The 72089-nt window shown below is 38.2% G+C and overlaps 1 protein-coding gene across 8 annotated transcripts; it reads left to right on the forward strand.

Moving 5' to 3' along the window:
- Nucleotides 1-357: 357 nt before the first annotated feature.
- On the forward strand, nucleotides 358-35492 carry arhgef7a (Rho guanine nucleotide exchange factor (GEF) 7a). Of its 8 annotated transcripts, none has more exons than XM_077217096.1 (22): nucleotides 358-743; nucleotides 5858-5941; nucleotides 12439-12523; nucleotides 13523-13671; nucleotides 15447-15648; nucleotides 15748-15836; nucleotides 16011-16105; nucleotides 16437-16532; nucleotides 24686-24808; nucleotides 24910-25048; nucleotides 25128-25187; nucleotides 25290-25436; nucleotides 26848-26934; nucleotides 27102-27180; nucleotides 27281-27420; nucleotides 30894-31115; nucleotides 31315-31408; nucleotides 31492-31581; nucleotides 32010-32180; nucleotides 33753-33852; nucleotides 34012-34066; nucleotides 34183-34504. In XM_077217096.1, the coding sequence occupies exons 1-22, from the start codon at nucleotides 579-581 to the stop codon at nucleotides 34303-34305; spliced, it is 2595 nt and encodes an 864-aa protein (XP_077073211.1). In that variant the 5' UTR covers nucleotides 358-578; the 3' UTR covers nucleotides 34306-34504. The 8 variants fall into 8 exon arrangements, with proteins under 8 accessions (XP_077073211.1, XP_077073213.1, XP_077073212.1 ...); XM_077217098.1 differs by having other exon boundaries at nucleotides 13523-13656; nucleotides 32010-32207; nucleotides 33780-33852; XM_077217097.1 differs by having other exon boundaries at nucleotides 13523-13656.
- The last annotated feature ends 36597 nt before the right edge of the window (nucleotides 35493-72089 follow it).

The following is a 72089-nucleotide window of genomic DNA, read 5'->3' on the forward strand; positions in this document are numbered from 1 at the left end:
ATAAAAAAATAAATAAAAAATAAAATATATATATATATATATATATATATATATATATATATATATATAGTCTGGGCTACGTTCATGCTTTCAACCTCCCACAGTGTAGCCTAGAACTATTTTACAATATCCTTTCATTTAAACGCTCCCTCTCTCTAATCTCTCATAATAGGTCTCCAAACAAATGCAAAAATATCTCTCTGTTATGACACATTTATCATGCAAAGAGCAGGTGAATGCAGTACACTCCACATGCAAAGCAGGATGCGAAGCAGACTGGTCACAAACGGCTGTCTGTGCTGTGATGTCATCTGCCGGAAGATGCAGGTTTTGTGCGCTGACTATATTCCAGTGAAAGGCGTTTGACAGCTTGTCGTAATAAAGGAAATGGGAGCGAAGCGATAGCATTACTCATCTCCATGGAGCGCCATACAATGCGCCATCCCACAAATAAAACGTTTTAGAGAAAATGGTTCCCAGTTCAACGACTGGTGGATAATAGACAGCCTATCCCCCCCCCCCCCCCCCCCCCCCATTATAATCATAATACTAAGAGCATCGACCTTGCTGGTGTGGTGATGAATCCGGCGGAACAAACGGTTACTTGGCTCATCACGCTCGGGGTTTTGGAATCACCAAAAAAGACCATTTCGGACCCCGATGGATATCTGCAGTCTTCGCTAAAGGATGGGGTTGTCCTGTGCAGGCTGCTGGAGCGGCTGCGTCCAGGCACTACTGATAAAGTAAGCGCGCACCCTCCCTTTGGCGCACCGTGTTTCAGTGTTCATTTTTACCTGTAATCTTCACCCTACACACGCGTGGATATGTGTTATCGCACAAGTGGCCAATATAGTGTAATATTTTGTAGGTCAAAACAGATGTTTAATTCTCAATATGAATGTAAACGCAGCCCATGCAGAGGGTCGGTTGTGGCGTACAGCGCGCGCTAGTGCTGCTGTTACTCCAGGCAACAACATTGGCAGTCGTCGATTTTATTGTGAGATTTATACTAAACTAAACGTTTACTTTTGACTGTCATATTTCACAGGAAACCAGTAAAACATATATATTAACCGAGTGTGTGTAAGAGCACAGTTTGTAGCTATACGTTATGGAAACCTGAGGATAAGCGCGTGCAAATCGCATTACATGGCTGAGTATGAACAGCATTAATCTATTAGGTATGATCAAGGTTAGCTATGGATCCCTGTTTATATTGCTTACATGGGAAATTGGCAGCCATAGACAGTTAATTGACAAAAAGGATTATATTTAAAGATACAGTGTTTTTTTTAAATTCCCATTTGCATCTGCTTCTTTCCAATGCAATGCAATTCGGAAAAATCACACCAAATGACATTCATTCAACTATAGTTCAACAACACACGTTTTTTCTTATCTCAACTAAATTGCACAGAAGTAAAAACATTGCAATAACATTAAATCACACAATAAATTAAAAACAGTTCATAGTATCAGAGTAAAAACAAAATATTCCACTGAATAAAATGCCTGAGGGCAAATGCAAATATATAGTTATTTAATATGCCTGTAAGGCCTCTCAGCAGGTACAGAATTGTATTCTTTTTTATAATTAAAATCAGGTAGTCAGCACATAAGCAATCAAGTATAATGATATCCAGCATGTTTTCTAAAGCTGTTCATCTTATCCATAAATAATGCATGGAGTCTGTCCTTCTTGGTTTGGTATATACAGAGGGGGTTGCGTTTTATGAAATCAGTCATATTCAGGGTCAGCTCTGACAATGACTAACAATCTATGACAGCAATAACCTCTTTTGAAGCGCCATCTGGTTTTCTTACCAAATTTCACACTCAGACTGTGAGCATAATAGGATGTTTATAGCAGGTGTATTTCCCAGCAAGAGGGCTATGTGAAAAAATAAATCTAAAGTTTGCATATTTAAAGTGGAAAAATAAACATTAGTGCACTTGACCCTTTTCTAGATGGTGTGCAGGCAGCAGAATCATGTTTCTGTCGGGACTGTCCATGTGACCAGTCAGAGTGCAACAGAACTAACCTGTTAAATGCAATTGTCATTTAATCCAAAAATATATATATATATTTTTTTTTAAATATTACTTGTATTATTCATGTCACTGCCTATCATCAGTACATAATGATCCAAATATCTATCGAAGTATTTGTGACTATATCAAAATATGAAACTGATCAATAATTGAACAAAATTATCTCAGACACTCGGTTCTTCTGGTCAATTCGCTGAGCAATAATGAGAACAGGACTGTTTAACTCTTTCAGGTCAGATTTTTCTCAAAATCAGACTCGGACTGCAATGATCAATTACTGCCATTTCTAGATTCGTTACCCCATGTTTTAGCTCTAAAAGAACAGAAACCATTTCAAAGAACTCTTGAAGGTATTCAAACATAAGGCATGCTGACAACTCACTACAAAACGTAAATATATCCTAGCTTCAGCTGTTAGGCTCCCTGACTTAAAAGGAAGTATCCATTTCCTATAGTGCCGTCTTTGGTATCCTTTGCAGCTCTTAATAGGATGACACTGCAAAGAAGGAAAGATGTATTGACATTGCAATTTGATTTGCTGATACGAACATTTGTGAACATCTTTCAGCAAATCAACTTGCAATCTAGACAGTTGCCTTAACAATAACTTAAAGCTCTTACTGTTGCTCCTTGCCATCTAAGGCCCTGTTAACACCTGGTATTAAGATGCGTTTTGGTCGATTGGTTCACAAATAGACGAGGGTTACATCTCTTTTTTCCACTTTCAACCACTTCTGTCCTGATTTCTTCGATGGGGCTGGTAAATTATGTTTTTTTTTTCACTATAACTTATGATGTGCCGAATGATTGCATCATGTTCTATTGACAATGTTGCGGAACATGTCGCCATATGTTGTGGCTCCTCCAGTAGTGACTGATAGATGAGTTGGAGCAGTTATACTGTCGTAATTGTGGCACAAAATCTTAAATAAATAGCCTAATTAATAATAAAAAAAATTATAAAATAAACTAAACATATTTACAAATCGATAATATTTTTCCAACCTGTAGTCAGTTTGTGGCACACCTGTATTTCAGAGGCACGTCCATGATCCTGAATTTTATGTAATATACCAGTGCTATGGTATTTTGTTGATCACGCAAACTCCCCATTCTAGAAAAAACACCAAATAAATCTATCATGGGTCACTACGAATACCGCATTAACAGTCGCATCCGTTACTGTAAAGCTTTATGTTTGCATGCTGCTGTATGCATGCCGGTAGGTGTCAGTATAAGTAAGCGAAACATTGGCCAGCACAAGATAAACCAAACCTTACGACAGTTGAGGAAGATCCACAGGTTGTGTATTTAGTATTTTTTTGTGATTTATACTGTAGCAAAAACAAGTAATCCGAGTCTGACACGGATCTAAATAAATATTGATAGGCCTAAAATTTAATATGTGCTTAGTGATTATATGATCTATGACTTTAAAATTCCACAATGAATTTTATGAAATGATTTAATAAGAAATAAAACTTTTTTTTTATAAACAGTAACAACATGCATTCCTTCTGGAGATGCCTGAATATTTGCTGTAGGCACATTATAACAGACATCCAGTTTAATATAGTATCTATAGAGCTGCATTACTCTGTGAATGTGAAGAGCCATTGTCAAGGTCCACCAAACTTCTGAGTGGTTGATGCTAGTTTTCATAATACATTTTGGAATGGTGTCCCTTTATAATGGTTTGTGGCATTTTCTCTAAAGCTAGTTTACAATTACATGAAATAGGCCTAACTGAAATCAGTTAGACTAGCTTTAAACTTTTAAACTAGCTTTAGGTAAGTGTCAGGTTGTTGTGGCACATACCCCTGCTGGTTTGGTGCCACTTTAATTAGAAAGTTTTTTTTAGTTGTGGCCACCAATCTAAATATAGTTTATAAATCCAAATGACACAGCTTAACTGTCAATCATATGCAAATATAACAACAAAAAAATATTTTGTGTTATTATGCGAGTTATCAAAACAACTGTGTATTTACAGTGCAATATGTATTGAAATACATTGTACAACTTATAAAAAAAGAGACAATGTCAGTGGCTATCCACTGGCACATGCCAATGATAACCGGATGTGCCACCGTAAGATGCCATGCCATGCCAATGTTAATGTCGCCTCTATTGGCCTACATGTTTAATTAGGCTAAATTTTGCAGTTTTAGGTTAAATATTTTGAGTTAAAAGCAAACACACACGACTCTCCTCAATCTTTAGAATTCAAATGAAGATATTTTTTAATGAAACATGAGAGACTTCTGTCCCTGAAAGTCCAAGCAACCACAACTTTGAGGATTCAAAGTAGATTGTGATTAAACTATTTGATTAATATGGCTTTCATTTACAAAGTCTTTATGAACTTTTAAAGCATTTTGGGGTCAATGGACTTTCAATGGATGGACAGATATAATTCCACTACGCACCATGTCTTAAGAATTCTTTGGTTTAAAAAAAAAATCTTCATTTGTGTCTCGAAGATGAACAATGTAGTGCAGGTTTAGAACGACATGAGGGTGAGTAAAGGACAATTTTTATTTTTGGGAGAGCTAACTATTTTCTAATTATTTGATGAAATGTGTTTGTGTTTCTCTGAAACTGTAAGTCTAAATGTAAATTCACATGTAATTGTTAAAAAAAACTACAATTTGTTATAAAGAAATACATTTGTTATTTGGATTCTAATCGATTTAGGGAAACAACATATAACAGAAAGAACGGGCCTTAAAAGAGGGTTGATAAACTACAGGCTTAAACTAAAGATATTGCACTGAATTCTTTTGTAAATACTGTTATTCATATCAATATTATTTCACATAAGGATGGGTGGTTGGCAGACGCTTCCCATGAAAAAATGAACAAAGATTGCTTCCACTCCCTGTGGAATCTGATAATTTTGCACTGTAAAAATGAAAAGAAACAGATTGCCACACTGGTGGAGAACCTCTGGGCATAAGGTCTCCAGGGAACTTACAAAATGGAGCCTACTGCAGCTCTTGAAAGAACTCAAAAAACAGTTACCCCATTAGGGAGAAATGTCTTGAGGTAACATTACACAATAAGATATTCAAGCTATTTTCAAAAGGGTACCTAACGGTTCTTAAGAAGGTTTCAACAACATAGTGCCAAATCAATCAGTGCAAAAATGGTCCTTCAAGTATTTTATTTATTTAAACATTTTTACATTTACAGAACATATTGACTTCATTCCTTCTGTTTCCACCCCAGCCCAGACACCATTCAGTGGCAATCCACCACGTGTTTTCCCTTTTGCAGCTTGTCTCTAGTGAGCTGCTTACAACACTTTGACAACATGTGCTTTCTTGCTGCAGTATACAACAAATCCCATGACTGACATTCATTTTGGGGTTTCGTCGATTTTGAATTTGACCAAGACACTTTTTCCCCCTCAAAAAAACTTAGCAGCGAATACTACGCCAGAACCAAAAATGTGATGTTTTAACTGTTGTAAGAATGTTTTGATTTACATTATCCTCTTTTGCCTCTCAAAAGACCTTAACTGAAAGACAGATCGGTTTTGATTTCCCCCGCCAGAGCAGGGGACAGGGGTGTGTTGTTCACGTCCCGTTCGTCCCATTGTGTTCGTTCGGCGTCCATCTGAAAACGTCACTTCCTCCTCCTGCTGTCCACTTCCACGGTGCTGTTTAAGTCGCGATGTATATGTAGTTGTAGTCAGTCAGTCAGTCAGTTAGTTAGCCCGTGGACTCTCGTGCAGGATACCTGACAGTCCTTCACTCCCAAAGCGTTCACACTTTGCAACTACTCTTCCCGTTTTCTTCAGATATTTCAAGATCCCAAGAACGACAGCGAGTGCTTGAGCAACATCACGGAGTTTCTGAAGGGCTGCGCGGTGTTTCGCGTCGAGGTAAGTTGGTGTATTTATGCTATTTTGACTGTACTGTATGTTGCTGCATTGGCGCCACAATGAATACAATCAACAAAAGAGACGTGCAGTTGACAGAGGAGACGCAACTCTGGACCGGTGTGAATGAGATCATGCCCCCCTGCACATCGATTCATTGCCGTAGTCTGATGTGACAAAAGCTTTGTAATGTTCTTAAAAAGTCTCTAGGGTTTATTTGGGGGCTATTGTACGCATTGTCAACAAAATATCTAGATTTTGCGGGTGATGCTGTGCACTACAGCATCGACATTGTGCGCTGTGTCAGATATGAATGGCGTTGCTTTGTCCATTGATGTACAGTTTGTCTGTTTCAATTGAGTCTGCATGAATTTGAGTTATTGGTAAATATTCTTTGATAGAAGCTTTGTTTTCTGCTTTAAGTTTAAAAGAAGTGACTTTTATGATGTGTTTAAAAAACTTTTTTACGCCAAGTAGGCCTACCCCCAATATAATGAAGACAAATATTAATGTGTACAGAATGTTTTTGGCCCATGCTGTATTCAATTAATTTAAATTATTTTATTTGTTAATGCTATTGTAGTCTAAAACTATTTATAATATGTAGTATTGATAATATTATAATGAAAATTAAAATATATCTGAAATAGCCTAGTGTCTTTTTTCTAATAATTTTTTTCTGTACACTACACGGTCTAGACCGTTTAATGGCTTGATTAGTTAAAAATGGTTATTAACATGCCAGTTTTAACAAATATGCACAGAGAAAAACATACAAAGGGCTAGTAGGATTTTGATCTATGCGCATTTATTAAGGAACAGATGGTTCAGTTCATCCTTAATGTATTGTCAAGTGTGGTGAGGTTGAGGCCCACGTCACATATGGAGCTCTTGGTAGACGCATAATGTCAAAAGCATTGTCTAAACATGTACTGACAATATCTTAAAATAGATTTTCTCAAGTTCGGGTAGGTATCATTCTCCATCTTTGTGATTAATGTTGTGTGTCTGTGATTGTAAATCTGAGATTGCTTCTGCACCAGGTGTAAATGTCTAGAGATGTAGGCCTAAATGTTCTGCCAGTGATTCTGTTAATGAATTCATCTTAGAGTTTGTTTGCATACATATACTTTAATTTCTTAAAAATAAAGGTTATTTATTGCATCCATTGTTTCATGAAGAACCTTTAACATCCATGGAATCTTTCCATTGCACAAACGGTTCTTTATAGTGGAAAAGGGTTCTTTAGATCAATAAAATGTTCTTCATACAATAACATAGTTCTTTTAAGAACTTTTAAGTTTAGCTCTAAATGTAAAAACTCACATGCTTGTAGCTTTCTAGTAATCCTGAAGACATTGAATGTATATGTGGCTTTAGGTCAATCTTTATTTTTAATCACCTTGTGCTTAATTGAGTTTTCTCATATTGAGTGTTCTGGCTTTTGTGTTTGCTGTTACACCTCTGTAAAAGTAAAGTAATTTGCTCCTCTCTGACCTCTTAAAAGGTGTCCGGTTGACCTTGCAATGCCCAAGGCTCTATTGGGGATCAACCCTGTCATCACAGCAAGCAAATTGTGGAATAGAAATAAGCTGTTAGTAAACACTTATTTTTAGGATTTTGTGTGAAACATTACAGCAGTGAGCGCTTGTCACAGAAATTGCAAGGACATGTTATTGTCATTATGCCTCAGGAGTGTCTGCCACTCCATGATTTGTGTGCACATTCCCGGATGACAACCCTCATCCCATGATTTACATCATATACGTTATATGATACAACTATAGGCCTGATTGAAAGAAGGCTTTTTTAATCTTCTGAGAGTTTGATTTGCACTTTTTTGTATTAAAGTAGGACTATTTTGACCTCACTGGATGAAAGCTTATACCCTTGTTCTAAATTTGTTATTTAGGGGATTTTCACCAATCTGCTCAGTGTCCAGTTTACTCTGAACAGCCTCTTCTGAAGCTTCTTCACCATGAAGCATTGCATGAACCCATTCAGCTGTGATGATGTGATCTCATGCTTAACTACATGATGACATTTTCAGATCTGCAGTCTGGATATAATTTATATTCTTAGGACTCCATCTTGCAATTCCTATTGTTTTTAATGTTTGATTTTACTCTTAATGGATGGAATCACACCACATTAGGGCCAAATCGTTTTGTTTTCATGTACAGCCAAAACCAAATACATCATTCTAATCTAGTTATTTAAAGGGGTCATTGGATGCCCATTTTCCACAAGTTGGTATGATTCTTTAGGGTCTTGTGTAAAGTTTGTAATATATTTTGGTAAAAATTTCTCAATTGTTGTGTAAAACAACACCCTTTTTACCTCCTCAAAAACAGCTCTGTTCACAGCAACCGTTTCGGTGCATGTCTCTTTAAATGATAATGGGCAACTGCTCACCCCACCCCTCTCTGTAAAGTGCTGCCATGGCAACCTGCTGGCGGAAAGTATACAAATGGCAGAGGGCAGAAATATACTAAAATGGGACAGTCCGTCAGTGGTCGTGGGCGGAGCATGAGCAGAGCCGTCTAACGGATAGCCTTGGCACTTCCTATTACCCCCATTGTATATCATCTTGGTTGCAGTTCCATTATAATTCCACTGGAGGTGATCGCGGGCGAGTGCAGAATGAATGGGAGTCTATGGAGCTAGACGGCTAAATGTATCCCTTTCTCCTGCTTGTCGTTGAATCAACGTAGATTTTATTGTCGATTCCGCAAGTTCAATATAGATTATAGTCCAAAAGTCGAATGAACGAGGACTTATGTCCTTTCGATTTCTTACAGGTTAGGTTGTTGTTGGCCGGAACACGCTAGCATTCTGCTATTGTGTGACGTCATCACATTTTTGAACGAATTTTTAGATCAGATAGGTGAACTTAAAAATGCAATTTTCAGCTGAGTGTATTACCTTAGCCCCCCCTTTGAATGCAACTTTCAAATTACTTGACAAAAAATTACATCCTGAGAAAAGTGGATTTCTGGGGGTGAAACCCCATAGACTCTCATTCATTCTGCACTCGCCTGCGAGCGGCCCCACATGGACAGAGACGTGTTACTATGCAGCCAGTCCAGAAACCGGAAGTAACCAGACAGTGCCAATTCTCTTCTATTAGACATTCTCTGGCATGAGCAATATGACATCATATTGCTCAGAAAATCAGAACGGCTTGATTATTGAGAGTGTTTAGTCTTTTTGAGGGTTAAAAAAAGGAGTGAATGGATTTCTTTCATTGTATGGTGGTTGTGTCCACATACTGCAAAGACAATTTTATATGCAAACACCATATAAAAGTGAATTTTGCATCCGATGACCCCTATAAGTACTTTAAAAGATTTTAATTAATTTTATTTATTAATTTGTATTTGTTTGTTTTGCAATATGATGGAAGCAAGCCAAAAGATATGATAATGTGTGACAAAGTCAGGCATCCCCTTATTAAACTCTTGAAACAGTTATATTATAAATATGACAGAGTAAGTCATGTTTTAAAAACACAGTGGCTCTTATTGTGTTGCTACTTTTCAAACATTTTTTTTAATGTTTTTGAAAGTCTCTTAAGCTCACCAAGGCTGTAGATATTTTCAAAATATTTTCTATTTTATTAGGCTATATTTTAAAATATAATTAATTCCTGTGATGGCAAAGCTGAATTTTCAGCATCATTACTCCCGTCTTCAGTGTCACATCCTTCAGAAATCATTCTAATGTGCTGATTTGCTGCTAAAGAAACATTTCTTATTATCATAATTTTTTGGAAACCGTGATATATTTATTTCAGGATTTCAAAAGAACGACGTTTATTTGAAATATAAATCTTTTGTAACATTATAAATTTCACTTTTGATCAATTTATTGCATCCTTGCTGAATAAAATGATTACTTTCTCTTTTTTCTTTTTCCATCTTACTGTCCCCAAACTTGCATCATAAACTTGTTTCTGAAACTGCTTTTTAAGTGTGGTTCAGGTGTGATTTGCTTTTTAATTTATTTCTAAAAATACATTTTCCATGGAATTATAGGAGAACATAAAATAATTTCCATAAAACCGATTATTGATATTCTTATATGGTAGCTTTAGAAGCAAGTAGAGCATTATTTTCCAAAGAGATATGTTCCTACGGTGATGTAGTAAAGCATTGATGGAGCAGCATTGCTTTGAAAGCCAATGCGCTCAAGATGATGTATTGCCCACTTATACACACACACACACACACACACACACACACACACACACACACACACACACACACACACACACACACACACACACACACACACACACACACACACACACACACACACAGTTTTTTTTGCTTCTCTCTGGGCATAAACTGTAATCAGAGCGGAAAGTAAAGCGGAAGCTGAGATTTTACACCCACTGAAGTTCACATGCATACAGCCACTGTCCATTCACAGAAGTACACATAACTGTCAATCAAACAGTTTTAATACTGCAAAAGAGCAACACAGGACAGACCATCTAGAGCTGAACAAATCAGATTTCTCACTTCATAAGCAAAGAGACATCAGTGACCCTTAGCTAACCACACCACCAGATCAGAGGAACGAACAGCACACATGACAAATGACTGATGAATGTCTGCATAGATGCTGAATGTGGACTATTTGATTGTATATCTATCTAATACTATATTTGATTGTACACACAAAAGCCCTTTATGCTAAAAATGAAGAAATTCATCAAAATAAAAATACTTAAGTTACATCTAAAGAAAATCTGTACACTCAGGAAATTAATACAAAAACATTATTCAAAAATAAAAGCAATTATTTTAAATGCATGATCTATACTTGGAAAATGCATGCAATTGAACTTGTCCTAAGCATGAGGTCACAATGTAAAACTGCCAAACAAAGTGTTTAAAAAATGTAACAAATTCAAAAATATAAATTTAAATTGAAAGGCAAAGATCTGTAATATATCAAACAATACAAAAAGTAAATCTTAAATTTATATTTTCCAATAAAAAATGCCTATCAAAGTTGTGTCCTCACTTTGCATCAACTCTGAATAAATCAGGCAATGTCAGCAGGATCTTTAACTCTGAGCAACACTTTCCTATCTCCTACTCATTGTGGATCCCACAGTAGGACACACAGTCCTGGAAGTTTTATATATATATTTTTTCTTATTTTATAAAAAAACAATGTTGAAGTCTCTGTGGTCACATCTTTAACATGTCAACACCGTTGGTTTTGACATGTTTGACCGTTTTGTAAATAGTTGTGGGATAAATCTTGGTATGTTTATTAAGGCAGCTACAAAATTGCTCCACTGTGGTTAAGGTGGAATAATATTACATTTTGTCAACTGTAAGCTGGAAATTGCGAGCTCACTAAACTCATGATATATTTTTGCTTATGATGAATTATTCTAATGTTGTTTCATGATGTCATTTACTTCTAGCCTATATTTGGCCTGATTTACATGCCTTTATTTACATAAGATGTTTACATCTACTGTCACCATGAAGTTAAGATTCTTACTTTTTTATGGAATATTTCAGTTTTTATTATAAATAGTTTATTCATGCACATTATTTTATATATATATATATATATATATTTTTTATTTTTTTAATTTATTTATTTATTTATTACAACCTGTCACTCCCATTAGATCGCAGAAAAAGTAAATCCTGATGTAATGGACTAGAGAGCGAACATGCCAGTTGCCCACTGCTTAAGTCATGCAGGTCGGCAAAATAAAATGTACCTAATTGATGTAGTTTAAAGACAAGCTACAGATCCTTTGGATTCAAATTGGGAACCTTTCTGTTGCTGCTACAGTCTAGCATATAATAATGCTTACCATTTCACTCAGCCTAACATTCGCATTCCAAACACATAAGACTTTCGTTCATCTTCGAAACACAAATGAAGATATTTAAATGAAATCTGAGAGATTTCTTTCTCTCCATTGAAAGTCCATGCAACTACTCTTTTTACGCTTCAAACGTAAATCATAAAGAGATCGTAAAACTAATCCATATGAATTGAGCGGTTTAGTCCTGAAACATTCAGCAACGCACACATCAGTTGTGGTAAACAGAAGCTCTAGCAACACACACATCAGTTGTGGTAAACAGAAGCTCTAGCATGCGACAACCAATGAGGTTCATTCTCGTGTGTTATGAATCAGGTTTGAGCTTCCGTAAGAACCAATGAGGTTTGTTCTCGAACGTCTAGCAGGTTCGGGCATCTGCTATCTGTCAATGTAGGGACAGAAATCTCTAAGATTTAATTTAAAATATCTTCATTGGTGTTTTGATGATGAACGAATGTCTTATGGGTTTGAAATGACATGAGGTTGAGTAAATGATGACAGAATTTACATTTTTGGGTGAACTAACCCTTTAATGTGCTTGAAACATGCTAGAGTCATAAATGGTTCTTTCACTGTTTTAACTGACTTGTAGGTGGTTTAGATTATGTTATATGTTGTTTTTCTCTCTCTATAGCCATTTGAGGTTGGTGACCTGCTTCAGGGCCACAACTTCAGCAGAGTCCTCACTACACTGGTTGCCCTCAATAAAGTGACTGCAGGTAAGTCTAGTATCTAGAACTATCCCATTAAGATTTTCACAATATGAATTAATTAATTTTTTAAAACATTCTTTTAAAGGTACACTATGTAACTCTTGGCCCACTAGTGGTTAAAATACAAAACCGCATGCATTTTGCAGAAGTTCATTTAAGAACATTGTGGTTGTGCTTGTGGTTGTGCTTTGGCTCTGCGTGACTGTGAGGATGAATATGGCAATCCTACTGCTCATAAAACATTCACTACTAGGCTTAAGAGATATAACCAGTTTAGATGGAAAGGATCTCAAACTGACACGCGGTACTTCCTGGAAAATAAATAAATAAATCCTGGAAAAACAACCACCATAATGAAATGACCCTTCTCAATGTATAATGCTTAATATTGAACTCTGTTAGAGAGCTATGTATGGCAATTTATCTGTTCAATAAAATACGCTTTTACAATATTTAAAATCCATCTGTTTTGTCATCTCTGAAAAGCCAAGCCAATGTTGATTCTTGTTTTATAAGGAGCTCTGTTGCGTTCCCTTTTTGCCAGCAGACTCCTCTGTTTTTTTTTTTTTTTTAATGGGTGATTCCCCAAAGGTTCGAGTCAGCCTTTCTCGCTTCTTGTGACAACTAATTTATGCCACTCCCACACCATACACACGTCAAAGTAGCCGGAGCAACTTTTCACCTATGGGCGAGTGACGTATGTTTGCAATTTCCGTGAAAACCGTCCAGACAGGTCTAAAATATAAACACCTAAAATAGGCTTACCATAGTGAATCAGGGTAAGACACGAACACCTTTTGGAAGAGAGTTTGATGTATAATTTTGTTAATTTTGAACAAAAAAGTTACATGGTGTTCCTTAAAAAAACATTTTACATGTATATCCCAAAAGTACAGAGTTATTAAATGTTTAAAGTTTAAAATGTGCTCCTCTTATATTGTGTGACACTGTTACAGATGTTCCCAGTGGTTGTTATTCTCTTCTGTGTTCTCTGTGTTGGTGTAGATATTGGCATTGGCAGCGACTCTGTATGTACGCGTCACTCTTCCGCCTACCGGATCAAATCCTTCGAATCGCTGGCCTCCCAGTCTTCACTGGGCCGATCTTCTAAATTGCTCCATAACCAGTTCCGCAGCCTTGTGAGTAACTTTGGGGTGAGACCTCTCAACCAACCTCACCAGATCACAATGAAAATATGTGCATAACATCTGCACAACTGTTCCAAAGTTTGGGGTCAGGGATTTTTTTCAATGCTTTTTTAAAGAAGTCTCTTAAGGCCCTCTCACACTGAACGCGACACGATAAAGCTAAGCTAATAGGAAAAAAGGAGCTTTCATACTGAATGCAAAACATTTTTCCTCATGTATGTATCTTGTAGGTTTTCCTATTTGGCTTTAACCTCATCTGCTGCACAACATACAACAGTAAATTAAGATAAATAAAGTTTGGTATTACACAGAAACCATCATCTAGTGCGTGTAATAACTTCAGACTGCTATCTAAAGTATATTTTGATTAAGTAATGAGCAGATGTGCATCATTTGTAGTGTTTTATATTATAATAAACTGAACTCCTTAGCATTTCTCACGTAAGCATTTCTCATTCTTTATTGTTATAAAATACCCCAAGCCGCATGAAAAACAAATACAGAACATATATTGTTCTAATCGTATATTTATTTGGCTTCATGTTTCATCTGTAAAAACATTTCTCTGAGTTGTTTATGTGCGGAACCGTGCAGAACTCAGAACGAGGATATTAACATGACGTCGCCGTTCGGTAGGGCAGGAGTTACGATCAGATAATATGATTGACATTACAGCACTAGAGCGAATAATCTCTCTGACACATAACAGACACACGGAAGAAAACAGCGCTCTGTACGCTGTTTCAAGCTCTTTAGATCACATAATTCAGTGGAAAATTAATAGAAATAATAATCTGTATAAAGAACATGAGTAAGAATAAATCTGTTCTCAGACACTAGTGATATCACTCAACATCCATTCTCTTCTCTCTTCCGGAATACTTTTCTTCTGGGTTAACGCCACCAATCTCACACTTTTGTGTAAAAGCAGCGGCTCGGGTAAGCTCAAATCTAATTGGACGGCTTGTTTCATTGCGGGGTGATGGGGGGAAAAAATCGATACACTGGTGGAAAAAAGAAACTGTCGTGCTGCGATTGATCGAGCCCAGTGTGAATAGCTCCATAGGGATCTATTGTTTCGATTCAAGAATGTCACCGCGACGTACATTCGCATCGCTTAATCACGCTCAGTGTGAAAGGCCCTATATGCGCACAAAGGCTGCGTTTATATTATCAAAAAATACAGTAAAACAGTTATATTGTGAAATATTATTACAATTGAAAATAATTGTTTTCTTTTGTAATAAACATTTTAAAATGTAATTTATCCCTGTGATGGAAAAGCTGAACCAATTAATCCAGTCTTTAGTATCACATGATCCTTTAGAAATCATTCAGTGCTTAAACATTTCTTCTTATCAAGGTTGAAAACATTGTGCTGCAATATGATTTTGTGAAAACTCTGATAATTTTTTTTCAAAGTTATTTGATTAATGGAAAGTTCAAAAGGACAGCATTTATTTGAAATAGAAACATTTAACTTTTGATCATTTTAATGCATCCATGCTGAATAAAAGTATTAATTTCTTAATTTCCAAACTTTTGACCAATAGTATATAAAACTTCTGTCCATGTGAAGAGCTTTTCTGTTGGCGTATTTTTAGATAAGTTGCAAAGGCAAATATATCTTTCTTTTGATGTTTGTAACTTAAGTTATTGGTTTTAGAAGCACTGTCCTGAAACTCTGTCTTGTGCAAACATATCAGTTGATGTAAATGGGTTAGTTTTGATTTTCGGACTAGTGAGGCTGTATGTAAACATAAGCACTCTCTCTCTTATAGGACATGACGGAGAACAGTAACGCTCAGTTAGTGGTTAAAGCTCGCTTCAATTTCCAGCAGACCAATGAGGATGAGCTTTCTTTCAGCAAGGGGGACATTATCACTGTTACTCGCACAGAAGAAGGGGGCTGGTGGGAAGGATCCTTCAACGGCAAGACAGGCTGGTTTCCAAGCAATTATGTCAGAGAGATCAAAGGGTCAGGTATGTGTCAGTTTGCTGTAGACCATTATAAATATATAAACACGGTTTTCTCTGGATCCACAGTGCACATGTATTAAAACAATCTATGTGGCCTTACAGACAAACCAGTGTCCCCTAAATCTGGAACTCTTAAAAGCCCCCCCAAAGGTTTTGATACCACAGCCATCAGTAAGACCTACTATAACCTGGTAAGCACATTTTAATCAAATATCCTTTTGAAGTGTCACCAGGTTGATTTGCTTAATTTAGTAGGTTGTGTGCATAAATAGTAATCAGACTCAGTTGATTTGTGTGCTGCTGATTAGTAATCATTATGTTAGAAATATCTTGTCTAAAAATAGCTGCTGTTTGTTTGTCTTCAGGTGCTACAGAACATTTTAGAAACTGAAACAGAGTATTCAAAGGAGCTCCAAAACCTTTTGACCAACTACCTGAGACCTCTACAGATGACAGAAAAGTAAAACGCTTGCTATGCTCTAAAATACACACAAACCCAAGAATAAAATACTCAATTTAGCTTTAAAATTAACATTATTTTATCTTCTCTTACTAGGGTTGCCAAATTTAGGCCTAGTTTCACAGATAAGGCTTAGATTAAGCCATTAATAGCATTTAGTTAAATGACGAGATTTAAGTAGCTTTTATAAACATGCCTTAGACATAAAACATTACTGATGTGCATTTTAAAGTCAAAACAATGGTACTGACATATTTTGAAGTCTTTTCATTATTCGAGTGAAGTACAGACTTAATGTTTAAGCTTTGACTTTTCTCATTGTTTCTCATAGACTGAGCACCTCAGATGTAAGTGTCATTCTCGGGAACCTGGAGGAAATCAGCACTTTCCAGCAGACTCTTGTCCAGTCACTGGAGGACTGCACCAAGTGAGTTTCAATCTAACCGTGAGCGGCCGTGTGATTCTTGGACTCTCTCTTAAAAGCCACTGAGTAATTTACGAGAGGAGGGACTAAGCACTTAGTGAAACTGAGACTCAATCAAATGTATCGAGTTTCGACTTCTAGATGATGAAAATAGACCTGGGCGGTAACGTAAACCTGAGGTCCAATAAAGGGAAGGGTCACCCAAAAATAAATTTTTTGTCATCATTTACTCACCCTCAAGTTGTTCCAAACCCGTATAAGTTGCTTTCTTCTGTTGAACACAAAAGACGATATTTTAAAGAATGCTAACCAGACAGTTGACGGCACCCATTCACTTCCATAGTATTTGTTTTTCCTACTATTGAAGTCAATGTGTTCCGTCAACTGTCTGATTACCAACATGGAACAACATGAGGGTGAGTAAATGATGACAAAATTAAAATTTTTGGGTGAACTATCCCTTTAAGAGGATTTGAGTATCACTAGAGTTTTATAATGTTTACACTGACCTCTAGTGGTAAATATTTTAACAAGATTGGAAAATGCAAAATGATTTTTTCAGCAAAAATGTTTTGAATTCCCTTTCGACACTTTACTCGTATTGCGTCGCTAGACGCTGTTATGGGGAAAACTCATTTTTCTCCGAACTCTGAAGCCTTTTTAATCATGCAGTGAAACTGCATGGCCATTGGTTCGTACAGAGTAATAAAACTAACCAATGGCAAGGCAGCGGAGCTGCACGAGCCTATGGCAGAGAAGCCCGCCAGAGCGCGCCAATTTGGGGTGGCATCTGGCTATAAAGCAGGTGATCTGGCATAGGATACTCAGATCAATTCTCCTTCAGCGAAAATGACTATCTCTTCACTGGACTTCGAGACTAAGCTGAAGAAGCCTTCTCGCTGTTGAATTAGCCCTCAAGCGGTTAATCTGACTCGGAGCGCTGGCATCTGCTATCTAGCTGATAGACCGGTGCTCTGCAAGGAGCGAGCGAGTTCGCTGCGAGTTCGAGTTCAATGCTAACAGCGTTCGGCTGACTACAGCTCAGCTGGATATGACGTGACGTTCTCCCCTATGACTCAGGTGAGACTCATGGAGTATATTCCTTCTAAAAGAGCACTTTTCACCGGCGTTTGTTGTAAAATGCCGAACATCTGAACGAATCACTTGCTGGCTTCGCCCCCGCAAGTCGGTGTTCATTGAAGACGAGTGCTTTCACTATGAGAGCGCGAGTCTCGCCTCACTGCATTCACTGACAGTGCTGAGCTGAGTTACAGCACTGACAGCTCTCTGATACGACATTCTCCTCTATAACTATCAATTGGAACTCATGGAATATATTTCTATCTAATAGAGCATTATTCCAGAACTGCAAAGCGCATCGCTTGCCAGACCCGCCCCCGCAAACCGCCTCCATTTAAGATGGACTCGCTCACCACCAGAGCGCGAGTTTCGCCTCGCTGCGTTCACAGGCTCCTCCCCTAGTTCTTCATTGTTTCCTTTCTCTCTAACATGAGACAAAGAAACAATGGAATCGCAATGCTGATTAAATGGGACCCCAAACAGCCTTGTTTATGTCTCCTAGCACCTGGTTCAGTTCCCGGTGCTGGAGACAATGGAGACAGCGGCCTGTTGCTCGACCTAATAGAACCCCTTGACACGCTGTCCAGTGCCTGGGAGGCCATCACCCGGAGTGTCAGAATGGGTTTTGGGGATAATAAAACGAGGTTACGCTCTACAATACCCCCCCCCCCCCCCCCCTCTTCAGCGGCGTGGTTCCTCCGCACGGAGGTGATGAATTTACTGGCCGTAGAAACGGTCCCGCTAGCACAGAGCGACTCTGGCTTTTACAGCTGTTACTTCCTCGTCCCCAAGAAAGATGGCGGTCTCAGACTCATCTTAGACCTCAGATGCCTGAATCGTGCCCTTATGAAACAGACGTTCAGGATGATTACTTTGAGACAGATCCTCTTGCAAATATGCCCAGGGGACTGGTTCTTCTCTCTGGACCTGAAAGATGCATACTTTCACATCCAGATAGCCCACCATCACAGACGATTCTTGAGATTCGCCTTCAGGGAGTGGCATATCAGTATACGGTCCTGCTGTTCGGTCTGTCCCTGGCTCCTCGCATTTTCATGAAGTGCATGGATGCGGCCCTCTCCCCTCTGAGACAGATGGGAATCCACATTTTGAACTATCTTGACGACTGGCTCGTTTTGGCCCAGTCGGAGGCGGAGCTAAACTCTCACAGATCCGTGCTCCTCAGCCACTTGGAGTGCCTGGGACTCAGGGTCAATTTCGCCAAGAGCTCACTATCCCTCAGCCAACGGATTTCGTTCCTGGAACAGTCTTCAACTCTGCCCAAATGTGGGGCGCAGTCGCGTCAGAGCGTACTCTGACCATTCAGCAGCTCGTGGCCCCTTTCAAAATTGGAGCTTCTCCCACCGTCAGGTCTTTTCAGAAGATGCCGGGCCTCATTGCCTCTGCATCTCCAGTACTTCAGCTAGGTCTGCTGCACATGCGGCCCCTACAGTACTGGTTGAAACCTTGAGTACCAGCCAATGCCTGGAGTCACGGACACCTACGTATCAAGGTGAACAAGGCCTGCATGTCAGCACTGGCCCCTTGGAGGAATCCTCATTGGTTCTAGTCTGGCGTGGCACTGGGGACTGTTACCAGAAGGCAGGTGGTCTCGACAGATGCTTCCAGCACAGGTTTGGAAGCTCTGTGCAAAGGCAAACCGGCCTTCGGCTCCTGGTCAAACGAGCAAAGTCGGCTGCACATCAACTGCCTGGAAATGCTGGTAGTCTGTCGAGCCTTGCAGACTTTACTACCAGACCTGAAGGGACACCACGTCTTGGTCCAATTGGACAGCATGACAGTGGTATCTTACATAAATCCCCAGGGCAGGCTAACCACAAAACTTCTGTTCAAGCTGGTGAAACACCTCCTGGTACCTGCGCTCTCTGAGAGTAGCGCACGTGCCGTGCCATCTGGTCAAGGGGCAGACATGCTATCTCGAAGCAACGTCCCCTCTGAGGAGTGTATGCTTCACCCCCACACGGTTGTCAAAATATGACCTCTTTGCCGCAGAAGACAACTCTCACTGCCCAACTTATTTCTAAAAGAGCAGGGATAACCTTATACATCCCTGTTATACATCCCTCTTATACAGCCTTATACGTCTCCTATACACTTTTCCCCCGATTGCACTGATCCCTCAGGTCATCAGACGAATCGGGGGAATGCAAACATGTAGTCCTCTTCATGGCCCCTCTCTGGAGGAACCAACCTTGGTTCTCAGAGCTGACGCTGTTGCTCACAGCAGCCCAGTGGCCCATCCTCTGAGACGGGACCTCCTCTCTCAGGCGAACAGGATAATTTGGCACCCCCAACCCCAGTTGTGGGCACTGCACCTTTGGCCTCTTGGTGGGAGCCTATGGACCTCCCCGAGAGAGTTTTAAACACTATTTCCGAGGCTAGAGCCCCGTTCACACGACGCCTTTATGCCCTTAAATGGTCTGTGTTCTCCACCTGGTGCACAGCTCGGAGCGCAGACCAGCCCAGTCAGTCGACCTGCGACTGCTGACGCTATAGACCATACTTCTGCTAGCACTAGCATCTGTCAAGCTTTTGGGTGACATACAGGCACTCTCTTGGAATTTGGGCCAAACGACTGCAAAGTCGTTCTCAAAAAAAAAATGGTTATATACCTATGGTGCTCTCTACTCCATTCAGAACACAGGTCATTTCCCTCTCAGCACTTCCTCCCTCTGCGGATAAACGAGAGCTGCATTTACTCTGGCCTGTCAGGGCTTTGAGAATATACATAGAGCGTTCTGCCTCTATTAGACACGGGGGACACATGCTTTTTGTATGCTTCGGAGGCCGCACCAAAGGGCATCCTGTCACGAAGCAGTGGATTTCCAGATGGATAGTGGACGCAATTACACTAGCCTACTCTTCAACGGGCCTACAATGCCCCATCGGAATAAGAGCTCATTCCACTAGAGACATAGGCGGCCATATATGAAATGCATGATATATGATTTTTAAAAATATATATTTTTATGACCTGGTAACACGATATTTATTATCAGCATAAATTGTCATATGTTTTATGTATATGTTATATGTTTTTATGTCCGCAACCTTGTTAAATGTGCTGCTGCCTGTCTTGGCCAGGACGCTCTTGGAAAAGAGATTTTTAATCTCAATGAGTTCTTCTTCTGGTTAAATAAAGGTTAAATAAAATAAAACAAAATATAACTTACGTCTGAGCCCATAGCGAAATGAGTATTGTTTCCCCATAACAGCGTCTAGCGACCCAGTAAAAAGTAAAGTATCGAAAGGGAACGTACTCGGTTACTTGCGTATCATTGGTTCCCTGAGATACGGGAACGAGTACTGCGTTTCAGGCTGTGCTATATTGGTGCACGGCTCGTTTAATATAGATTTTCGTTTGTTTAAGAAAATTAAAATATAGAGTTGGCAAAAAACAAAAATGACATAGTAGTGAAGACTTTGAACACTACTGTTCAAAATTATGCAGTGGAAGGATTTTTAAAAAACGTTTTTGAAAGAAGAAAAAAAAAAAATGTATTCCTGTTGTGATAAAGCTGAATTTTCACATGACCCTTCAGAAATCATTTTTTATGCTGATTTGGTGATCAAGAAACATTTCTTCTTCTTATCAATGTTAAAATTATCGTGCTGCTTCATATTTTTGTGAAACCACTGATCAATTTTTTTCAGGATCCTTTAATGAATAGAAAGAACAGCATTTTTTTTAAACAAAAATCTTTTGAAACATTATAAATGTCTTTATTCTCACTTTTGATCACTAAGTCAAGTCACCTTTATTTGTATAGCGCTTTATACAATACAGATTGTTTCAAAGCAGCTTTATAGTGATAGCAGAAAATTATTCAATGATGCAAACAGTTCTTTTTGGCTATACAGAAACTCTAAAAGAAAGGATTGTCATTGTTCAGCTGAGGTCAGTTCATTGTTGATTCAGTTTCGTAGTAAAGATTATCAATTATTAAATAATTTTTTTTCATCTAATAAAGCAGTTCTGTAAAAAACAATGATGTCATCGTCCAGATCAGTTCATTTCTCATCCACTAATGTCAGTGCAATCAAATCAGGAATATTGTTGAATATGAAGTGTCTCCTACTAAGCAAGCCAAAGGCGACAGTGCCTAGGAACCCAAACTCCATCAGGTGACAGAATGGAGAAAAAAAAAACCTTAGGATAAACCAGGCTCAGTCGATTCTCCTCTGGCCAACGAATGGAACAAACATGATGGTGTGATTATGATTCAGGCTGCATCACAAGTCAGAATTCAGTTTCATTAAAATATTTCATCCGATTCCTTTTGCTTTATGATCGGGTTTATCATGCCAGTATGGAGAAGCTGGTCATAGGTCTGTGCAGAAGACTTGTTTGTTTCTTTTGGTCTTTGCTGAGGATATGTGGTGATCAGTGGTGTTCTGAAATGAGGAAAAGTCCTCAGTTTTTATATACACCACAGTGAGAGAGAGAGAGAGAGAGAGAGAGAGAGAGAGACCGAAGTAATTAATGTTCTATTCATTAAAACTAAGTATAAATCTCATCAAGATAGTTTAAGCATTTTTACATTTATTCCAAAAATGATAACTGAAGGCACTATTTAAACAATATATTTTATTTTTGAACTGATGTTCTGCTATTCTTTTTAATAGTCAACTCATTTTCATCGGTTATCATGCTCGGTAAACGCTGATCACAGACAAAGATGTACCCTTAACTTCACCAAGCTGATTGCTCACTAAAAAATCCCTACATCATGTTTTCAGTCCATTTCAAGTTTGATTTTGATGTGACATAAAGCGGTGATATCGAAGTGGGTGAGTTGTTTACTTGCTGTTTAATTAGTCTTGTTCATTCAGACCAATTCGCAAATGCGTTCAAAAACAAGAGGTGGGATTTATCGCATCAACCAAAACTAATCATATCCAATCATAGCGCGGAGGGGGCATTGCCTCCCCTCACGTGATTTTCCCCCATTCATTCTTAATTACCACCATCAAACCCACCACACACTTTAGGCGGTCTGTTAAAAATCAATGGGCTCAGAGGAGGCACGAGAGAGGACTTCCGCTGTAACTTTACCTGCCATTGTCTCTGTTGGACAGTGTTACTTTAGAAAAATGAGCGATTTCTATGATTTTTAATCTCACTTTTTGTAATATTTGCATTGTTTTATTTTTGTAATATGGATTATTAGGACTTCTCATCCAATTTTTTAAGGAGGTTCTGCCTCCCTTGCCTCCTCGGAGGAAACACCCCTAGTGCCGATGGCTGTCGTGTCGACGAGGTCTTCACAGGGGATTGTCTAGTTGACAGGATCTTTGCTGACAATCAGGGCTGCATTGTGGTCGTGTCTAGGTGCAGGTCCACCATCTTATCTGGATATCGACAGGATACGTCTGACTACGGTAACCTCGGGATAAACAGAGAGATTAATATTAGCATAGTCTGCTTATGATGTAACAAGTAGTGATGTGCAATTTCAAAACACTGCTTCATGAAGCTTAAAAAAACTTTACAAATCTTTTGTTTTGAACCAGTGGTTCAGAGCGTGTATGAAACTGCGTGTCACGTGATTTCAGTAAACGAGGCTTTATGCCGCCATAACTGTTTCTAAACATTTCTAAATTTCAATGGTTCACCGCTGGAGGCCGATGATCTGTGAACCCATGAATCATGCGGATGCACTGAGATCGCCACCCAGCGGTGAACAAGTGTCTATGGGGTTTTCCTGATCTCTGATCAGTTTTATACATTTGTAGATGTTTTAATGAGACATTATATAATTAAAAGGAATAATAGTAGTTAATAGTCTCTTATTGGCATGTTTAGCTGAGCCATCCATGGAACAAACAAAACAAACCATGAAAATTGATAAAAGAACACCTAATATATAGACACTTGATATTTAATCTTAGTAGATGAATAGTTAATTGTATTTGATAGATTTTACTTTCAATAAAACATTTGCTATGGGTTTGCAATATCTTTTTTTATGCATGTTTGGCCTGAGATTTTGTTGCATTTACACTGTTCTGACCAGCAGGGGTCACCAGCGTGTGGCGTTTCGAAATCGCAATCGGATGTGAATAATAGAAATGTGATAATGTGTTTGTATATGCCAGGTTAAAGGGATGTGTTTTTAGTCTAGATTTAAACTGACAGAGTGTGTCTGCTTCTGAACAAGGCTAAGAAGACTATTCTAGAGTTTGGGGGCTAAATAGGGAAAGGATCTACCGACCACAGTCGATTTTGATATTACAGGTGTTATCAACGGCCAGAATTTTGAAATCGCAATAGACGTGAAGAAGGTCTATAATGCGTTATGAGCTCGCTCATGTACTGAGATCAAGTACTGCTTTGTAAGTAATTTGCAAGATTTTAAAAATGTTTTATAGAAAGCCAATGCAGTGTTGGCAGAACCGGGCTGATATGGTCATACTTCTTGGTTCTAGTAAGAACAAACTTGAAGTTTGTTTATTAATTGTGCAGGGCAACCACCCAGTAGAGCATTACAATAATCTAGCCTTGAGGTCATGAAGGCATTAACCAACTTTCTGCATTTTTTTTTCATTGAGAGCATATATCATAATTTAGATATTAATGTGGTTTTACAGATGCTAGATGCGTGGCTTTTCAAAGACGAAGACTTGACAGAGCAGCCATCAAGAGTTAGACAGTATTCTAGGTTATTACATGCTGAGGTTTTTGGTCTAATAATTGAAACATTTGTTTTTTCAGAATTAAGTTGTAAGAAATTACTAGTCATCCAATTTTTGCAGGAACTGCATTCCTTTGAAATGTCCTTGCGGAATAAAAGTATTAATTTCTTTCTTAAAACAAAAAAAAAACTTACTGTATCCAAACTTTTGAACGGTAGTGTATCTACTAAATAAGGTTTAAATTAAGTCTGTGAATTAAAATGTTTTGGGCTGAATTAATTGCAGAATGTGTTGTTAATATTGGAAATATAGATGTCCTAGACTTAGTATTATAGGTTCAGAAAAAACCCTAAGCAGAATATTTGAGGAACATCAGTACAGTGTTTGTAATAATCCTCCTCAATGTTCTGTGATTTAAGGCTTCCAGAGCTTCAGCAGAAGGTCGGGGGGTTCTTCCTGAATCTCATGCCCCAGATGAGGTCTCTTTATGTGTCTTACTGCTCCAACCACCCTTTGGCAGTCAGTATTCTCACGGATCACAGGTACTGTGACTCCACTATACTGTGTTCTGATTTCACAGAGAACCTCTTCACTGGTTTGATAGGTGAAAACTGGTGATAACTTTTAATTTCTGTGCCTGCAGTGAGGAACTTGGAGAGTTCATGGAGGGAAGGGGTGCATCCACACCAGGTATTCTCACACTGACCTCTGGCCTCAGCAAACCCTTCATGAGACTGGACAAATATCCCACGTTACTGAAGGAAATGGAGAGACACATGGAGGTAGAAGAGAGAGTGTTTGTTTGATTTCTGTTGAGGTTTTTATCGTCGTCAATGTGACACTGTCTTCTTTCCCTTTCAGGAGGGTCATCCAGACAGGACAGAAATTCAGAAATGTATGACAGCTTTCAAGAATCTCTCTGTGAGTGTTAACTGGTGTCCCTTGGTATTGCCACTGCAGTTAGGTGTGGATCATTCCCATGACAACCAGCCTTCTTAGTGTATTGTGTTGCCATGGTTACAGGCACAGTGTCAGGAGGTGCGGAAGCGTAAGGAGCTTGAGCTTCAGATCCTGAATGAGGCGATTCGTCTCTGGGAGGGGGAGGACATCAAGACCCTGGGGTCAGTGCTGTATATGAGCCAGGCCATGGTCCAGAACCATGGCTGTGAGGTGAGACAGCACAAAGATCTCAATAGCTGACAGACCTGATGAATGTATTCTCCCCTAATAGTGTGAATTTGAGATGGGACTATCTGCTTATTAGACCAATGCCAGACATTAAAGTCATCTATTTTCTTAAAGAATGTTATTGATCATATTGTGAACGATTCACCCCATACATCCATTTTTTTACCTTGTAATTTCTAACCTAAGAGTCATACCAACAGACTTCTTTCCGGTATGGCAGACTTTTCTAATCATTTAGTCAGCATAAATCCTGCCACTTTTTTACAATTGACTGCAAACTTGCATTCAGATCTACCTCCATCCAATTAGCAAGTCTCCGAATACTTTTTTTCTTTCCCTACAATGTTTCACCTCGATCTATGTCACAATGTAGAAGAAACGATCTGTTGCTACTTCCGTATCATCACAACTTTAACTGTTTCCATAAGTGGAAATCGAAGTGGCAAATTTAATTGATGTGACAATTTTGAATATTACATACTGTATGTCTGGGGAAAAAAATATGTTCTGATTGGGAAAAAAAGATCCACTTCAGGTTTTTAAAGAAATAATTCACCCAAAAATGAAAATTATCCCATAATTTACTCACCCTCAAGACATCCTAGGTGTATATGACTTTATGTTTTCAGACAAACACAATTGGAGTTATAGTAAATAATTTTGGATTTCGATATAAGAGAAGAGGAGCTACATCATAGGTCGGGTCAGAGGTCACCCTTCCGCCGGAACTCGACTCGTGAACGCGTGTACGGCCGTTGCCGGAACCCAGTTATTATAGTTTATAAAGATTTAAATACGGATATTTTTCTCAGTAAAAACTATTGCTTCACTTCAGAAGGCATTTTTTGACCCACTGAAGTTCAATGGATTATTTTTATAATGGATGCGCTTTTTGGACCCTATTCAATGTCGTTATGAAGTTGGGAACTCCGATTGTATTCGGAGGAAAAAGAAAGTCATATACACGTAGGATGGCTTGAGCATTTTAACAATTTGTGATAAAGTTAAATTAAAAATATTGTTGTTGCAAACACGACTATTGGTAGTGTTCAGGAAACCTTTTATTATTACAGCTATTAACAAGATTAGAGTAAGTAGTGATGTGTTTATCTAGTGGGTTAACCCTTTGAATTGTTTTTAAAAAATCAAGATTTGTCTTTATACTTCAGAATTTTTTGTTTCTTTATATAAGCTTAATTTAAAAAAAGAAGTTGAAACCGTCGTCAGTTGTGGACACCATGCAAGAAAAAGCTAAATAACAGCATGAAAGAATTATAAATAATGTTTTAAAAAGACCTGTTGCTAATTCATATTGACAATAATGCCAATAGTTTTTCCACTGTGATTTCAGTTCTGCAGTTACAATGGCTGTTATATTTTTTGTTTTTTTTAGGAGAAGCATGAGCGCTACCTTCTGCTTTTTCCTCATATTTTGCTCATCCTATCTGCCAGTCCAAGGATGAGTGGCTTCATCTACCAGGTCAGAAACCAGCTGCTGTCAGAGCTGATTAATGCACAGTCAAATAAATCTCACTGTTTCACCCCACCACCCCCTAAAATACCATCAAACCACAGCTTTTCAACATGCACATTAAACTAGAACTTGCGGCTCTAGCACAGAGAAAACGTCTGCTTTGTTTCTCTTAGGGCAAGCTACCTTTGAGTGGGATGACAGTGACCCCATTAGAAGACTGTGAAAGTCATAAAAATGCTTTTGAGCTTTCGGGTAAGGACAAACTGACTCACATTTCTTTGAGTTCAAGACACAAGTGTTTTTATCATTCTTAGTCATTCATTGACTGTGCTTGTGTGTGTCCATCCAATAGGAAGCATGTTTGAGAGGCTTCAGGTTATCTGCTATAACAAACAGGATCTGCAGGACTGGCTCGAGCATCTGAACCGACAGACCAAGCACACCACCATGACGGCTCCCAGCATGAAACCCCTCACTGTTCCCTGTCACACAGTGAGTCACCTAGTCAACGTCACATCTTTGAAAACCACACATATAGTATTTAAATATTCATAAATATAAATATTAAAGTTTTTAAATATCTAAAAGTATACAGTTTATATTTTATTTATTTATGAATCCCTTTATAGCCACTATGCACAAAAAGCTTTACAAAAACTTAACACACATTTGTAAAACAGACAAACAGCTTTACACAATATAGTCAAGCACAATATAACACAAAATGTTTTTTATTTACATATATTTTTTTATTTATTTTACTTAATTTATTTATCACTTTTATAGCTGCTATGCAGAAGAGTTTTGCAAAAAAAGTAAAAACAACACACACATTCATGAAACAGACTTTAAAGGGTTAGTTCACCCAAAAATGAAAATTTTGTCATCATTTATTCAACCTCATGTTTTTCAAAACATCTAAGACTTCCGTTTATCTTTGGAACACAAATGAAGATGTTTTTATAATCAAATTAATTTAGATTAATTTTTTTATTAATTTTAAAACTAATCCATATGAATTGAGTGGTTTAGTCCAAATTTGTGAGAAAAAACCTTGTTGGTTCTTGCATAAGATAAAAAGTTCTTCGTAATAGAATGAACCTCATTGATTCTCACACGTCAAGTGAACATGCTTGAGCTTCCGTTGACCACAACTGATGTGTGAGTTGGTGAATGTTTATTTGTGAATAAAAGCCTAAATTCAAAATTCTTTATATGTTCATCATATAAAGTGATTGTCTCTTCATAAAAAAAATGTACTAAACCGCTCAATTCATATGGATTAGTTTCACAATCTATTTTTTAACTTTTTGAAGCGTCAAAGTGGTGGTTGCAAAGTTGTCTATGGAGGGACTGAAAGCTCTTAGATTTCATAAAAAATATCTTAATTTGTGTTCCGAAGATGAACCAAAGTCTTACGTGTTTGGACAGAAATCAGGGTGAGTAAATAATGACAGGATTTAAATTTTTGGGTGAACTATCCCTTTAAGAGCTTTACACAAAATAAAGTCAAGCAATGAAACAAACATTTATTTATTTATTTTGGGTTGACATGTGACCTGTCAATCAGGGTGGGAAATTAGCACCCGCCACCAGCCAATGGCTGGTTCTTTTTCAAAGTGGCGGGTGACTTTGCCTTGTATACCAGCCACAGTGGCGGGTAGATTGTAAAACATATTTTTATTGGTTACTATTTAAAACATTCCTTGTAACGGATTGGACATCTTTTGTCAAAGAATGCTGTTGCTAAGTAAAAATAATGCACTTTTGTCGAGTAACTAATTTGATTGGTTTTCAGCGCTGTGCGTCACGGACACAGCGCACGGACACGGCGCTGAGCGGACCGTGACACATATAGCTGAGCTGAGGTAGCCTACAGACTTAAGGAAAATTAAAAAAATGTGGCGACATATACCCGGTGTTAAGAGGCCCGCCGCGGAGTCAGCAGTGTATGAATGTACAAACTATTGAGGGCGAAGTAAATAAAAAGTGACGGTACTTTTCGAACAAGTGGCGCATTGATGACGAAGGGAAAACGAGGGAATGGGTAGCCTACCTTCCTGTCGAACAGTCCATGCACTGTACTTACTGTCGAACCTATGCGTCGTCCGAAAATGCAAACAATTTGTTCATTAGAGGAACAACTAACCTTAAAATAGAGTCAATAATGAATATGATTCTATTCAGAAACGTCCATGCGATCGGCAAAAAGGGCAGACCTTTTCGGGACTACGTTTGGATGTGCAAGTAAGCAAATTACTAACTTGAAGTTGTGTTTTGTGATGGCTAGATAGCTATCATTTTTTTAGTTTAGCGATAGTTTTAGCAGCCGCGAGGATAGGAGCCGAGACCGTGGGTGCTCCGGAGCTCGATTACGTGTCAGTTAAACTTTTCATCTCCAATCCTATCTGTATTTGTGAGAAGTGGTGCTGTCCTGATTTGAAAGATAGCCTACTTTACGGCTTTATTATCGAGTTAAGCCTCAGGGGTCGACAAACGCGATGGCGAGTTTTGCTGGATTTTTTTTCAAATAGCAGCAAAATACATTTAAATACTCCATCATGTATGGTCATACAGACTTAACTAATATTAAAAACTAAACTGTAAAATAACCATACATAAAATTCTCTCAAAAATACAAACATGTACATACATGTTGCTCACATAGTGACTGTTTGTGCTAAATAGTGCTTTTTTTTATTTTTAAAGGGCGTGCGCCCGTGAGCATCCACGGAGGAAAACATAAATTGGCGCCTGAGTGCAGCATAACTCGTATTGTTAAATGAATAATACGAATTACATATTTGTAATGGACGTCAATGTTATCAAAGTCACAGTTCTCATTCATAAATTTGAATTCCAGAAAAAGGGGCTGGTAGATAATACAAGTGGGTGGTAAAATTGGGCATCCAGCAGCCACTGTGGCTGGTGGGCAAAAAAGTTAATTTCCCACCCTGCTGTCAATTATCTTCAACTTAAAGGCCATGTTGCAGGGTTAATTTTTTAACGAATTTGTGCAATTTGCTTGTTGGTAATAAACATTTAAACTGTTATCCATTGTATTATATGTTGTTGGGTATCACAAAACGGAATATAATACGAAAAAGTAGGTACTACCTAGCGGTTTGCAACGATTCTCCTTTCCCCCACAATGCATTGCATTACGTCACCTTGGGGAGAGAATTTACCAAAGCCCGCCTTGAGAGCATTGGGAGTGACTAGAGAGACGAGTAGTAGATGAGAGTATTCAGATAGCGCAGATTATAGATCAATAGATAAATACATAGATATAGATATGCCTTCTATTTCTAGATGACAAAGACAAAGTTTACCAGTACTACGACGCTATGACAAAGGTTACCGGTACTTATCTGAACTAACGTCATGATCACTGCCACTAACAGTTAGATATAAAGAAAACGTTGATTTTTCACTCGTAAAAACTAAGAACAGTAAAAAAAGACAGTAAATATATATATATTAGGTCGTTTTTGTGCACTGCTGCTCGTAGACTAGCTCCAGTGCTCATTGCTGCGTTGGTAAATGATAGCAACTCACCAGGACACTTCAACTCTCCACTCATTCTCCTCGGACCATGCATTTAATTGGCTTTGACGGCCATCAGTTCTTGGCAATTCCTCATTTGCCCTCTCACGTCTGGCAGGTTCGAAATTATACATGTTGGCTCTTGCCACTTCTTCCTCATCCCAGTCAGTCGTCATAGTCCTACTAGGCTGAGCTGAGGCTACCTTTCCTCCACTTCTCCCCAACGTGACGTCATCACCGAATTGCGTAAAAAAAAAAACGTTAATACCAAAAACGTAAAAAACTGCTCTTTAAGACCACTTTTGAGACATTTTAAAAATGATATACATATCTTGAGTGATTTATGTACCCATTAATCGACAGTGGTGGTTAACCTGCAACATGGCCTTTAAATGTCATCTTAAATTTTACCCCTCTAGCTCCCGTCTCACCCTCTGACGCCATCCAGACATGCAGAAAGCCGGGGTCTAACAGTTGCTCCTGCCTACCACACCCTACCACATCCCTCCTCTCATGGAGCCCCACACAGCACCATGATGTGGGGCCCCCTGGAGCCCCCCAAAACCCAAAAGCCCTGGAGCCTGAGCTGCTTGCGTCCAGCACCCCCACTCAGGCCCTCAGCTGCTCTCTGCTATAAAGAGGTATGCGGCATACTAGACTTCCTGTTACAAATATTGTGAAAATATAATATTAAATGCAATATAATATAAAACAGAAATCATAATTGTTGATTATTTCCCTTGATATTGTAGTCACTATTATTTTGAGTAGTCTCTTATGGCTCTGTAAGTCTCCTCTTTACCTTTTTTCCTATTCTTTCCATTCCTCCTTTTCTTTCAGGACCTCAGTAAAAGCCCCAAGACAATGAAAAAGCTGCTGCCCAAGAGAAAGCCGGAGAGGAAGCCGTCCGATGAGGAGTTTGCACTGAGGAAGAGTAAGTCAGCAGTTTTGATATGGTTATTGAAATTGAGAGATTCTGAAAGCTCATGTGTCTGATGTAACCTCTGACCTGTGCAGGTACTGTAGCTCTAGAGGAAGACGCTCAGATTCTGAAAGTGATTGAGGCCTACTGCACGAGTGCCAAAACCAGGCAGACTCTGAACTCAAGTAAGTCTTGTATGCGGCCCCGTCCACCTCCATCTCTTTTCTTCTAAGACATTCCTCATTCATATCTACTTCTCGTGTGTAACATAGAACAGCAGTCCTTTTTAAACTAAAGTCTGTTGATCTTAACAAGTTTATTCTTGGATCTCTTATAACAATATCCTCTCTCTTTTTTCCTCATCATACTTAATGTTTATTTATTTACCCCCCCCCCCCCTTTCATTTTTACACATTACTTTTTAATTTAATCATTTATTTATAAAACTCATTTACTATGTCGGTATTATTGGTTCTCCAATGTCCATTCTTTGGTCGGCCCCCTTGTTTTATTCTTTTACCCCTCCATTTGCGATTCTCCCTGCCTCCCCCCTTCCCTTCATTCATATGATTTGATCCCCTTCACATCATCTGCGACCGGACGGCCTCTTCAGCATGGCAAGGCACTGATCTCATGCATAACCACGTCTTGGATCAATCCAGTGTGGACTCTCTGGGCCGGCGTAGCAGTATCTCAAGGCCCGAGGCCACCTCAGACCTCTCAGAGGACTCTGACTATGACAGTATATGGACGGCCCACAGTTACAGGATGGGCTCTGTTTCCCGTAAGAGCTCCTACATCTCCCACCAAAATTAATCTCCCCCTCACTCCTCTTATTTTAAATGACTTTATATTTATTTGAAACTATTTATGTATTTAATGATGTCACTCTAATGCATATTTATTTTATTCATTTTTATTTATTTATTTCTCAGTGTTGTATTAATCACACCTCATCGTTTTCTGCATATATATATATATATATATATATACATATATGCACTTTCCCAAAGCAGTTCCCTGTTGCCTTGACAATTAAACTCCCCCTGAAACCACCAACCTCACTTAACTCAATGTTTTTTTTTTTACTTTGTTTGCCTAGCATTCAAAATGTATTTAAGTGTCCTTTAAAAAGTGATGTTCTTATTCCCTCATTCCCAGATGTATTTAATTATTAACGCTGTTGAAAGTACACTGCACTCCAAAGGCAACAAGGACAGGTTCTGCTGTAAAAGAAAAAAGATGCTAACATCTCTTAACGTGTCTGTAAATAGAGTATTGTCATTCATCTAAAATGTGTGGTATTACCTTGGACTTTGTTTACTGAATATGAACATCAGATTTCGGCTCTGTTGACATGAGGAGTTGGGTCTTTATCAGAGAACTTCATGAATAAGTATGATTCTCAGATGGCACCACGGACAGTATTATTGGGGAGGTTTTGTTCATACTTATGTGATATAAATGTATTTATTTTCAATTTGTAAATGTACTTTAAATGATTTTGGACTTTTTGTATGCTTGTATCTAATATGTAAGTTTATAGTGGTGTCTATAGTGAAAAGTATGGAAGTTTACAGAAAAAAAAGTTGAATTTAATGTTGGTTAAAATTCTATTAGAATCCATTTAAATCAGCTGAGTGGATGGTAATAGTCAAGAGTTCTTCACCATTCATTCGAGACTGTCAAAGCCTCAGTGTTTGATGCTTTTCCTCTTTTATGTATGATGTGTTTGAGACAAACAAGAAAACCAACTTGCCAATTATTTCAATAATGACAGTATAATTCCTCATGTTATGTGATTTCTTGTGACCAAGTTCTATATTCTGTGGTTAAAAAAATGAACGATAAGAAAATATGTATATTTACTACCTTTTTGTTGGTCGTTTACTGCAGATATTCTTAAAACTGTTCAACAGAGATACTTCAGTGCCGTTTCCGTGATTTGAAACCAAGACGTTATTAATGTGATTGTTATATATATGCAGAGTCAAATATATGACAAAATACCACAAACGTTGTAATATAAATTTTGAATAAATCTTGGGTTGTTTTGTACAGTATGCTTATCCTTTCAGGATTTGATCTCTTGCAACAAAATATTACCGTCCTTCAGGAAACCCGTGGTGCTCTTTTTGTTTTGTTTTTTGAATGCGTTTATTATTATTATTTTTTTTGGATGATCCAATCCCTCTCTGCATGACTAACTCCTGTCTCACTCTCGCACAGTCCCGTGTAAGTTTGATCCAGTCCAAACCATTCTTTGAGGCACAGTGGTCCTGTACTGAGCTAATCAATACATCCAACTGAACTAAGCCTCCTGAAATCAATATGCGGGGCTTCTCTTTTGAAACAGGACAGTGGAAAGATGCCAGTCCAGCACTGATAGTTCCTGGGGAGGAGAAGTTCAGTGTAGACGAGTTGAAGAGTAATGGTCAGACTCTTCGGGAGGAGAAGTAAGACTGCATATTTGGCCATTCTTATGAACAGGGTTTATAACAAGTATTAAAAAAGGTTGTTTGTCAAGAGAACATGAAATAATTGAATAGAGCTTCAGCATTATGATATTATTACTGAAGTATGCACTGACATATTCAATATCCAATGTTTCCTAGGAGCCTTGTGGATGTTGTTTATGCTCTGAAAGATGAGGTACAAGAACTTAAACAGGTGAGTGTCTGTGAGGGTATGAGGAAGCTTTTCTTAATCTTTTAATTAATCTCATAGAAAATTATAATATTTAGTAGTTTACATTGGCTGGTTACATGATTTTACCATTCCAACAGGACTATAAAAAAATGAAGAAATCCTTGGAGGAAGAACAGAGAGCCCGGAAAGATCTGGAGAGGATAGTTAGAAAAATGCTAAAGAATATGAACGATCTTTCTTGGGATGAGACCAATTTATGATATGCCCCCTTACTATGGAGTCCCTAAAGTGGCATGGTGGTGGAACAATTATGTGATGGGAGGTAAAAGTAATACATTTTTCTTCCCATCTCATATTTTTTTCTATCACCATGTCTCTTTAGGGGCACCATGCCTTACTAGTTTTGTTACACTAGTGGTTAGGTGACCTGGAAGTTCAAGTTCAACATTGAAATTTCAGATGTTGTCTTTGCTTGAAAGCACCATGGACATCCAGGAAGTCTGTAATAACCTAATGATACATATTTGGCCTAAAATGGCTCATTCCAATGTTTAAACTCTAAAAGACTTTAGGTCTTTTAGGATTTTTTTTTAATTTAGTTTAAAAACCACAAATTTTATAGCTGAACAATCATGATGTGACTCGTTTGCTTGAAGTCGTAGGCGCATCTTCAGCATCTCTTGAGGATGGCATGAATGTTACGTGTGAATGTCCCTGACAAGTTCATCTTTCACCTAATGTTATGGTGATTAGACAGACAGTACCTCAGTCTTCGCATTCCACTGATGTCTGGGGTTGTGAGCGCATCCTGTTTTTCTACAAATCACTTTTGTGATTACAAAGGTTCAATAGATCATCGGATTTTAGTTGCATTTAATTTTAAATAACTTTTATTCAGATGCACTCAGATTTAAAATGCTGAATCTGTGAATATTTCCATTATGTGGTACCATGAACTTTTTCATTCCATTTAATTATTGTTTACAAATGATTTAGATGTTTATACTTAAATATTAATTCAACACTGTACAGACAAAAAGGTATGCTGTGAAATGAGGTACATGAAGCTAATGCTTATATATGTCATTATGTTTAATTCTTGTTTTAGGTGCCATTGTAACTCAAGCTGTGATAGGACTTCATTATTTTAATAGCTTCTTTATCACAATACGATAACACAATACGATACACATCATGCCTTCATGCGAGACGAGTTATGACTATTCATTTCAGTGTCAATTAGTGTGACCAAAGTAAGAGCCAAAATCTTATGGACTTCATCTGTGACCTAATTGCTGTACTTGACATTTATTCCTATACCTCTTACACACACACTAGAATAATCTCATTTGAATTCATGTAGGATATTTATTTAGTGTTCTTTATCTCAGATCCATGTTACTGTAAATTAGTTCTGTAAATAAAGAAAATTGTTTATTTGCTTAAATTCAATGGCATCAGTTGGGCTTAAACATAAAATTACTAGAAAATAATACTCTGTTATACACACTTTTTTAAAGAATCTTATATATTGTGATATACACTGTCTGGCTAAAAAAACATTCACCGTTTGGATTTAAATATGCCTATTTAAATCCAAACAGCAACTTTTCTTTCCAGGCAGAGTATATATTATTTTGATTATATACACTTCCGTTCAAAAGTTTGGGGTTGGTAAGATTTTTGATGTTTTTGAAAGAAACAATTTTATGCTCACAGGGATGCATTTATTTGAGCAGTAAAAAAAATGGTAATATTGTGAAATCTTATTACAATTTAAAATAACTTTCTATTTTATTATACATTTTAAAATGTAATTTATTCCTGTGATTTCAAAGCTAAATTTTCAGTATCATTACTCCAGTCTTCAGAGTCACATGAACCTTCAGAAAGAAACAAGTAATATGTTTCCACCGTAATATGATGATTTCCTGCTCAAAACAGTTGCTTAATATTTTTGTTTTCAGGATTCTTAAATAGAAAGTTCAAAAGAACAGCATTTATTTAAAATGTAACATTTAAAATGTCTTTAAAGTAAGTTTTGATCTATCCTTGTTGAATAAAAAATAAATATTTTAATAGAAGAAAATAATAATAAAACTGACCCCAAACATTTGAAAAGTAGTGTATATATGTATGCGTGTAATTATATTTTTAAAAAAATATATTTTATATTTTTCCATTATAAATGTATAGGCCATTTTCCCACTGTAAAAACCATGAACCCATAACTCTTGAACTGTGAACTCTTCATGTTTATTTACCACAACACATCTTAACTGTGTGCATTAACTGTGTGTGAACAGCCATGTGGGGTGCTCAACTCAGGAGTTTAAGCTTTAAGTTTCTGTACTCTGTCAAAGGGAAGGGCATGACAAGGATGACTTTATGCCCTTGTCTTTCGTCTGCACACAACAGTTCTGGTGAAGGTTGTGCGTGCGCCAGGCTCTATTACAGTGACAAGGCAATCTAGTCCCTTTGTGGGCGATGATTCTACTTCATTGATTTACAATGGAAAGGATATAATTTTGCTGGTGTTGGCAAAAAGCTCAAATGTCAGGCTTTTCAGAATGCCAGCATTGCCTTGTTCGCAGATGAATAAGGAGAAAGTCACCTTTTGTCTCCTGTTAAATATTCCTGCATAAATACAAAGGAGCATAATGCCTTCCTGATAAAAGGAAGCCCTGATTTATCCTGATTTATCCTTTAGTGTATAGATAAAACCTGCAGATAAATGCCAGGTTGGCCTTTTCATTTTTGTTCTCTGTGGTTTGCTTCTCTTTTTACAGCATATTGAGTTTGGAAGACGGGTGTCGCTTTCGGTTTTGTGAAAAAGGACACAACTTGCACTGCCTTGCCATTATCAGTAAAATATATCACAGTTTATCACCAAAGATGCTTCAAACCTGCACTAATGGTGTTTACATTGGTTTGAAGTCTGAGTTTACGACATAATGGGTATCCAGTTTAACAATCTGTTATTGTTGTCAAAAAGTTGACATTTTCCAGAGACTCAAAGACTCTTCATGGTAACAGTTAAAGTGCACTATCTGTCGTTGAAATGCAAAAGAGACATCAGGACTCTAGACATGGAATCAATTAGCTTTTGACTACACACACACACACACGCACACACACACACTCGCTTGTCTAAGACCCTGTCTTTCCTTTTCTTTCTCTCTTTTTTTCTATTCAGTAGCCTGTGATCATTTAGATTTGACATGCATTGTGGCTGAGCTGGTCTCTCTTTTGCTCTCTCTCTCTCTCTCTCTCTCTCTCTCTCTCTCTCTCTCTCTCTCTCTCTCTCTCTCTCTCTCTCTCTCTCCTCTTTTGCTACTGTCTGTCATTAATTTCCAGGCTTTACAATTTGCCAAAAAAGAAAGAGAAAAGAGTGAGTGAGTGGTGGAAGGATAAGAGCTCAGTGTCCTTTTGAAGGGGTTTGTTATTGCACAAAAACAGCCGCCCAATAATTTTTCGTCAATGTTTAACTCTAAAAGCTTTTCCCCGTCAGCTTTTGAAAAGAAGAGCAATAAAGCCCTATTCATACGGACTGAATAAAAACAGTCCTCTGGGGGCTATGACCGAAGGGCTTCTTTTCTTCTGCCTCTAATCAAATAGGAACTGAAATGAATTAGAGTTTTCTTATGAAAATAGCCTTTGTTGTCAGGCAGGCCAGTAATTCATAAACAATAAGAAACGTCATTGTGTGGCTAGTAATATATTCATGCTGTGGAAAGGCTAGAAGGCAGTGCAGGACTATGGCTCAATGAGGGGAGGGAAGGATTGGTCCAGGACTCTTCATTTGCAGTCTGCACAGTGGGTGGTTCTGGTAACCACCAGTTTCTCTTCGTCTCTCTCTATTTCACTCATGCACCTGACATGGTCTGTTCATTTTCCTCATGCTCTTCCTTTTAATGATGCTTTCTTTTCCATCTGGCTTCTTCCAACAATTCCTGGGTGAGTTCGATCTTATTCGAAGGCCTCCGCTCTTCCCTTGTATGTTGACCTGTCTGGTTTTTCGTTTGCTTTCACATTCCCCTCCCCTCTTCTTTCCTTTGAGCAAAGCTATATATTCTTGAGAACTTCAGGACGCCGTTGGATTCTGCTCCCAAACTCGTCTGTCTTGGAAAGAGTAGTGGATTACCTGATGTAGGACAGTATGCGTATGAAGGTATGCGGTCTGAGGGCAAGTTGGATCTTGAACATCAGGACAGGATTGTTACTGAACACAAGTGTCTACTAGATCATTAAGGATTAGCGTTACTCTTTTAGTGGACCTGGAGGTCTGTCATGTTCGTTTTCCAACTTAATGTGTGAACAGTTGTTGTCATCACTGTTTAGAGTCCATCACTTCTTTCTTGCTGATCTACTTCGGAACTAACAATGGAGATAAATGTCTATGACAGATTTGTCAAGCTTATGTTAGCCTACTTGAAACTTTTTCAAATAATCAAGGACTTAGTATTAAACAAGATATCCTTTTGGCATGAAGTTTTCAACTGTCATGATCGACAATTAGAGGAGTTCCTGCAACTGGTGCTATGAAGACTTATGTCCTTTTCATCAGTGGATTTTACATAGTCTATAAGAACTTGAAACCTGCTTGATGACACTCAAATAAATCACCAGCTATCAACAGTACGTGAGTCTTTCTGCCTGTTGTGATAATGAGTTTTGTCGCGTGCATATAGCCTACTTGTAAAACTAATTCATTTGAGTTTTCAAATGAGTTTGACATCTTCTTGAGCGACCTGGAGGTTAATGATGGAAGAAAACCTGATAAGTTCTCTTTATTTCTTATGAAAAGCGCTATTTGATTTACGCTATTAAATATCACCACTGAGGTTTGCGCCAGCTCAACTCTTTATTTGACAACAGCGGTTCAAGCGAAGGATAATTTCTCCTCCCACTCGTCTAGTTTTCATATATTTCACAACGTAGATGACACATTAAAAGCACATTCAACCGCTTGAAAACTGAAGATATTTAACATTTAAATATAGATCCGAATGCGCGTAACTTTTAAGGACGGATAGCTACCACTGAAACGTCTTGAACGTAATTTTCCGGTCAACCCATGTCAGAAGACCACAAGTTTATTTCTCCTGAACCTCCCGGTTTATAATATCTTAGAATAGATTGTTAGATAGCTGCTGCTGATCAAGCTGTCCATCAGTTGTGTTCTCGTTAAATCTGTAAGTTGCATTGAATGCCTGTCCACGGTGAAATCACTTGCTCTAATGTAGCCTACATTGTCGATAAGTCACAAGCTGAGTCAGTGCTGGTGCTCAACAGCAGGTGGCAGCGTTGCTCCATAAGAAATTCGAGGACGTAAAGCCAAGCGCAGCAGGTTGGAAAATGACAGGTGTCAAAAATACAACTTGAGACGTTTTTACACTGGCAAGTTAATGCTATTGAGCAGGCTTTTTACCCTCTCCAAGTTTGGTGTGCAGTCGCAATTTTATTAATCATTTCATATTTTATAATCATTCATTTCTGCAGTTTCTGTGTAAATGCACGTGTTCTATAGCAGTGGTTGTCGGCCATTAAACCCAACCTTACGAAAATTGACCATGCTTTTATTATAGTAAAATGTTTAACATTTTTTTTGGCAGATTTATTACCATTTGTATAGCCACAGTTTTACTAAAAATACCACGGTTAAATTATTGTTAGTGTAGCAAAGCCATGGTTAATTTGTGGTACTACTACAACAACCATGTTTCTTTTATTTGTACTAGAACCATGGTTCATTTTCATAAGGGCCGATTTAAGGCCTAAGGTAAGGCTATTAAATATCAGTCCCAAACTAGTTTTTCTCAAACTACATTTCAATAAAGTTATTAAGTTGGTATGAGCCACCACAGTCATCAAAAATAGCACAAAATGTAAATAAAGTTTTTTGGGTTAAGATTACGTAACAGTTACCATGGTAAATAGCCTACACAATACTAACGACTTGGCTGTTAATAAAGCATATAACTGATCCTCATGAATAGAATAAACATCATACTTGCATGCTAATCCTTCCCAGCTAATGTACCAGCTATGTAATTCATTGGTACCTTTAAGTAATTTCATCATTTACCTATTGAAAGTGACGTGACAACCCCTACTCGGAATTTGTCCTTGAAAAGTGAAGCCAAAAACGTTTGTCCCCCAGGTGGCTGGGTTTAGCTCATCCCGCCCTCTCCATGTAGTCTAATCTAATTGGACCTAAGACAAACTAAACAATCAAATTACATTTTCCCAAAGATGGTTTCTGTCTTTTAGGTAGTTTATCACGCTGATGTAGGCTAAGTTCAAGTGCTAAGGCTAAGTTCAAGTTTATTTTTTTAAATTATTATTAATAATTTGGTTTTAGTTAGTTATTTGATGCTTTGAAAACGAGTCTGTGATCATGCGTCATGATGGACAGCTGAGATTGACAGCTTCTATGAGCGAAGTAGTGACTGAAGCACCAACAGAATTTTTTTTGGGAGGAGATTGGAGCTTTAACTTAAAGGTGCTTTAAGCGATGTCACGCGTTTTTTAGGCCAAACATTTTTTGTCACATAGAGCAAACATCTCCTCACTATCCACTAGCTGTCTGTCCCCTGAACACACTATAAAAAAACGCGGTCTCTGCAGACACCCCAGGCTCCACAAACGGCAACAAAAATAAACTGGGCTAACCCGCACCACAAAACATAACAAACTGTTCCAGCCAATAACCGACAAGAAGGATTTGGGGGCGGGGTTTGGGGGGTTAGTGTGCAGATGAGGAGGAGAGATGGTCTGGCTAGCCTCCGTTTTGTTTGACAATACTTTAAATGTCAACAAGAAGTGATGTCACCCGACATCGCTTAGAGCAGTGGTTCTCAAACCTGTCCTAGGGACCCCTCACCACTGCACATTTTGTATGTCTCCCTCATCAGACACACCTAATTCAAGTCTTGCAGTCTGTACTAATGAGCTGATAAGTTGAATGTTAGGTGAGGGAGACATGCAAAATGTGCAGTGGCGAGGGGTCCCTAGGACAGGTTTGAGAGCCACTGGCTTAGAGCACCTTAAAATTTTTACATTTTCATAGCTGTTTATTTCACATCGAAATAATGAGTTGTTCTGCAGTAAAATGTACTAACCGATTCTGCTGGAGTATGGACGGGACCTTGATAGCGCAGCTCCACTTCATGCTCACTACTGCGCAGACTCGAGTCCCGAATCAGCGCAAGATGTAAGGGCAATATTGGGGATTTGGGACACACTTTTCTACAATGGAAGAGAGTGGAGGTGCGTTGTCCATCTTTTTTTTACAGTCTATGATCTAACCCATCAGTTAGTGCACACACATTAGGATCAGTCAGTAGTGGAAACACATTCCCGGTCCCGGAGCAGCTGGCAAGTGAGGTGTCTTGCTCAAGGGCATCTAAGGCGTTTCCTGCTAGAAATTGATAATCTACGCTGACCATACGTCCTCTTTTTCCCGGACATGTCCTCTTTTTGGACCTAAAAAAATCAAAGATCACTTCTAGATCAACCAAAATGTGCAGGATTTTTTGGACAATTTTTTTTGACCGAACAGCGCTTACTTATCAACAGTGGCACATGGCTCCTGAACAGGGAAAAAACTGTAAAAAATGTAAATTCACAGATGATTCAGAAACAATTACCGTGTTTTCGTTTCGGTCGGGATCCGTGTGCAGAATGCGTACGTACGTGTCAGTGTCAAAATAAAAGTATACAAGAGAACATCAGGATGGTTGAAATTTTTTTTTTTACTGAAATAGTTCAGTAGGTTTTTTATTTTATTAAAATGACCCTATGGCCATGAAAAGAAACGAAAATGGCCATGAAAAGAAACATTGTCATGTAAAAGATGTTAAAAGCTAAACGTTTTTTTTTAAAATATATATTATTCTATTTTTGCGGGCCAAACGTTGAATGGAAAGGATTGTATTACTTTATGTATTAAAGTACAATAACATGGTTGTGAATGTATTTGACAAGTGTATTTGTCAAGTATTTTTGATGCATTCGCCCCAATATTATCGGCCAATATGAGCCTGTCGCAGATATATCGGCATCGATATCATGCTATCATCATATACATTATGATGCAAATATGTCGTCGATATGAATGTTTTTTTACAGAACATATAACGCAGATAAAATGCTTGTAAGTTGTGTAACTATATAGTTTGTCCAGCAGAGCGCACTCCATTGTTTGCTACTTGCGATCCGGATCACTGTGGTGACACCAGCCAACTCTTTCACTTCAGTAATGAGGCAGACACGGTGTAAGATGCGCGCACACATTAGCTTCCACTCCACTGACAAGGTATGAAACATGACTAGCTAGCTAATGTAGCAAACGAGTATGACAACCTCATTGTGGGAGTAAAAGACGGGGACATTGTTTATTTACTTTAGTGTCTCACCTGGTGACAACATAGCGTTAGATCACCATTCAACAGACTCGTGCCACCACCTCACTGCTAACTAGTTAGCAACTTACCTTTAAGACACCGCTTGACTACTTGTCTGCTGCTGCCTGAACAAGACACCGGACGCGAGCGGCACGATGCGACAAAAGACAGTTGAACCCATTATAATCAGATATGTTGTTCACACTGGATGCGGCGTGGTGCGAGCGACGAATCTACGTCTCATTACTAACGTAACCTCGGTTCCCTGAGAGTAGGGAACGAGTATTGCGTAAGTTAGCTTACGCTATGGGAAAACTCCTTTTCTCGAGAATATTGAAGCCAAATTTTTAAAATGCAGTGCAGCTGCACAGCAGACATATAGCTGAGTGTCTAACACACTCATTGGCTCTGCTGCGGCAACTGCACAAACCTATGGCGAGTCGGCTAAGATGCGCGAACCAATCAGGTCGCTTCGCCGGCCAGTATGGGCGTGGCTTATAGCTATATAAGCTATATATAGCTATGTATAGCTTATATTGCACTAGCCGGAGGGAGAACTGATACTGTGGGAACAGTGCTTATGTGCAGGGGTGCGTATTTTATTGTGGGCACACATCCTACATTTATAACACCTCCAGCGCAAGCCGGAGGGAGAACAGACAGAAAAGGGCTCTTTTCGTGTTGTATTTAAATTGCCGTTAAAACGGCGTTTGTTTGCAGGCATGCATGTTTTAAAAGAGACTCATTGACTGCCATGTTGGCATCTCCAGCTGCCTGAACTAAAGAGGGGACTGGGAGATGTGCAAAAGGCTTTTTGGAGGGTGGTCCGGCCGCGGCGGGACTCAACCACTCTCTTTTCCTTCCTGTCATTCGGGCTAAGAAGGCTTCCGAGGCTCAATCTTGGGTCGGGGTCCCCAGCGGTCTGGGAATTGCTGTCATCTCACTGAAGGAGAGCGGTAACGGACTTCAGCCGCTGGGTGGGGCGGCGAAGGCTTTGCTAGCCAAGAGAGCGCCGCCTTCTTGTGGCGGCCCGAAACAGAGTGGAACGTTTACGGAGGAAGTGGCGCATGGCTGCAAAGCTTTCTGTACCTCGGTGAAATGCGCCGCGAAACCCCTTACCGCTGGGCCGAACAGGCCGGTGATGGAGATAGGGGAGTCCAGGAAGGCAGCCCTGTCTGCATCCTTCATCTCCGTTAATGTCAACCAGAGAAGTCGCTCTAGCCCCGTCAAGTTCGCCATGTTTCTACCAATCGCCTGGGCGGTAGATTTAGTGGCGCGCAGAGCCAGGTCTGTGTCGCTGCGCAGGTCCCTGAAAGCTTCAGGGACAGGTCCATAGAGTGGAGAAGTTTGGTCTGAAAAACCTGGAGGACAGCCATGGTGTGAAGTGTCGAAGCAGCTTGACCAGCGAGAGCTGTAGTAGTACGGCAAGGCTTAGACGGGTGAGTTGCTATAGCTTACCATTCCATAGCTGTGGGTGAGCAAAGGTGTGCGGGCACTGTCTCTTCAAGGGGGGGAATTTTCTCATATCCTTTCTCCACAGTGCCATCGACAGTCGAGAGCGTTAAGGAAGTGGAGGGTTTGAGACGAGTTAGCCTAGTTCGTCGTGTACCTCAGGAATGAAAGGGGGGGTCTCTGCTGATGGGCCTGTCGGCACCCTTGCAGGAACCATTCGTCCAGCCTGCTTCTCATCCGATCCCCCAAAAGGAACGAGACCGGCGCTCGCTGAGAGGGGTGCTGGTCTGCCTGCGTAAACAGGACCGGCGAGGGTGTTTCTCTGGGTGAGAGCGAGGCATGTGGGGACTGGGCCGGCGTGTTCCGTGGCGCTTCTTCTTGTGCTGCCTGAGCAAAGGAAAAGCGGAAGGTGCGGGGTCACCGTCGGCTAAGCTTGCCAGTCAAGTCTGTAGGGTGGCGAGCGCCATCTGACTGCATTCCGGGCAGCCGCCCTTAGACAGTGCAGCTTCAGCGGCGGTGAAGGCTTCTCAACTGGAGGTCAGCAAAGTAGAACTTGCTGAAGGAGATTAAATATGAATTCTATGGCGAAAATGGGGGCTTATATAGCTATAAGCCACGCCCATACTGGCGCGCTCTGGCGCGAAGCGACCTGATTGGTTCGGGCATCTTAGCCGACTCACCATAGGTTTATGCAATTTTTTATATAACTAATTAAAAAGACGAAGTCATTAGTGAAGATTATACAACAGTATTTAGAATATAATTTAGAATAGAACATGCAAACTAGTTTGGTTACAACTCAAATGTATCATTCCCATTCTATCATTCACCCTGCCTCCATTACACATCTTTGTCACACAAGTGTTTGATCACAACATTTGAGTGATCATTGCAAAAAATGTGATATATATATATATATATATATATATATATATATATATATATATATACCAGTCAAAAGTTTGTACACATGAATGGGAAAGTGTGTCCAAACTTTTGACTGGTTCTGTACTATAATATACAATATACCTACACATAAATAATATTGCTACTGTATTATAATATACACATAAATAATATCGGCCGATATATTGCTATCAGGCTTTTTTTACTCACTAATATCGGTATCGGCATCGGCCGCAAAAAATCCATATGGTTGGGCTCTTCGTGTTACAAGTTTCTAGACATTCTAATCATTAGGCACAACTAATTGAAAACATTACAAACACAATAAAAAAAAAATGACAATGCCCAGAAATCAATTTCAATAGTACATTGGGTTTAATTTGTCATAAATATAATATTCATCATAAACATCTATCCATTTTAGCGGAAGTGAGGGACTGTAAGTTTTGAATGCTTATATCTCCTAAATGCGAATTTTATCATTGGTTTATCACCAGCTCATTCATAACTTTAATCCGAACATAGAACACTAAAAACTAAAAAACTTAAATTTTGATTTCAGGGGGCTTTTAAGCTCTGTGTGTTTTTCTTAAAGGAAAAGTCCACACAGAAAGGATCATTCTGTCATAATTTACTCATGCTCATGTAGTTCACACAAGCAATCTTATAGCCCACTGCACTGGCAGCCTCAGTCATAATTTATTTTCATTGCATCTATTTTCCATACCATGGAAGTGAATGGTGAAAAAAGTCAATGTTTGGAACAACATGATAGTGAGTATCGTAAATGGACAGAATGGTCGTTTTTGTGTGAACTATCCCTTTAATCTACTATCACTATCCCTTTAACTGGTAATGAGCAGTGGCTGGCTTGATCCCGAAGAGGGCGCGCAAGACTGTTATAAGAGACTGTTTACAATCGATCTAACTGCGCTGATAAGACTCGCTTTATAAAGGTTGAACAGTTGCCTATTTGTTTTGCAAAGGCCAATTTGTAATTGGACTACATGCGGCATACAAGACAGAGTAACTAATTAACTCAGATTTAATAAAAAAGGAGGAAAATATTATGATTATGTTGCCCAATAATTAATAAACACAGTGACTTTATTTCCCTTTGTTTATCCAGCAGAAATAAAACACCATACATTACCAGAAGTGCAAATGTCATTATTGTGGTTAATTAAGACTAGATTTATTTTACAATTAAACATCAAAAGCTGAATCAATACCCCCCCCCCCCCCCCCAATAAATAAATAAATCGGAAGAGTAAACACAGCCTTAAAACAAATGAACAGAGGAAAACAGATTTAATTAAAGAACTTTGAATTTCAAACCTTCCCAAGTTTCAACTATGCTCGAGCAAAGCAATAATCTTTATACATTCTTAACTCTAGGTAATATTCATTCAAAAATAACATTAAAGTAAAGTGACAGGAAATTCTCTCACCATTATATGTGCAATTGTTCACTGCTTCCTCCCTTTCAGAGAGACATGGCTACACACACACACACACACACACACACACACACACACACACACACACACACACACACACACACACACATACACATACAGACATGGGTGAAAAGAAAGACTCATTTTGTTTCTTACAACATTCAGAAATTGATGGGCGTTGGCATGGGAACACACCCCTGGCTGCTACCTGAATGAGGACACAGTGCCTCTGCAAACTGCACATTTTTACCTACAGCCGTATCCATGACAACAAAGACCTGTACCCACTATTGAGCTCTACTATTGAATATTTGATTGACAGATGTCCAAATGTCAACCACTCCCTCTCAGGTAAACAGTCCAGGCGTTTTTCTTTCTTTCTTTTTTTTTTACAGCAGATATCCTTTCCTTTGCTTGCACACACTATATATGCAGCTTGACAGGGTCACAGGTCATGCACACTTTTTTTGGAATGAGTGTTTGTATGTGCTTTTACTTCTTTTTAAATTGACATCAGCTCTGACTGCCAGTTCGCTGCTTTACTTAGCGAGTGTATTTTTATATGTGATGTGCATTAGCGGAGACAGATCCGCTATCCAGAGCTGGGCCATCTTTCATAGCAAAGAGACTGTATTAATCCATCTCCTCGGCCTAAAAGAGGTGCTGTACTTAAAGTACCACAGTCTCTTCCATATTAGAGCGTCAAAGTGGAGATTCAATCACAGTAATGGTCAGCGTCTCACAGCGCATCTCCATCGATCCGGGGGACAGTGTATTGGCTGCATTAGTGAAAAGGAAATTGAGTGCTATTTTCTAGTCGTCACAATCTATTTGTCATTCAGAATTGAGACATGCGGGTCTATGGTTTGAATATGAATGTCAAAGCTGGCCTGAGGTCTGTGTGTGTGAGTATGTGTGCCTAACTGAGATAATTCCTTGTAAAGTGTCCTGTATTTTATAGTACTATGCTTTGTACTGCTATACTATATATATGAATATGATATATAAATAAATAAGGTCAGTTAATGATATATATTTTAAATAATTATTAATCTTTATCAATGTATTTAAAAAACAACTTGAATATTAAAATATTTTATAAATTATATACAGCCTATATAAATACATAATACTTTATATATTATATAATCTGTGTGTGTATTTTATATAGCCTACACTGCCTTTGTGTGATCCTTCATGTGCTGCACAGCCATATGGACCATTGACCCTCACAGTTTTATCTAACACCAGTGATGTATATGTAATACACACACACTCACACAGTCACACATTCAAATGAATACGGTCAAATTTGTAACTGTTATATAATGTTGCTTTACTGTGTTTCAAAGCGTATTATGCATGATTTAACTTTGGACAGTTTATTTGTTTTTTTTAATAAAGGCGCAGGCAGCACACAGCGTGCGCAAACCCTTTTGTTGTGAATCATTACGAGCTCTGTAAATTCTCTTATCTCCAGCTCTGATAACCCATTCACAATCTGGCCATAAAGAATTTGATAGGCTAATTGAATAGGGCTTCGATGCACACTTTTATAATAGAGCATTATAAATCTGGAACGAAGGTGACAGGGGTACAAAAGGGAGCGCTTTAGGGCGAGACTCCCTCCCTTTCAGCTGCTGACTTTACAATAAGTTTTGCAGCTTTGAATGTTGGGCTGTAAAAGAGTGCTCTCTGCTTGAATCGATTGCCCCCACCTAACAAGTCCTCTGCCCTCCAACATTGAGAGAGCGAGAGATGGATTTGTTGAGGGCAGTGATACAGAGGCCTGGCTGCTATCTTGATCCTTCATGTGCTGCACAGCCATATGGACCATTAACCCTCACAGTTTAATCTAACACCAGTGATTAGCGTCAAGACCTTGCAGTCCTATTGACGGCATGTGTATGTAAGGGAGATGATGCATGACTATTACCTCTCTAACATTTATCTCCTTTTGTCTGTCTTTTCACATTTAGGGAGAGAATTAGTGGAGGTCTGCTGACTTTCTGATGTGATGTTGATAGCATTATTTGCCAGTTTGTGTGAATTGCTTCCCTAATTTGTCTCTTCTCTTGTGGTTGAGTCAGTATTGGATGAGGTGGTCTAGTTCTTTTTCTTCTGGCTTGTAGCACAATAGGTTTCAGGTTTATCTGTTTTAAGCACACATTCCATATTCCCTTTTTTCCTTTTAGTGTTTCAAGAATTGTTCCAGTGTGCTGTGTAATTTTTCTATGTAAGTCAGTGATTAGTGTTGCCATACAGTAAAATATATATTAATTATCATGGCATAATACTAGACGTAATATTAACTTGTTGATTTCTATCTTTTAAACAATACTTTGTGCATTCAAATTCATTTAATTTTTCCCTCTTATGAAATTAGATAGGCCTATCTTTTAGCAAATTTGAAAATATGTGGTTTTATACATTTTAAGTTATTTAATTTTTTCTCAGCTTGGCTTTTGGGTATGTGAGAAAAAAGACAGAAAGTCTGGATTAGGTGCCAGTGGCAGGAGTTTGAAAACGGCCATATCAAATAGCTGAAAAGAAGAAATCGATGGAAAATTGTCTATATTTATTATCCTGAACAATATATTAAAATGTGCTTAAGTAAATATTATAATTAACAAGTGGATATTTCTCGGGATATTTATATTTGTCTTGCTTATATTTTGGCTACAAAAAGAAGCTATTAAATATTTCCACTGTCATTGAAAGCAGATTTATCGGATGCATGTTGATATAGCAGGGGCATGTTGTCACACTGGATGGAGTGAACAGGATTATTGGATTTTAAGCAATTAATACATTACAGCAGTTATAAAGCACAAAACAACTTATGAAATGGCAAAATGTAAAAGACAACGGATATTTTAAAACATTGTTTTGGACAAAAATATTTGGTTACACTTTATTTTAAGGTGTCCTCCTTACATTGTAATTATAGATTTAAGTACAGAGTAATAATAATTAACCACGTGTACTTACTATAGGGTTAGGTTTAGGATTAGGTTTAGCAGCATGTCATTATGCATAATTTACTGTTACTATAGTAAGTGTGTGTGTGTTGTTTATATATATATATATATATATATATATATATATATATATATATATATATGGTGAGAGATCAGAGAGTCCATTCATATGTTTTTTGACATGAAAGAGTGAGAACAAGAGTGGTACATTTCTAGTTTTAAATGGCACTTGCCTTTGCAAGAGTTTTACAATTATTTATTTTTCAAGGACAGTCATTTTAATAAGAGCTCACAAAAAGGTGTTAATATTAATCATGTTTCCCCCACTGTCATTCATGCTATTTCTGGTTAATACCTGCTCTGCTTTGTTATTCATGTTAGAAAATATTACAGCAGTCTGACACCAGTGTAAGCATTTTTCTTACTAAAATCTGTCTTCTGTTCATCCACATTAACATTGAATCCAGAATTCAAAGTACAGTCAATTAACCATTTTGAAGTCAGACTGGAGTTCACAATCAGATCATTAGGCAAGTTTTACAGATGGTCAGCATTTAGATGTTCTTTGCTTTTTTCTTTCTGAATGTGCTTGTAATATTTATTGATATTTGATCATTGAAATTTGATATCTCTCAGCAAATTTGAAAAGATATTTAATACAAATGTGGTTTTATAAACAAAGTTATTCCATTTTTTCTCAGCTTGCCTTTTTGGGTATGTGAGAAAAAGAAAGACAGCCTGGATTAGGTGGCAGAAATTCAACTAAGCCCGTATCAAATAGCTGGAAAAAATGGCATCAATGTAAAATAGTCTGAAATTGCTCATAAAATGTTTAGCTAAAGCTATGCTTTCTGCCTGCTTTGTTGACCATTTGTGCGCTGCACCCACGACACCCACTGAAGCTCTGCTATAGAGTTTGACCCTGACCTGGCTAATGAAACTAAGCTCGGTACGACATTTAAGTGAGGCGTTTTACTCTTGTGGACCTTACAGTATGTCTATGTTTTGTTTCAGGGCGCTGGGCACCCCACATACACTCACACTCACTGCACTAATATTGACGTATGTTTTATCTGTAATGGTGTTTAGTGTGCTCTTGAATGCTGAGGGTTGTTGACAGTGAGAGGGTAGGTGTGCGCTGCCATCACTTTACCTGTCAGAGCGAACACACACACACACACACACACACACACACACACACACACACACACACACACACACACACACACACACACACACACACACACACACACACACACACACACACACACACACACACACACAACCTGTCAGAGAGTATACACTTTGAGTCAATGGTGCTAGATGGAAAGGACTGTAATGGCGTCTATTTCGACACAAGTGCTGTTCTCTTAAATTGAGTGACACTTACATTTCTGTCACTGCAGCACAGACAGTGCAATTTACAGGATTTGGTGACTTGCTTCATTTATTTGTTTATCTTAAAATTGGTTAATCAACATGGAGTTTAATTGATGTAGTGGATATTTTGCTCACATGAAGCTAAATGGCTTTATTTGGTTGAAGAGGTTGGAGAACTTGCGAGTCTTAAACCTAATTGTTCTGGTCAAAGGGTTAATGTCACATACTGTAAGTGTTCATGAAAGAAAAAGAAAATTTAAATATTTCTTTGAAATGTACTTTTCTAATTTCATGTTGGTGTCATATGGTTTTGAAAACTTTTATACCATTTTCAAGAAAAGTTACAATTTAATGACTAAAACTGGTATATGGTCTAACCATCAAGTGATAAATAATGAATTTTCTTTATACCATGATACGAGCGTACTCATCTTAATCATTATTTTCAGCTCTACATATATTTTTTACAATAACGTATTTTCTTTTTACAAGTATCATTAATTATTATGATGATGAAATTTTACTACCTGACCTAACATTTTCTTGTCATAAAAAAGCCAACAAAGGTCTTCAGGTATCCTCTCTATGATATCATTTCCTGTTCTTCTTCTTGTTGCTTGCACCACATGACTTTAGTTTGGCAGACAGAAGTTTTGTTAAAATGTTATTATATTTATTAAGAAATGACAAACTACTTAATAGAATAGAATAATATTGGTCGCCCTGACAATTTTTTAAATGATGTTTAATATAAATTAAAACATGCTCATTAGAATAGATGTATTCGGGTCATTGTATGTGTGAACTGCATTTTTAATGTTTTTTTGAATATATTAATCGATCAGGATCAAGCATGTGAGGTATTGGTCAGTGATTGGAAGAAACTTCAAGTGCATTTGTTGGAACATACAGAGTGGTTGAAGAAGTAGCAAGAGAAAGATGTGAAGATGATAACTCGAGTGCAGTTGTGCAGTTCTCCTTTCTGTTTGTAGATGGTGCTTTAGCTGTGCATTTGGCCTGGAAGACAATTTGACTCCATAATAAAAATCTAAACCTTAGCAAACTGAAATCAGATTTCAAGGAGGCCTTAATTTCAGTTCATTTTGTCCTTATACCTCGGATCACATTTTCTTCCTATTGTTTGTGCAGTCATTGCCATATCCAGGGGTCCTCAGTTTTTGAACGCTAATCAAATTCAATTTGACCTCCAAAGAAAATATACACTCTATTTTAGTATACACTCTCTCATCAACCCCCCCCCCCCCCCCCCCCCAGAAACTTTCTCTCTATGAAGGTGGGTGTATGTATATCCTCCTGGACCATGCAATCCATTTGACGCCTGTTTGTATGTTTCTATGTGTGAGCGTGGGGTGTTGTGTGTATGTGAGACAGGGATGTGAGTGATTTCGGCAATTGCTGAAGTGGGATGCGAACTCATCTTATTTACCAGAGAATAGGCCAATTAAGGGCGAGTTGGGAATGAGCTGTGGTGCAGGAAACCAAGTGAATGTTCCATTGATTAGCAGTGTTCGCTTAATCACAGTCTCACATAAGCTCATGTGCCGCTGTCAGCTGGGGCTTGCTCTTCACTCCTTTTCGAGGAGCAAAGGTTCGGGTGTCAGCGTAGAGGTGACATAGGCCAGTGATTACGTTTCCGTCTCCTCAAAGACATCAGGATGTCATCCAGAAAAATGAGGCGCGATTAGCTCCAGCAACTTTTCCTGCCGCATGAAAAATAAGAATTCCCAATTTGCAGGAAATGGGAAGTTTTCATTGAGGGAAGGCTCTGAATGAGCGCTAATGCTGGCGTTGTGTGTGTGTTTGTGGAGCGTAATGGATGGTGTAAAACATCAGCGCGTATTGACGCTTTTTCTCCTAAACCTTGCTTCCCCTTTTTTCTAGCCTTGCCTAAATTTGCCCAAATTGAAAAGCGATAAAGAAGCAGACTCGTCTAATAAGCATTACTTATCATATTAATTAAAAGAGGATGACACAATATGGCTGACAGCTGTGGGTTTTGATTTGTTGTGTTGCTAATGTGACACTCATTATACAGGTCATGGTGAGACAAAGCCGCAGGGGTAGCCGTGGTAACATGCAGATGCAGAGACTGAGGCCTGCTACACAAACACTGAGGTCTCGACTAAACAGCCCATAATTACCTCAACGCGCAGACAAACAGTAACCATGGAGAGGTGAGAGGCAGTTATGACCTCAGAGCGGGACATGGATTCAATTCTGTAATTGTTTTTTTAATGGAATTAGTTTTCGCCAGATTTTTCGAGAGATCCGTCTTTCTGCGCAAAAGCTCGCATTCAAAGACGCCGGCCTTAATGACGGGATGAATGCTGAACTGGCTGTGCTCGGCTCTTTATCTTCCATCTCCCTTTCATTTTATGAGGTTTGTTGAATATGTAGAGTAGCACAGAAAACATATTAGCGCTCTGACCCGTGAGGTCTTCCCGTATTGCACCTATCCTGTTTTATTACCAGCCTACCATTCATTTGGATTATTAAAGGCAAGTCTTGAGTACAGAGGGAGATTTTAGTTGGTTGGAGAGCTGCGAGTTGCTCTGAAGGGGTCCACGGTGGGACTCAGATGTGATGGATGCTTTTCTGGGACTTCTCTTCTGAAGTTTTGAATATGGCGTTTCAAGTTATACTTACTGATTACCACATTCATGTTGATTACCACAATAATGAATTTCTTTTAATTTCTCCTTTTCTTTACGAAACAAAATCTGGGTTACAGGGAGGCAGTTAAAATGGAAGTGACTGTTAAAATACTTACTGTCTCAATATGGTGTTTCAACAAAACATGAACAATATGCCTGATTTACATGATTTTAGTAAGAAAAAAATTAATTACTACCCGGTTCTGTGTGAAGTTATATTCAATTTTGCAACTTCAATGACAACCTAACGCCTAAAACCTTAAAACAACCATAAAAATGAGCTTGCATCTCAAATAATAAACAAGTTTTAACAGGAGAATGAATGTAAGTGCTTACAGAAAATTATACCCTATGTGTTATAGCCAAAAATTGTCCCCATTCACTTTCAATGTAAGTGCCTCACCGTCATTTTTTTGCGGTATAATCTACATAATTCTATTGATTGAGCTTAGTATTGAATGTTCCTTTAACATAGCAAAGATTTTTAATAAATAAAACATTGGAATCCATTTCCTTGCCCATGAAAATGTTGAAATGAAACACCATTATGCAAATCGAATCGTGCTATATGCTATATGGTAAACCATATGGTACATAAGGTAAAGCATTTTGAATATTCATACCTCCAAATGTGTGTGTGTATGGTCTGCTATGTTTGAAACAGTATCTGAAATGACTGACAAAACATTTCTGCTTTGTGAAGGACGACAGGACTTCATGAAGTATTAACCAGCGTGCTGATCATAAAGTCCTCTCATGCACATTGACTGTTGCGTTGGCATGCAGATGAAAATTATGTTGTTATGGCTGCATACTAAGAGGAGGTGTGTGTGTGTGTGTGTGTGAGCGAGCATGTGTTTAGATGAAAGACAATATAACTACGCGTAATGACTTCTGTGTGTGGCCCTAGAGACGGGACATTTTCTGCCTATTTGAGCATTTAGGAAACCGCTAGAGATGGTTCATCAGAGCTGTGGTGTATTAGATGTGATCTGACAGGATCTTATGGAGATTCGAGCACAGACCAGACAGGGGAAAGAGCGAGGTGACGACGAGGGGTCAGGATTGGATGCCCTGAAACGCCAGAGGGCACACAGAGCTGGAGGTCACAGTGGTTGGGTCAGCTCAGAGGTGATCCAATTCCCCTCTAGTTTCAGCATTTCTAGATTGTGCGAGATTGTGTGCGGGTCCTTTTGAACTCACTCCGCTCAGAGGTCAGCAGAAAGAGATGAAGAACCATAACGTATCATAACAACACTGTGTGTTTGTATGCTGTTTTGTGTTTGTGTTGCTGTGGTCGTTTTTAAATTGATTTCCCGCGAGTTGAGTGACAAGGCTCTGATTTCAGTGCACATATAGAGTATATAGGTTTACATGTTTTAAAGTATGTGTGAATGGCACATTGATGATGGCGCTTGTGAATTTAAGTGACATTGACTGGGCCAGACTGTAATTAGTGATCGGGTTGGATGGTCTGTGAAAGCAATGCATAATGGGATGTTTCCTCTGACACTGAGCATTTCCCAACAGCTGCCTGTCAGTCTGATCTCAGCCCCCTTTAAAAGAGGACACTTTAATTAGTCACAATCCCTAGAGGAGCCTCTCATTTACAGTCATGCCCATCTTGATGTAAATCAGCTTTCTACCCATCACTCTTTTCTCCTTTCACTCCTTTTTTATCTAGAGTTTCCCTCCATCATTCCGTGGCTCCATCATTATGTCATTTTATTGCCCGCAGCACACCTGTCTCTCTTTCACTCCATATCCGAAGTTCATTTTATCTGCCCTCACCGTCCCACCTATTCATCTACACCATTTCTCATTTCCTTCATCTCCATTTCCTTCAGCTCTGCCAAGATGACTTCTCTAACTTGACCACCCAGACTTACTTTGGTAAACCATTATTTTTTAGTCCTGGGTCAGTGACATCACACTCATTTTTTGTCTGCATCTATTAATTAATTTTTTTGTTTGTTGGTTATAAAAATGCAACTATTACTCTATAATTACATTTCACTTTCATATTTTAGGAGGCCCACAATCATAAATGTCAGGGTGATCTGACTGTCCTGTTATGATTATGAAGAAGAACAGCCTCATTAAAGGAGGATAAGAAAAAAACTTTAATTTGTAATTTGAGTTGTAAAACTTGTAATTTGAGTAATGTATTGAGTAAATTAATTTGGCATAACGTTTTATTAATAATTAGAAAATAATGCTTTCAGTGCTTATTGATATTTGGGGGAAGGCGTCATGGCAAGGTTCGTTCAGTTCAGGTTTTAAAATGTCATTTCTCCCCAAAAATGTAATAATTAATAAAACTTAATTAACAATTCATATGGTTATTTTAATTAATATATTAATATAAATATTATTTAATTTTTGTTTGATTTTTGATCATTAAATTTAAACTTTTCTTGAAAAGTGTATTTTTTTTCCGAAACCAACATGAATACAGAGTAATTTTCTCATTAGAGTAATGTTTTAAGCTTGATTTTCAAAACATTTTCCTTATCTTTATTGTGGACACTCCTTTTTGTTGTTGATCCATAAACCAAAATGGACCAGTATAGAAATTCAAGTTGGTGTAATCTGTTGCTTTCATACTCCACATGATGCTTTGCTCTCCTCTGTACATTTATGTTCCCATTTTCTAATGTGCTCAACTTTCACTGACTTTCTCCCACCCTCCTCTTTCAGTCAGACAACATGTTGGCCAGCCTGGTGTATTTTCTGCTGACCCCAGGAGTGTTTTTGTGTGGGAGGTGACATTGTTTCCTGACCCTGGGGAGATCCTGTCACGATGCACACTCATCTGGTCTCTGATTGCTTTCTCTTTCTCCTTGTTTTTCAATAGCACACTATATCTCTCCCTTCATCTCAACACGCTTTGCCTCATGAGGAACAGTTTCACCTTGAGCGGCTCAGAGTTTGATCCGAGCACCGCTTTGCCCCATCCTTAGAATTACAGGTTGTTCACGGGTCAGCAGACTACTAATGACTGTTATTTAAGGTTCTGCTTTTCCACACATCTATAAGTGAAAACATCTTTATGTATAATAAACATTCAGCCGTTGCAACATAACCTTGTTGCAACGTTTAGTCACTGTCTTGTCTTTTACCTTGGATTATATTGTACATTAGAGTTGTTTTCTGGAAATTTTGTCCTCTTTCTTTTCTGTTGGTTTCTTTCCATTGTTCATGCTCTATTGTGAGCTCAGTGAATGGAACAACATTGCTGCGTGTTTCCTGTCAGTCACGTTGGTTTTAAAGGAGAGTCTGAACTCATCGACTGTTGACTGTTGTGGTGCCGTCAGAGCTGTCCATCTCTCAGTGTCAACTAGTGAAGTTGTCATTTCCAATGTCATTCTGACATGGAAATAATCAAGCAGAGTCAAACATGTTTCACCCTCCTCCTCCAGCACTCACTTTGAAAAATGTTTGTGCTCCTACTCACGCACCTCATGTGGCTTTCAGCTTGTTGATCCTCTTTATGAGGCTTTGCGACTTTGACATTGGATCTTTTTTTGAAGTGTCCTCTGCTATTTTGAAGTTATGGCATATGATTAAACGTTTTAGCTTGTTAGCAAAAAAAAAGTCTATTTGCTCATCCCATGGTTTTTGACTCCAGTATGCCAAGGTTCAAGGCTAGAAAACACTACATGACTTCAAAATCTGAAAAGATCTTAAAACACTAGGCATCATACACTTGTTGACTTTGTAAAGGGTTACAGAGAAAAACTGGGCATCACACACTAGATGACTGGGCATCACACATAACACTACCAGTCATTCCGAACACAATAAACTTATACAGAAATGTATGCCTTGTTGATAGGAGACGGCGATGCATGACAAATGAAAACAATGTGTGTTCTAAAATCAGCTCAAAATTGTTTGCTGTCCTCCGGCAGGATGGAATCATAGTCTCTGCCCATCATACACTACATGATTTTCTGCTAAATCTATCAACTTTCTCAAATCTGCAGACTTTCTGCAACTTGCGCAGACTCTTCCAGTCTGCAAATGGAGGCACAAATCTGGGCAAAAATCCGTTTGTGTATTTAAGCTTTTAAAATGAATATTTCTACTCTACTCTTCCCAGCAGCATAAGAGTTAGCAGATTTATATACCAATATAAAGAAATCTTGATGTTTTTATGTCTGGCAATAATACACCAATCGTGATGTTATGAGTTATGTGATCAAGAATGGAAAGCAATTCTGACAGGTTTGCGTAATATTCTCTGATGTGTACAAGGAAAACGGCCTCTTTAGTGTGGTGCCAGAGCTCGCAGCCTCTGGTTTGACAGTGTGTGTCCATTAGACTGGGGTCAGTTTCACTTAGAGAAGGCTGAGATGGAGCCCTTGAGGCTTTGGAGCCAGAGGTTGAAGGTAACAGAGAGAGGCTTTTTAGATCTAATCCGACTGAGGTACTGTAGACTCTTCATCTTCAGACAGATTAGGGTTGATCCAATATAGCTGCCAGAGGGATTACTGGCGGCTCTGTTTTTGTCATGCCCCCTTGATCTCTTTTTTGTTAGGAAGTGTCCCCCTGAGTCTCACGTCAGATGTCTGGGCTATGTTCACATTACAGGTCTTGATGCTGAGTTCCAATTTTATGCTCAGATCTGATCCTTGTGTTGCTGCTCTCATATTTATCTGTGTAAGAGAACCGTGTTTGTCACCTGCCCTGCTCTCGTAGCATCTCTTTACTGACTACCCACACACAGGTTCTCCTCCTATAGTTTTAAAGCGCTGTTATCACTGTCAGAGTGGCGTAGTGGTTATCTTTTGTAAACAGAGATATTTGCTTTTAAAGAAATCAATTTCTAAGGACTACAGCAAACAGCCGGTTTTGGACTACACAACATTCCTCCAGGGTTGCTGACGTCAGTAACCCCAATAAACCCCTCCTCCGAGAATACGAAATAAGGGGGGCGAGGCCATTTTATTTTGCGTTGGAGAAGAGTTATTGTGGTATTGGAGTGTTGTTGCTGCCACAATGTTGTCGAAACGCTGTTATTTTCATCAGTGCCCAGATTGCAGGTCCACTTTGTTCAGCCTTCCTAGGGTCTCAGGAGTTAGGGATCAATGGTTAATTATTACCTTCCACAATCTTGGCGAGTTCAATGCAGGATTCGCACAACGGCTTGTGCTGAAAGATGGAGCAGTTCCAACTTTAAGAACAGAAGCTGTTGTTTAAGGGCCACAACCTGTAAGTATGATTTATTTTTCGTTAATGTGTTTTCCTGTAATGGTTCGTATTGTTAATTGTACGTTGTAGCAAGGAAGTAAACAAATGACAATGCTGTTTGGCTCTGCAAACCAGCTTGTTAAATGCTCATTCATACTTAACGTTATCCGACAAATACCTAACGTTACAAACTTTTTTTAAATCTCAACAGCGAACTTGGAATTAGAGTAAATTATTCTTTGATTTGAGCTTTTATGTATTGTTTATCACTTGTTTATCTACAGGCATGCTAAACATGGTTCTGTGTTTGATTCGGCTACTGCAGTAAAGCCAATGTTTAGTGTTCGTTTTGGGTTAATAGTTCTGGCGACAGATATTTGGCTACAATTGTTCTAAAAATACAAAAGTAACGGTGGCATACAGTCAGAAACGATCACTAAAGATCCACAGTCTTTACTAAAAAAAAAATCCCTTTGAGGACTGTAGTATAATTTGTTAGAATGATTATACGAAATTCTTGTTTATGAAGCTTATTTTTTTGTAATACTATAATAATTAGTACAATTAAATAACAGCGTATCTAAAAGGTAATGAGACAACAATAAACAAACCTTTCTGAAACGTCGTTTAACAGCCGTTCTTGAACAGGTTCTGCTCGATCATCTTCACTAACGTTCTCTGGGTCTGATTCGGGCTCAAATTGGTATGGTTTTATTGACACCATCGTTTATAATACATCAAAGAACAAACTACCGGTAAAGGTAAGGGGCGTGACGTTTCCGGAAAACATGCACTAGTCGGTTAGCGAATCACAACACACTGGGCCAGCTAACCAATCTGCACCCATTGAGTATTTTTGAGGTACTTGCTTCATAGAACCAGGAAACCATCAGACCGTTTTTACAAGGAGAGACAGAGCAGTGTAGAATAAAGGTAAAATATATTAAAAATAATGTAATTTTTTTAGAAACGAAGCATGAACACATGTTGCAGTTCACCCCACACACACAATCAAGCCTTTGAAAAAATGTGTTTTACCACCCCTTCAAAGTGATAATTTTTGTCACAACAACAATAAATTATTATAATTAATATCACACATTAGTTTAGGGTGCAATTCTCAGCATTAACTAAGACTTTTGCCCAATGTAATTGTTAAGTTTAGGTATTGGGTAGGATTAAGGGATGTAGAATAAGGTCATGCAGAATAAGGCATAAATATGTGCTTTATATAAGTACTAATAAACGGCCAATAATATGCAGGATAATAAGAAACTTGTAAATAGTGAGAATTGGACCCTAAACTAAAGTGTTGCCATTATTATTATTATTAATTTTTTTTTTTACAAAATATTTAAATAATAATAGCACTACTACTAATAATGTATTATTATTACAATACCCCAAAATAATAATTTAGGATTATTGCTGCTGTTGTAATAACTTTTATTAAGATTTTTTGCTTTTTTTTGTTTGAAAGATATACTAAAGTGTTTGTTTTTAATGGGGTGTCTTTGCTCTTATGTTGGGTGTTGATGAATGTTAGGGGAGATCCACCATCTGTTAGTTATGGACTGAAGGACTTCAGTGACATCATGTTTGTCCTGTCATCCACAGCTGCATGGCTCCACCTGTTCACGCCATCTCAGGCTGACATACTTGTCACAAAGCCAGAACATTAAATTTCAACATTTATTTATGGATTGCACCTTTTTCATCCATTGTCAGGTGTTAGTTGAATAAGAATGAAAGAACCGCACAGCATTAAAAGGGATAGTTGAAAATTCTGTCATTTACTCATTGACTCATTTCCAAACCCATATGACTTTTTTTCTTCTTCTATAGGACATAAAAGAAGATATTTTGAGAAATATCTACCAACATCTTCTTTTGTGTTCTGCAGAAGTAACAAAGTCATACAGGTTTGGAACAACATTAAGGTTATAGGACAATTCAACTTAAAGTTACAGCGTCTAGAGGAGGGAAGGGAAGATAAAGCATGTATGTATGACAGAAGCATGTATGTCTAATCTCTTATGAGCCATATGTGCTGGATTCTAATATAGCACTGTGTTATTCAGGGCTGATGTCCCATGAGTCTCTGCAGAACCGTCAAGCTGATGAGACAGCTTTATTTTTTCTCTTCTATTAAGTGATTTTTAATCAACCCAATGTTTGCATGAGGATGGCCCAGGGGACCTGACCAGAGAGGATGGGTTTTGGAAGGGTGGACCCTGGGGAGATTGGCTTTAACTGCTGGAGGTCTGGAGATGCTCAAGATGAGGATGTCTTATCGGAGACACCATAATTAAAAGGTTAAATCTCTTGCATTAAACCTCAGTGGTGAGAATTACACCACATCTAGATTACTTCTCCTTAGTTTTCTCGATTCAGATCAGCTCATCTGTGTCCTGAAGCTCTTTTGGATGGATTTTGCTATCACACAACGGTGGACATCAGCTCTTTTTGAGAAAAAAGGTTGCTGTTTTTCATTTCAGTTTCTTTAATCTGCGCTTTGCAAACAGACCTGCTGCCACTGCTCTCCATCTCACTTTATTGTGTTACAGCCTCAATACACTCAGCCAATTCCTGGTGTCTCTGCTTAGAGAAAAACACACACGGGCTGCCATGGCCCCTTTGGCATGTTCAACAGTGAAGTGATGTTGTGCTGACTCTTTTTGAGGGACATTCATTGAGCATGAGGACACTTCTGTTTCCCTCTATGCTGTAAACTAATTATTGTGTCAGCCCTGGAGAGCACAGCAAGGTAAATATCAATACATTTTGTGATGCATACCTGAATTTCTCCATCTATCCACGTCAGCCAAAGTTGCACGCACACATCCTTCCACAGGGCGCGTGCACGTGGTACAACAGACAACGGTGGGGAGATAACTCCTAACTTTGTTTTGACACTTTTGATTAAGGACCATTGAAGGGACACCTGTACTGCGGAGATGAACAATAGCCGGGCCCCAGGAGAGATTGATTTTCTGCATGAGAAGAGGAGTCTTTGTCTAAAGCCACACGCTCCTTTCTTATGCTAACAAGCCATGGAAGATTTCCAATTCAATTTCACCTGAGCGCTGGTCAGCTCTCCGCTCTTTTGTGCGTTGTCCCTCGAGCCCCCCAACACACTCACACACACACACGCCCAGCTGCAATTTGGCTTTGGTGGGTGGGGAGTCCGCAGGGAGGTGGATGGAAGATTGACAGGTGGCTTGGAGCTCTGATATCTCTCGGTCCTGTTGCATCACAGAAGAAGCGATGTCAGCGTTCCAGGCCTTTACCTTAAAAGGCGGATCAGGGGCATGCTGGGATTGATCTGAAATACCCTGATGTTTACAGTGTGTGCATGTTTTTACAAAGCTATTAGTGTCAATTCTAATTTATCCGCTCTGGCATGATTTATACCACTGCACAGACTTATCCCGGACAGCACAGAGATATTAAGACGAAATGATGACAATAAGATTCACTTATTTTTATTTTTATTCATGCTGTTAGTGTTACTGTAACTGGCAAGCATTGTTGGTGATTCAACAATTATACCCAAACAATAACAATGTTGTAATCCTCCATGATGACAGTGCCTTCATATTTACAATCACAGGACTCTGGAGCTCAGCTGACTCTCTTCCAGCAGTTATGCATTGTGCCTTCAACTCCTTAATATATATATATAATTTTTTTTTTTTTTTTTTTTTTTTTTTTCCACTGTTTAACTGTAGTTGGTGTGTAATGCTGTTTGAGCATAAAAAATATCTGCAAGGTTACAAAGCTCAAAGTCAACTCCAAAGAGAGATATCTTATCTAACAGTATTCACTTTCCAAGAATTATAACGAATAACTTGTTTGGACTACAACGCGTTTTTTCCGGATCTTGTGAATTCACTATGTTACTCATTTAAATAATCTGCGCCCACGGAATACGCAAAAAAGGGGGATGAAGCTGCTATGTCAAAGAGATGCTGGTTTTCTATCCCTTTCCAAAACTTTTTTGTTTGACCTTCCTAAGGCTGACAAACTTAGAGAGGTTCAAATTTATTTTAAACACTGTTTCTGAACATTATGACTCCAACGTTTATCTTTGGAACATAAGAGAGTTCAATTCAGGCTATGCACAAAAGCTTCTCCTTAAATGGAGTAGCTTGTAAGTATGTCTTATTATTTCTAGTTGTGTTTTCTATTTCTCTTTCTGTTTGGCTCTGCTTGCCTGCTAGCCAACATTAGTGTTGATATAGTGTTAACTGTAGCTTTTGTAAGCTCTCGCTTTTGTAAGACTGTTCACTGCCCCTTGGATAAAATAACCATTGTTTTCTGATTGATTACTGTTTGTATTACCATAGTTTTCTGACAAATATCATGATTAAATGGTGTATAACATCGTATCTAAAATGTATAAGAAAATTACACACACACAAAAAAAACATACCACTCTGAAATGCCCTGTGAAATCCATGCTTGCAAAGTCCGTGCATGAAATCCATTATGGACGATCCTCTTGTTTGTTAACATTCTTAAGACTGAATCAGGTTTGAATTGGTTTGAAACTGACGGCATCCTTAATATTTACACCTGAGCAGATGAAACTCGTAGTTAAGGTAACGGGCGTGACATTCTTTCAAACACTCGCTAAACGGTGCCAATCACAACACACTGGGCCAGCTTACTAATCACAGCAGATTTTGTATTTTGGAAGGAGGGGCTTCATCGAAACAGAAACTACATGGTGCGTTTGGGCCAGACTGGGGAGAGAGGTGCTAATGTAAAATATGTGAAAAAAATGTGTTTTTTGAACTATTAAGCGTGAAAGCATATTCTAGTACTCCCCAAACACAAAGTCAAGACTTCATAAAAGGGCATAATAGGACCCCTTTAATATTTACCTTATGAATCTGGTTTGTTTTTTTGTGTAGTAGTCTATACATCACAGATGAAGTCACCGTTATATTTATGTAATATAGTTTCTACAAGACTCCTGGACAGTATTGTCATAATTTACCTACCCTCATGTCATTCCAAACCTGTATGGCATTCTTTCTTCTGCGGATATATATTGAAGAATGTTTTTGCCCATACAATCAAAGTCAATATGGTCCAAAACAACACTGGACCCCCTTTACTTTCATTGTATGGACAATGTTTGCATTTCCAGGAGAAATAAAATAAAATACTACAGTAATTTCACATCCTGTATGTCTCTTTTAAAATTTCAAAAATTCTCAACAATGTCTCAAACAGTGCAGATTTGTCAAAACACCAAAATACACACAGTAAGAGTTTTTAATATCTCTCATCAAAATCTTTGAGTTTATCTTATAGCTCTATACTATTACCGTGTGCCAGAAATTCTCATTTTTGTTCATATTTTCTTTCTCCTACAAAATTTTAATGTCAGAGACTACTGATATGTTAATTAAGGATAACAGTATTTTTTTGTAAAAACAAACTTGAGAAACTAAAATAACTAAATATTTATATTTTCTAGTACTTTATTTATTAGTGCGTAGATAAGAAATAAATTATCTGCAAACTTAATTGAAAATTTCCCCTCTTAAAGATGACCTTAATTAAAGCATAGACTGATAATGGGGCTAAATGGCACAACGACTGATTAAGATTTTGTAGTGACTGAATTCAGGCAAATGATAGAAAGAAATGCTCTTATTAATACAATGCTCACCCTAAAGCTGAAAATTAAAATGGGAAATCTAATACTTGAATAGACTTTTTCAGCTCTTTTTCTGTTTTAATGCTGCTATAGAAATTAATTAGAGATTTGCGCTGAGTTAGTCAGAAAACCAAGTGCTCTTTAATTAATTTTTTCTCAGTTGATAGAAAAGCACATATGGATAAAACTGATCCAAATAGTGCTTCGTTTTAGGTTAACGAGCACAGAGCTCTGCGAAACCTGATGACCAAATCACTCAGATAATAATTTGTCTAGTTCCAGATGTTGAGTTTGTGTTGAGGGGAATTATTAAGGTTGCACACATTTTTTTTCTTTCAGATTCTGTTTACACGATTTAGTGTAACTATTTTAAACATTTTTCTGATGTGTATTTTTACTGAAGTGTTGCCAAGACTTCATGGTGGCACCTCAAATGGCTTATATAAAACAAGAAATTTATGATGCAATAATCTGCAATTATGTTGTGCTATCATGCAAGAGTGACTCAGCCATTAACGATTTCCCCCCATCGCATAGCAAACTCTTAATTAATTTGTTGCTTATTTGAGCGTATGAGTAGCTGGTTTTCCTTCTGTATCACACGTCTTTATTAGGTAATTCGATACCTCAGCTAAAGCAACATGTAATCTTTGCCCAAGGAAATGATATATTTAGTGGCAGGGGTATTGTCGGGCCTGTTACTGTGAATATGAAAAATAATTAAGGCTGTTTGATCCTGAATAGACGCATGACTGTTCTTTGAGACGTGCTTTCTTTGGACTCAGACTGTAAAATCGTTTGAGTGCTGTTTCCTGTGGCTCTTTGCACCATCCTCTGAGCGCAGTCTGAAACATGCTCACCTCCGTAGCACACATGGGGCCCTACAGGCCCCTCTCAGAGAAAAAGGGAAATGACTAAAAAGAATAAAGGAAAAATTTAACAAACACCGTTCCTCCTGGGTTTAGTGTCTTGGTAAAATCCCAAATCCCATCTTTTTTTCTTTTTTTCTTTTTTTTTTAAGACTCCAATGCCGATTCTACGCCTGCCAATCTCAAGAACAGGATTTCCTTGGTCTGCTTCCCATATTCCTGTCTTTCAGTCTCCCTCCTCCTCTCTGCAGTGCTGGAGGCATGATTAGGGGTGTTCAGCTCCTGCCCCCGCATGTTGGTTACAAGATGCCCCCTTCTCCTCTTCAACTCCCTCGAACGCACAACCAACATTTCTTACCTTTAGAAGCAGTGGGTCGCTCACACGAGCACTTGTTTTATTAATTCGGTCTGATTCACGTCTTCATCACCTTCAGTCATTGATTACTAAATTCAAATCTCAGGCTTCTTTGGCATATGATGAGAGTTGATTCAAGGCTGCCGAATCACAGAACTGTCATCATCAGAGCTGAGAGGAGAAACACGAACTGAATAATCAATCAGCTCATATGAACGTCCAGTATACCGTACAAATTTGTTTTGTATTTTTCTTGCCGTATGGCAAGACATAATGTAAAATAAGTTTATAATAAGTCAGTATAAAAATCAGACATTGCTGGATGTGAGAATGACACTTAGAAACAAGTTTTTAGTATTTTTTTTAATGATCCCATATTTTTATCTGATTTATCTTTGTTGGTTTGTCATTTATGTTATCATTATTAAATCTTAGAAATGTTTGCTTTGTGAAAATATGATATTCAGTTTATTTCTCTATAACATTTAACACAATTTACCCCTGAAGTGCTCTACAATTAAAAAAGAAGGTAAAGTAAAAACTTTGCGAGCAAAACATCTAATACAAAGGAGAAACAGCTGAAATTAAAGTAACAACAACAACAACAAATGTAAACAATGCAACAGAACAATGCTTGATTTTATTTTGCAGCATATTTTTACAAAATGATCTGAATGATTTAATTTTGCTGTTTAATATGAAGCAACATTTTTCATAACTGATCTTTAACAGTTTTGAGACTGAAGAAGTTAACGGTGCAATGTGCTGGTTTTGCCCCTAGTTCTTGTTTACTATGAACTGGATATAAGTCTGTGGATCAGACACATGACCTGTCCTTTGCTTTTCTTGAGTTTTAGTCCCCTAATGACCATTGGAGCTGTCATTCAGTCACTCCGGCTCATACATCAAAGTCAGACACCCTTACCAGCCACTGTCCTTTCATCTATGGAAGATGAATGTAAAGCTGTTATGCGATGCCTATCAAGTTCACGTGTAAGGTCAACAGTCACCCAAGGGTCCATTTGAGACAGGTAGAGGAGATGAGGTAAAGTTACACCCGTTAGAGGAGACCAGTGCTGCATTAATTAGGTTTAATGGCTCCTCCTCCTACACCCCTCCACCCACATTTCAGTCATCTCTGTCCTTCTAAAAACCTATATCCTCATTTTCAGTTCCCGTTTCATTAACAGTACTGTAAATGATTAGATTTGTATAGCAAGCGCTTCATATTATTTGTGAGAGGGCTTGTAGTAAATACATCCGAATGGGGCATGTTTGTGTGATGGTTCAATGGTTTATTCCAGAAGCGTCATGCACATGCCTCCCTCAGATGTTTGAGCCAAGTGGATTTTGATTGGTTTGACTGATTAACAATAATACAAATAATATGAAGATCAAAATGAATCTGCATGATTATTGTAGTTTGAAAAGTGTTTGTCTAAAAGCCTGTGGTAGAAATATCCCATATTCACATACATTTGGTCTGCCTAATCAACTGTCAGATCATTAGCTTTAAGACAAAACACTACAGGTGAATAGGGTAACATTTTTAATGAATAGATATCACCATACTTTCTCCAGCTGATTAATCACAGTAAATTAAGACAATTGTTTTGAATTATAAGTTTTCCTAAATGTTGCTTAAATATGCAAATTATGCATTACCTGATTAAATATGCACTAATTCCCCTACATTTCTGGATGAGAAATCTGCCTGGTTCAAAATTCTTGTTTCATTTTGTTGACATTTTAGAGCTAATTTTTTTTTTTTTTTTTTTATTTAAACACGTGAAATATGTATTTTGGATGTTTTCTTTCCACTAATCTGACAGAAGTGGAAAACATAATAGTCTAAAATGTGCCTGACAAAACAATTTTTGCTTGTTGTGTCTTACCTTAAACAGAAAACCTAACATAATGTTACTTGAAACTCACAACATTTTTTTTAACATCTCAAAAAGAGTTGTTATAAAATTTTATTTTACATACATTTTTTGTTGTTGTTCAAGAATTGTTTAAAAGCTTTGTTAACACTTTATTTTACAGAATCCTTGTTACACGTGTTACATATAGTTACAATAGTAATAACTATAAATGATGGATAATTGCATGCAACTAACCCTATCCCTATAGTAAGCACATGTAGTTAATTATTATTACTCAGTATGTATAATTACACAGTAACACAGACACCTTAAAATAAAGTTTTTTTTCCCCAAAGTTTATATAGATGTTAAGTGGCTCTATTACAGTGCCAGATAATGCAGTGAAGAAAAGTAAAAATGTAAAATATTTAAGTCGGTTTAATCCCTAATAGGTGCATGATATCTTTTCAGATGAGCTTTCTTTCTGCAAAATAGTTTAAGTGCTGTTGCGTGAACTCTGTGACCTAACGTGACTATAAGACCCCTCGTACTGTAAGAGTATTACTTGACCTTTGGTGTATACTTCATAAGCATGCTGTGATTGTTGACCGGAGGGGTTGTTTATTGGATAATGGGTTAGTCCAGCAGTATTTATTGGCATAGAGTGGCGGGGTATTGGCGTGCAGTGTGCTGTAATTGTGTAATGTGTTTGCTGTGGTTGTGTATTGGTCGGACTGTTCATTGGCGTGTAATGGGATCATCCCTCTGTGTTGCCGGATATCATAAAACACCATCAGTGGAGGGAGTGGATGATGCACCGGGAGATGAGAGGCCTAATCCTCTCCCTCTGCTTTCTGCTGGAGGGGGAACTCTCTCCCTCTCTCTCTCTCTCCCTGCTTCTCTCTATCACTCTCTCTCTCTCCCTGTATTATTATCCCATGCTTGGCGTCCTTCCCCTGCTTCTCCCAGTGCCAGCCAGTGGGTAGAAGAGGCAGCAGGGGAATTTAGAGTCTAAATATACTCACCATGGGTAAATATGTCCGCTCACAGTGAGAGAGAGCAGAATAATCCTACAGGCCTGAGAGAGATTAGAGATTTCCATGTTTAATCCACTCTCCCCCTCCCTCAGGTTGGCTGTTAGCAAGTGGGTCCTCTCTGCTTGTCATGTTGTTCATTTTCCTGGCATATGATCAGGTCTTTTTTAAAGTTGCTCTCAACATTCAATGTTTTCCATATACAGCAAGAGCGAGAGGACAGGAGAAAAATTGAAACTGTTGTTGTCATGACTCGCTCTACTTCAGCCAACACATTGTTTACCTCAAATGGGAAGATTTTAACCGTGAACAAAGGTTGTGAAAGTCAAATGTCAAGTCAGTAAAGTGATTATATTATATTAAGAGTTTATATTTAAAAATATATTTCAAAGAAAAAAGTGGTAAAATAGTTCCATTTGTTAACATTAGTTAACTACACTCGTGAACGTGAGCTAAATGCTAATATCTACATTCACTGATACATTATTGTAATCAAAAGTTGTTTATATTATTTAATGCTAACATGAACTAACAATGAACAGTTGTATTTTTATTAACAAAAGTTAATAAATACTGTAACAAATGTACTGATCATTGTTAGTTAATGCAAGATTAATAATAAGCTAAAAACTATAAAAAGGGAATTAAATTAAGATAAGAAAGTAAAAGAAAAATAAGCTAAGAGCAGTAAAATAGAAAAGTACTGATTTTATCATAAGTTTATCATAAAATTTGATGTGATCTTTAAGTTACAGCACAAGCATGGTCTGCTCAGACTAATGACACACAAACAATGTTCAACAGCATGCTTTTATTGAACACAGTGTGTAAACATACGTACAACATTTCCTGCAACTGGAAATATGTATAAAGTATAAAATGCATAAAAGTGAAAATTGTGCATCAGTCTGTCCAAAAACAAATATGTAATGGCAAGTAAACAAATATTCTGTGCAGGGTACTTTAAAAGCATATTAATTCATTTGGATTTATTCCATTTGTCTATTTTTATTGTTGTTGTAAAAGGACACTATTGTTTTTATTTAAATTGTAATTATTTTGCATTATTTGATATTTCAAGTTTAGTATATTTCACATTGTTGCTATATTGCATATTTTGCATTTACATTTTTAGCAGATTTAATTACTCTGGAATTTGAGATCCAGCAGCAGCACCCATTAAATCCTCAGTGTCGTGAATGTGTCTCGTATGATACGCATGCACTTGTGCTCAGTATGCAGTCAGAGTCAAGACTCTGCGGTGGCTCCTCAGTCAAAAACAGCCGCCCCTGTTTTTATGCAGACCTTGATTAGTTTACTGTCGCCTGATTAGAAATTAATTAAAATGATGAAACAGACTCCAGAGGGGAGGAGGAGGGACGGTTTAAGGGGGGAGGGGGCTGATGACTTTCATACAGCCATTGTGCCTCAGTCCGAAGGGATGCTCTATGTGTGTGTGTGTGTGTGTGTGTGTGTGTGTGTGTGTGTGTGTGTGTGTGTGTGTGTGTGTGTGTGTGTGTGTGTGTGTGTGTGTGTGTGTGTGTGTGTGTGTGTGTGTGTGTGTGTGTGTGTGTGTGTGTGTGTGTGTGTATTTGTGAGCACAATAATCAGAATACCACTTATGGTTGTTAGAGTAAAGAAGAAGGCCGGTTATGCCGTGTGCGGTCCCTTCCCCCATCGCTTTGTGTTCTCTCTTTATTTTCCCCACTCGTTTTCGACATTTCCTCACAGATACTTTGCTTTCGTCTCCCTATTTCTTCTCATTCTTATATAAAGCCTCTTTCAGTTTTTCCAACTTTTCCTAATCAGTTAAATACATTTTTAAATACACCATTTCAGTAGCTGTGGCTGTGTGCAACATGTTTGCAGTCTAATAATCTGCAGGCTGAACTCCTGAAGCACCAAAACATGGGCAGAGATACAGCTAGACCTGGAGTTAATTATCAAAATTGCTGTAGACAAGCCCACTAACATTATGTAATGATAAATACTGTGCCATATTAGGGCCTGATAACATCAATGTTGTGGATAGCAAGCAAATTGCCGCTCCATAAGCGGTTTATACAGCTGTTGCATTTCTGCATTTCACAGATGAATGAACCTGTAATTGGAGACTAATGAAGCCCGGAGGGGCTGTGTGGCACGGAGCGCTCACTTCGCTATTTATTTAACTGTGGACTCTTCAGATCAAAAGGCTCCTGTGTTTACCCCATGGCTCTGTGGATCATCTTTTCAATTTAGCCTGACAACCGCTGAACAGCAATCCCTCAGAGACAGACTCAATCTCAAATAGGTGAAGAGAGAGAGTGGTTAGAAGCGAATTTGTGTGTGTAGGAGAGAGAAAGGGAAAGGTGGAGGAGACAGCTGTAGTGGGTGGAGGGAGACACGGAGAGTATTGTTTTATGACAGGAATTTATTTGATAGAAAAACACAGGATTTGTCTTGAATTGTCTTGAATATTGACATGCCTGTCATGGTGTCAGATTCTTTAGTGGTACACTCGAGTGCTGCTGGGATTGACAATTCCCTCATCTGTTGCATGATGTGCCACTGACGCAGAAACCACTGGTTGCAAACATAACTCTCAGATATTGTTTGTAGGAGCATCAACTTAATGTGTATGGCTGTTTAAAAGGATTGTTCACTGAAATATTTAAGTTCTGTCATCATTTACTCACTGTCATGTCATTCCAAGTCAGTATGATTTCTTTCCTCTGCTGAAAACAAAAGAAGATATTTTAAAGAATGTTTCAGCTGTATATGTCTAAATAATTAAAAGCCAGAAATTCACTGTAAAATAAATAAATAAATAAATATTTCCAATATCATGGGGTGGTGTATTTTTAAAAAATATACTGTAACTGTATTAGATGATATAATGTTAATATATACCAATCCACATGAACAACCAAAATATGCTTTTTACCTCAAAATATACTGATAATCGCCATAATTTTATGGGTGGTATGACAGAAAGCAAAAAAGAAAAATCTGAATTCATTAAGACAAAATACCATAAAAAGACAATAATAAGGGTAATACACATGATGACAATAAAATAATGCAATAAACATTAACTACATAAACACAAAACATTCTTACAGTAAACCAATTAACAGTTTTTATTGTACTGTGGCATTTAAATTTGTTTTCTGTATAAAACTACAAACATCTTTTACAGTGTATGAACAACAAAATGTAAGTTATGTTACGAAAGTTATGTAAAGTTATTCACTAATTTGTACAGAGCCCAAATTATACCAGACGCTACATCAATAACATCCAACCTCAATGGTTTTTGAGTGTCACATGACTTGGAGTCACTTGTACACTATTCTACGCCATTTTGTAGTATACATAGTGCAAGTAGTGCGTTCAAACTGAATATTCTAAAAAGAAAAAGTGCACTTTAAGTACCCGGATGATGCGCTTATTTAACTGAAAAACGAAGTGTGGAACGGTGGACACTTCATGCACTCAACTGTCGCAGCTTTAATAACGTAGCGGAGGGGGAGGGGATATCAGACTCCAATGTTGAAAGACAAAATAAGCGTATAAAGTTCATACACTACGCGGTTGATGTATAAGTGGTGTATAAGTGCATAGTGTATAGTGCGTCATTTGGGACACAGCTCAAGTTTTATGTTATTGACGTGTCACGATTTGATTTGGGTTCTGTATACATGAAGTGGATCAGTGATTTAATTTGAGAGTGAATAACAGTTAAATGTTGGATTATTATTATTCCACCTTTATGTCCTTTTGGAAGCAATAAATGTTTGGACCCCA

Source organism: Siphateles boraxobius, unplaced genomic scaffold, assembly GCF_051911475.1.
Source record: "Siphateles boraxobius isolate OS27281-9 unplaced genomic scaffold, OSU_SipBor_1 7, whole genome shotgun sequence".
NCBI lineage: Eukaryota > Metazoa > Chordata > Actinopteri > Cypriniformes > Leuciscidae > Siphateles > Siphateles boraxobius.

Bases quoted from the DNA above. Each gene is read 5' to 3' on its own strand.
- arhgef7a (XM_077217096.1), top strand. From the start codon at position 579: ATGAATCCGGCGGAACAAACGGTTACTTGGCTCATCACGCTCGGGGTT. The intron at 12,524-13,522 runs GTAAGTCTAGTA...GTGTTGGTGTAG, and splicing joins CCTCAATAAAGTGACTGCAG to ATATTGGCATTGGCAGCGAC. The intron at 34,067-34,182 runs GTGAGTGTCTGT...CCATTCCAACAG, and splicing joins AGGTACAAGAACTTAAACAG to GACTATAAAAAAATGAAGAA.